The sequence below is a fragment of the Prionailurus bengalensis genome, chromosome C1 (assembly GCF_016509475.1).
Source record: "Prionailurus bengalensis isolate Pbe53 chromosome C1, Fcat_Pben_1.1_paternal_pri, whole genome shotgun sequence".
Lineage (NCBI taxonomy): Eukaryota > Metazoa > Chordata > Mammalia > Carnivora > Felidae > Prionailurus > Prionailurus bengalensis.
In genome coordinates this window covers 219,424,677-219,485,255 of record NC_057345.1, presented here as the reverse complement: position 1 = coordinate 219,485,255, position 60,579 = coordinate 219,424,677, and the positions used below count along the sequence as shown (strand labels likewise).

Below are 60,579 nucleotides of genomic sequence, written 5' to 3'. Positions count from 1 at the left end.
ACGTGGTAGCCTCTAGCTCCCAGGGCAGGCTGCCTCACACACAGGGCTCAGTGTCCCCTTCTGCAAAATGGGCTTAAAAGTGGGGCGCCTGGGTGGCCCGGTCGGTTAAGTGTCCAACTCTGGACGTCAGCTCAGGTCACGATCGCACAGTTGGTGGGATCGAGCTCCACCTGGGGCCTTGCGATAACAGCGCGGAGCCTGCTTGGGATTCTCTCTCACTCTCTCTCTCTCTCTGCCCCTCCCCAACTCATGTTCTCTCTCTTTCTCACAAAATAAATAAACCTAAAGAAATGGGCTTAAATTTAACCCAAGGAGTAAAGAGTCTCTGGGAAGCATGTAATGATGCTCAGTTGGGGGGGGGGTGCCATTACCATTACTATGTTCCAAGGCAGCCCTGAGGGTCCCAGTGGGCTCCCCTTAAAGCTGGATAAGCCACACAGATGCCCAGAAGTAACCCCGAATCCCAGGCTGTCCTGGTGGAGGAGCACTCGGAGCTCACCTACAAGACTGACGACAGGTGGGCAGCAGGCATCACTAAGCGGTCCTGCTGCCCTGTCCCACTGGATGCCACCGCAGGAGTGGCAGTGCCGGCTGGAACCCGCCGTCCTGCCTGTCTAGAGCCCCAGCGTCCACCTCTCCAGCAGGTCCTCTGTACCTGCACTTGGACATCGATCAGATGCTCACCAGCTACCACGTGCTTGCTCTGCCCTTGACCCCAGTGGAAGTTCTCCTGGTCTGTGAGCCACAGATGAACTTGCAGAATAAGTGTGAGGGGCGGGGGGCGGGGATCAATCCCTCTCTGTCAGCTGGCCATGAGTTCAGTCACTTGCCTTGATGCCCAATTTCTTTGTCTGACTGCGCACACGCGCACACACATGCACACACACACACCTGCTCGTGCTCCGGTACGGTGTGGGGCACACACATAGCAGGTGCCACGCGGAGCCAGCCCTTTACTGTCCCAGCCAGCAGGGAAAGGGCTGAAAGATGACACTGAGAACATTCTACTTTGTGTCCTTCAAAAAGTTGAACACGGTCCTAAAGGAAAGAGTGTCAGCTTAGATGTTTCTCACGGATCAGAGCAGGCCGGCAGGGGTGGTGTCGGAGGGCGTCAGGGAACGTGGGCGAACAGCTGAAGGTCTGACGACGGCAGTCCCCTCGCAGGTGGGGTTCCATTATGGACGCTGTTCCATCGCGTCTCTCCGCTGGACTGAGTGCAGCACAAAGTGCACGGCAGGCGGAGGAACGTGATGGCTGAGGTGGAGGGAAAGCTGGGGCTCCAGGGTCACTCCGTCCTCTTCTGACAACCCCCCTTCAGGGCCGCTGGGTCATCACGGGTTTCTGCAAAGCACAAATACGTGTAGGCGTGGCTGTGCACAGCTGGGTGTACACACAGACATGTGCGCACAGGCATGCACACACATGCACACACACGAGAGTGCACACAGGCATACAAGCGTGGGCACACGTGCACAGACATATGAGCATGTACACACGCACAGATGCATGAGCGTGCGCAGACGTGCAGAGGAGTGCACTCATGCAGACACACGAGGGTACACACACACAATACACATGAGCATGCACACAGATACAGACGTATGATCATGCACAGACACAAGTGTGCACACACGAGCATGCACACACGTAGACACATGAACATGCACACACACGCATGGCACACATGCACAGACACACTAGTGTGCACACACAGGCACATGAGCACATGCACATGCAGACATATGAGCATGCACAGACACACGAGCATGCAGACATACAAGCACACACATACACAGACACACAAGCATGCACATATGCACACACAGGAGCATGCACACAAGACACACGAGCGTGTACACACGCACAGACACGCTGGCATGCACACAAGACACACAAGCACGCACACGCACAGACACATCAATGCACACACAAGACACATGAGCGTGTGCACATGCACAGGCATGCCAGTGTGCATACACACAGACACATGAGTGTGCACCTAAGACACACGAGCGTGCACACAAGCACAGACATACAAGTGTGCACACACAGGCATATGAGTGCACATGTGCACAGACACACAAGCGTGCACATGCGAGCATGCACACACGTAGACACATGAACATGCACACACACGTGCAGCACACATGCAGACACACTAGTGTGCACACACACAGGCACACGAGCACACACACATGCACAGACATATGAGCACGCACAGACACACGAGCGTGCACACATATGAGCACACACATGCACACACAAGCACGCACATATGCACACACATGAGCGTGCACACAAGACACACGAGCGTGTACACACGCACAGACATGCCGGCGTGCACACAAGACACAAGCACACACACGCAGACACATCAGTGTGCACACAAGACATACGAGCGTGTGCACACGCACAGACACACGAGTGCGCACATAAGACACACGAGCGTGCACACACAGAGTGTACACAAGACACATGAACATGTAGTCAATCCCCTTGGGGGTTTTTACACAACTTTTCTACCTCTGTTTCCCCAGCTCTGAAGCTGGGTCAGTGGCACTGGCCTCTCATCAAAGGGGGTGAGTGGACGGAAAGTATCTGAAAACTTAAGGCTCGGAAATACAGGGAGGTATATTCTAATTTGAAAGCATTTAGGTTTTCAATCCCTGTTGGCAAGTTTCTTATTAATGGTTATCAGCCCTCCGTCGGGGACGGCCATGCTCCAGCCACAGTCCCGATGCCTCCTTCTGGTGAAGGTGGGGCGCCTCCGTTCTTTGTCATTGTCCCTACACACGGCCCCGTCCCCCCGTCGGTGCGGCTTAATGACAGCCATATCGCCCCCATCCCCGTCTGCCAGCACGAGGCTCACACAGTTAGGGACAGCCTTATCCCTGTATTGGGGTATCGCTATCACGAGAGGCTTTGAAATTCTTTTTAAAAGCCAGAGTCCATGGAGAGAATAAGTCACCGGTGGGAGGTGGGGGTGCAGAGCCATCTGGGCCTTCACTGTGACCACTGGCACTCACTCATCACGTCCATCCCCAGGACGTGGGCGTGGCCTTGAGGTCCCAAGAGATCAGCTTTTCTGAGCTGTGACAGTGCCATGTTTGCGATGTGCCGCTGGGGTTGCCTTGACCTCTCTCCCACAGACCTGGGGACAGCCTGACCCCAGCATCTGTACATGCAGTTTGCTGAATGACATTTACAGCACCGGTAAGCCGGTGGGGCTATGAGGACAGTGTTCTCACTGTCTCCTGGACACTCTCTTCCCCCGAGTGTCCTGTTTTGTGGAGGATCCCCTCCCCCTCCCCCGAATGTCCTGTCTCGTGAATGGTCCCCTCCCCTGAGTGTCCTGTCTCATGGATGGTCCCTTCCCCCGAGTGTCCTGTCTCGTGGATGGTCCCCTCCCCCTCCCCCGAGTGTCCTGTCTTGTGGAGGGTCCCCTCGCCCAAGTGTCCTGTCTCAAGGATGGTCCCCTCCCCTGAGTGTCCTGTCTCGTGGATGGTCCCTTCCCCCGAGTGTCCTGTCTCGTGGATGGTCCCCTCCCCCTCCCCCGAGTGTCCTGTCTTGTGGAGGGTCCCCTCCCCTGAGTGTCCTGTCTCGTGGATGGTCCTCTCCCCCTCCCCGAAGTGTCCTGTCTCATGGATGGTCCCCTCGCCCGAGTTTCCTGTCTCGTGGATGGTCCCCTCGCCTGAGTGTCCTGTCTCGTGGATGGTCCCCTCGCCCGAGTGTCCTGTCTCGTGGATGGTCCCCCTCCCCCGAGTGTCCTGTCTCAAGGATGGTCCCCTCCCCCTCCCCCGAGTGTCCTGTCTCGTGGAGGGTCCCCTCGAGTGTCCTGTCTCATGGAGGGTCCCCTCCCCCAAGGGTCCTGTCTCGTGGATGGTCCTCTTCCCCTCCCCCAAGTGTCCTGTCTCATGGAGGGTCCCCTCCCCCGAGTTTCCTGTCTCGTGGATGGTCCCCTCCCCCTCCCCCGAGGGTCCTGTCTTGTGGATGGTCCCCCCCCCCTCCCCCATGTGTCCTGTCTCGTGGATGGTCCCCTCGCCTGAGTGTCCTGTCTTGTGGATGGTTCCCTCCCCCTCCCCCGAGGGTCCTGTCTCGTGGATGGTCCCCTCCCCCGACTATCCTGTCTCCTGGATGGTCCCCTCCTCTGAGTGTCCTCACTGTCTCATGGATGGTCCCCTCCCCCGAGTGTCCTGTCTCATGGAGGGTCCCCTCCCCCGAGTGTCCTGTCTCGTGGAGGGTCCCCTCCCCCTCCCCCGAGTGTCCTGTCTCATGGATGGTCCCCTCCCCTGAGTGTCCTGTCTCATGGACGGTCCCCTCCCCTGAGTGTCCTTTCTCCATGGATGGTCCCCTTCCCCGAGCTGAGACCCATCCCTGGGTAGGCAGAGACCCTTATCATTGGTGTATTCTGGTACCTTTAAGAAACCGTGTTCAACTTTCCTTTAAATTTTTGCTGGTTTTACTGCACTTGTCAGTTTATCCCTATTTTCTTTGCTCCGCAGTCTGAACGTCAATCTGTAAATCTGACAGGCCTCAGGAAGCAAGGTCAAAGCTTACTGCAAAGCTGTGGTTGGCCACTCCCTTCCTGCTGTTGGGGTTTCTCTGCGTCAGGGATCCGCGGTACGCTGACTGCCGGTCAAAGGAGTCGCCAGCCTTATCTTTAGGGGAAACAGAGGCACGTCAGCAGGTGTGCAAGTGAACAACAGCAGGTGTGCAACAATTCAGTCCAATTCTTTCTCCCTTGCCTTGGAGCGAGCACTAAAGCCCCACCTCACCAGGGCTCCAGAGACTGCCACTGCCTCTCCTTTAGTTCCGTGATGGGACACGGGCTGCGGGGGTCTCAGGACCCCGCCCCTCAGAGCGAGGCATTTGGGGTCACACCCTAGTGAACTGTTTGCGTGCGTGGCCACAAGCGAGCAGAGCCCGGGGGTGGGCAGGCAGCCCCCCTTCCTCTCTGGCAGGTGTGGCGTGGGCCCCGCCTGGCACACTGCACCTGTTCCTCGGGGGTGTGGGGGGCACGTCCCCTCTTCCCAGCCCCGAGTTCTGGGACATCGAGGCGGCAGCTTGAGATCAGCCCCGGGGGAGGTGTTCACACCAGGGAAATCGGTAGATGCTGCAAAAGGTTCTAGGTGATGGCTTGTTCGTTGGCAGGGGGCTGGCGAACCCGTCCATGGTTCCGTGCTGGGCAGAGGGCGTGTGGCCTGGCTTTGCCACATGTCCCTGCTCTGGGACCAAACTCCACCGAGGGAGTTGCTAAGCCAGCAATCCCAACTCCGGGGCGGTGAGGACACACGTGGCCCTTCCCATCTGTCACTGCAGGCGTGGGGACCTGCGGCCCGCGCGGGGGTGGCCCTCTGGCAGAGGGCGAGAAGCCCCCCGCCGGGGCTGGCCGCGGTGGCAGGCGAGTAGCCTCGCCTGTGCCGTTTAGACCCTAAAATGCCCGTCAGCTTCAGGGGGCCCGGCGGCGAGGTGCCCTGGGCTGGGACTGGTGAGAGGCCTCTGACCGACAAGGGGCTCATCGCTCGTCCCCCTGCTGGAAACGTGGGCCTCCACTTGGGTTGTAGCCTTGAGACCTGCTGGGAGCGCCCCCAGCGTCAGCGCACCCGGGAACCTCCCACTGGCCCCGTGGCAGGTGGTGTCTCTGGCAAAGTCCATCACGTGGCCGGTGGCTCTGAGTCGGGGATTCGCCTCAAAGGACCTCGGGACCCACCGTGTCTCTGGACCGACCTGCCTGTGTCTGGGGAGCTCTGGGGCGGAAGGAGGGGGCCGGCACAGAGGTGAGCTGGGTGCAAACACGGACGCTCAAAGTCGTGCCCGAGGAGGTGGAGGAGAACGTCCTGGGAGGAGGCACTGCGCTTGGCCTGGAAGGGCTTCGGAAGGCGGAGGCGGGTGGGAAAGGAAGAGAGCGCCCCAGGCAGAAAGCCCGGCCCAGGCAAAGGCACGGAGGCGTGTGTTTGCATGGGGAGCTCCGAACCCCACGTGTGGCTATGAGGTGTGTGTTGTCCAGTGTGGAGGAAAGCGCTCCCAGGGCTCCCGTGTGGGACAGGCAGTGAGGGTCTGGAAGCCCGTGCTAAGTAATCCCACCCATTCTGTGGGCAGGTGGGAGCCAACGATTGTTCCGGAGCAGAGCAGGAGCGGAAAGAGAGCTTGGGCTGGGACCATGGCTATGACAGGGCTATAATGATGGGGTGGTGAGGACAGAGCTCAGGTGCAGGGATAACAGGGGACGCCACGGTGGCGAAGGGACTCAAATGGCAGTGGAGGGACTGGACCCTGATGGGGGGAGGGGGCCGCTTTCTTCTGGTGACCCGCGCTCAGGCTGCAAGGGGAGCAACGGACGAGTATACGATTCCCCGAGAGCCCGGCCACGTGCTGTGGATGGGGCAGCCAGGCTTTGCATCCTGTTCCATCTGGGACAAAGTTGATGTCCTAGTCACCATGGAGACATCAAGGGCGGCTAAGGTATGTTCTGTGCTTTGCATAAGGAGGTGGGGGGGTTGAGCACAGCATTAGAGCAATTCACAGGGCAACACCCCCCCCCCCCACCTCTGCATGCTCAACCAGCAAATTCCAGTTATCCAGAACACCAACCCACTGGAGTGCTCCCCGACGGTGGCCGGAGTGGCCCCGGGAGTGTCCCAGGCACAGGGACATGGGATGCCGTGTCCCCCGGATTACACAGAAATGCAGAACTCCCACTGGCCACTTTCACGGCCCTGAGCTCACCTCCCAGGCCCACGGGGACCAGGGAAGCCACTAACCCTTACCTTGACTTTTTGGGGAATTACTGAACTTCCTTCTCAGAAGGTAGGGTGCAGTCATCACCTGGAAGAAAGAAGAAGTCTCTGGGCTTCGCGAAATTGCTGTAATTCTCAGCCGCACTGGGAGCCAAATTTGGACTTTTTATCATTCTTTCAGATTCTAGAGAATCGGGTCAGCCGTCTCCTGTTCTCAGGCAGCATCTGAACTTTCGTCGTATTAATATACATGGTGTCAGTACAAAAAGCACCAAACTCCAGAGTATAAAAGAGAGGTTTATGCTTGTCAACTGTGGGCGGACAGTAGGGAGGGCACACGTCCCAGCCACGCAGACCTGGGTTCACATCCAGGCACCACCCCCACTCCCGTGGTGTGGACGACTTGCGTGTCCTCTCCAGACTCATCTGGAAACCGGGCCAGCGGCCCCTTCTCGGGGACTCTGGAAGATGAACTGTTCCTCACGGCTGGGGGCCCCCACCTTCCCTTCCGTCCCACCTTCCTGTTGGCCTGGCTCCCCCGGAAATCTTCCTAGACTCTGGCACCCTGGGATTCTGCCTGGCTCCTTCCGTGGGCTGCCCCTGGAGACCCACCGCAGAGGCCTTCGGGGCCGGGCTTCCCTGGGCAGATCGGGAAGGATCCAAGAAGAGGGAGGGAGGTCAGGGCCGGGAGGCCTGGGCTGAGACCCCCTCCGTCACTTACGGTCTGCGTGATCTCAGTCATAGATGTCAACCTCCCTGAGCTTCTGTTTGCTCATTGCTATGACAGGGTGAACACCAGTGTCTACTCACCGGCTTTGTAAACGTCACTTGGAAGGAGGGTAAAAACGCTGTTCCCAACTGCGAAAAGCTACCCGGTGTCACCGTTACGATAAACAGAAGCGACTGGATGTTCCCTACGGCTCCTAGCGGGCGGCAGGCAGGGCTGGGAGCAGGTACCATACTTTCTGGGGCACTGGGGGTGGCACCCGCACCCCTACACCCAGGAGATCTGGCTCCCTCCCAGGCCGGCCCCTCCCCTGCATGCTGCAGCTGTTAATAGTGCCATCGTCACCCATGGTCCTGGTCCCTGGGCCACTGCACACGCACACACACACACACACACACACACACACACACGGGCTTCTGCTGCTCCTGCCGCTGAGTCGGCACCTGCCTCCCCTAGACGTAGGCCCGTCCCCAGGCCGCTGGAACCCGCCGGCCTGCGCGGAGCCTGGGAGAAGAGCCCAGAATGGATGTCGTCCATGACGGACGGGCCCTGCACAGGAGACTGTGCTGCGTTACTCCAAGCTGAGGACCCCTTGTGTGGGGTCTGCCACTGTGGGAGGTTTGCTTTGTGTTTCCCTCTCTGTCCCACCTTACTGCGCCCCAGCTGGGTGTTCCTGGGTTTCCCCAACAAACACGTCAACGCTCACCCTGTCTCAGCACGCGCCTCTGAGGAAGCCACCCTGAGGGACTGGCCGAGAAAGCAAGCTCTGTGTGGCTCAGCCCCACCACTCCCTGGAACCTTCTGGAAAAAGCTGTGCCGACCTCTTACTCTTGGAACGACACATACCTTGACCTCATCCGAAGGCTCTGCGTTTGGATCCTTAGGGGTCTGGCCCAATCTCCCAGCGAGTCGGGGAAGAAATATCTGTGGAGGACGAGGAAGAGGCCTATACCTGATTACTGCTTATCTGACCCCTGTCACAGGAGGGCTGGAGGCCGGAGGGACCGAAGGACAGGATGCCTGTTCTCTGTAAACACTCGGCCCGTCAGCAAACCACCCCCCCCACCCCCACACACCCCCCTGCACCACCCCTGCACCCTGCCAAAGTAAAACAGAGTGGCTGGTTAGTGTTGAATTTCAGACAAACGAATGTTTGTTTATAAGAATGTTTCAAATATTGCACGGGATGTACTTACACTAGAAAATGATGTGTCCTTTATCTGAAGTTCAGGTGCACTGGGCGTTCTGTATCTTCCCTGCAGTGGGACCTAGGGCCCTCCCCGGACCATCCTCCGCTGGCCTGCCAGGTTTCCCCACTGCTGTGACCCGCCTGGAGACCCCAGCTGGAATCTGGGGAGGAGGCCGTTGGCCCCAGACCTGCCCTGCCGTCCCCAGCCGTCTGTTCCCGTCACACCCAGCTGGGCACAGACCTGCGGGCTCTGGCCCCCCACACTCACCGGGAGGTTGGACCTCCGCTGGGGCTTTCCCGAGGTTCTCACTGAGAGCCCGGCAGCCTGCAAGGCGGCAATCTTGGACTTGATGTTAGAAACCTGGGGGGACAAAGGACAGGCACACGGATGTTATTCTGATGTGCCAACCCAATGTCTCAATAGAGCAGCTGCTGATTCACTGATTTTGTTGTCTCCCCTCAAGAGGCGCTTCCTGGGGTCTCGTTGTCATTCATCTTGCAGGGCCATCGGGAGGGGGCTGGTGTTCCTTGTAGGTCACCCCAGGCAGGAACAGGGGGGCTCTGGACCTTTCCTGGCACATCAGGGAGCTTGGCTCCCACAGGGACGGAAGAAGCAGCAGTGATCAGGGACCGTGTCACCGCAGCCCTACGGGACGGGGCTACATTTTATGGGCAAAGGCTTGGCTGGCGTCGGGCAGAGTGGCTTCCTGGCATCATTTCAAATCATCCCCCGACCCCAGCTCTCACACCAGCCAGAAGAAACTTCTGGAAACAGAAACAAGGCCCCATTGCCCCTGTTCTGATCCCTCCAACAGCTCTCTGGAATCTGCTCTCCTCTCAGACCTGCCTCCCACCCCCCGCCCCCTCGCTCCCTCTGCCCCAGGCTCAGGGTTTCACTGCTGATTCCTGAACATGCCAAGTCCGACAGCACCCCAGGACCTTTGCACGTATGCGCTGCCTTCTTCTTGTAACATCCCTTCCTGAGCAGCTCACCTGACCGCTCTGCCGGGCTACCGTCACTTCCTGCCTGCACGGCTCTCTTCCTGAACTGAGTTCCTCCATCAATGGCCTGTCCTCTGTCCCCACCTGCTACAGGCGTAAGCTCCATGAAGACAGGGCCCCATCTAAGAATGTTACAGCTGTGTCTTTTGTGTTCTACACAACGCCTGCCACATTCAGGAGTTTGAAAACTGTTTGCCGGGCAAGAAGGAATAAAAGAATACAGTCGTTGGGCTGACCTGGCCTCCTAATGTGCACAGCTCTGGGGACACGCCCCATCCTCCTGGGCCTGGAGAGCACTTGCTGATGAGCAGAAGTGCTGGCTCATCTTGTAGCCTGAGGGGGAGACCCTCTCTTCCCTGCAGGCCCCCAGGGGGAGGGCAGAGCCGAGCCCGGTCACCTCGCCGTCTCTGGGAGGCCCCGGCTCTGCCCTTTGACCTTTGTATGCTACGGACACAACCCTCACCCAACTCAAGCCCTGGTCCCACGCTCAGGCTCACAGGATGACCCTCGGGTGACAGTCTGGTCCTGAGCCCCAGGGCTGTCCTGAGCCTGCTTCTAGAGAAGCCCCTCCTCCAGGGAAGCCCCTCCTCCAGCATCTTCCTAAGGGTGGAAAACCCTGCCTGCCTCTCTCCAAGGCAAACGGGATGGCGGCCAGGGTAGTGCCCTGGGTGATTCCCACAGAAACCCCCGAGCTCCTCTTCTGGAGCTCGGGTGGATGTCCACGGCTGCCAGACCTTCAGGGCCCATCACTATCCCTCCTGGGGAGCCGCCCGCCCCCGGGGCTAGTGGCTACCTCACTCTCCACCTGCTGAACCTCGGAGGCCGTCAGGGCCACTCTGTCTTCCAGCTCCAGCAGCTCCTGGTCCGTGGTTCTGCTGGGCTGCATGAGTTCCTGAGGACCCCGGGGGCTTGTTTCCTGTCTGGACGTTTGGCCCGCAGCCACGAGCACCTAGGAGAGGGGAGCACGGAACATGACCACCAGCGGGAGAGACCGCAGGGCTCTCCCCAAGACGGGCCCAAGCTTACGACACTCTTTTCCCCTGAACTCAGAGCTGATGGGCCAGCGGGGGCTGGGTCCCCCGTGCAGCTCTTGCCAGGGCCCAGTGCCCACCGGGGGGGTGGCTTCCTGCCTGGGGTGGGCCAGTGGCTTGGTTACAAATCCTTGACTCCTGGCCCCACCTCTGCCCAGGTCTTGCCAAGCGCTCGGGTGGCCTCACCTCTGGGGCTGCCCCGGGGAGGTCCTCGATGGAGGTTTTCCTGTCCAGTCCTGCCTCTTCCTCCTTGCTCCCCTCCTCCTCGGACGAGGCCCCCTGGTCACTGATGTGGCTGGTCATCTCCTCCAGCTTCCTCTTTAGGGTCTCTTCTTCTCTGTCGGCGTCTGTGGGCTGGTGGCCGGTGAGATGCTGAAATGCACAAGCGGATCTGTGTTCAGTTGGTCCCCTGTGTGCACCGTGCTCAGAGGCAGGGCTCTGGGAGAGGTCTCCGTCCACGCTCCAAAAGAGCCTGTCCGCAGTGCCCATGTGGGGGGGCCAGTCCCGGCCCTCAGGAAGCAGGCTGTCAGGGTAGGGGGGGCACTCCCAGAGATCCTGCCACCACCCACGCCAAAGACCCACGATGTGTGAACTAGACATTGAGCTTTCCTTCATGGACATTTTCACCACGGGAGGACGCTTCTTCCCTCTAGCCCCAAATCAGGTCCCCAAGCCGAGGGGGTGGCCGGGGGACACAGTCCGGTTTCACCAGGCACCCATCACGGCACAAATTCCTGAGCGGCGGAAGGCCAGCTAAGGCCGCCATCCGTGACGTGAGCTGGGAAGGGTAAGCACGAAGCCCATTTTTACACAGAAAGTTCCGGAACACCAAGAGAAAGCTGGGAGTGGTCCCAGCAGACAGGGTAAGGGGGTGAGCACAGCAGGGGAGGTGACAAATTCAACAAGACCAGGAAGCTGCATCTGAAGGGCGTCTGACACGGCCCCGCCGCTCCCCATCTGCACAGGAAGGCGCCAATGAATTACGCCAGGTTGCTTGACCTGAAAGTCGTCAGCTGGCCAGAGCCGGGGTCACTGCGGGCTGGGAGGGACCACTAACACCCGAAACAACTAAAAAACACAACTTCCTCGTCCCCTGAGTCACCAGCCTCCTGAGTCACCAGAGTCTCTTAGCTCCCAGACCAGAGAAAATCAATCTTTCGGTTTCCTCCAAGCCCAGCCTCCGAGTCCTTCCGGCCATTATCTCCTCTGTGGCTCGCCTGGTTTTAAAAGGGACATTTAAGAGGCACTTGTGGAGCGGGAAGGTGCTTTTGCTTTGTGGGGCAGGTCATTAGGTTGGTGTCCACGGCAGTGCCGCGGGCTCCAAGCAGCCAAAGCTGCCCGGAAAAGAGCGGAAAGCTGAGCGACACAAGGCAAGGGTCTCGGTTAGGATTCGGCCCTCAGTCTGAGTGGCGGCTGGTGACGGAGCCCCCCTCTGGTGGCACTGGGTGGCCGGAGGCGCGATCGATACGGGGAGGCGGGGGCAGTGTTCACAGACAGCTCGTCTCCCCGAGAGCAGCGTGCGTGGGACACGTCCTGCCACCACACGCCCCAAGAAGAGTCCTGACGCCATCATGGTCTAACGTCACCTCCAGAGTGGCAAAGAGAGAAAAGCACCCAAGACGAGTTGGAAAGTTCTCATCTGGGGCTGGGGGGCAGCAGGGAGCCACGGAGAGGCCGGAAGGCCGCGGCCGGGATCTGAGGGCCCAGGGCTGCTCTGAGCAGGGCCCTGGCGGCATCCAGGCTCCCGAGGCAGGAGGAGGTAGGAGGCATCCAGGACAGCATGGACACCATAACTGTAACACCACTCTGGTCTTCCATCTGGTGTGGACGGCTGCCGGCCCCTTCCTGGAACCCCTGTGGGACGCCCGCTTCTCCGGTACTCGTGAGGGACCCCCACGAGGCTGGTGTGGCCTCGTCCTTTCTGCCCAAAGCAGCAGCTGCTTGGCTGGCGGCCTCCGCCCCTGTGTGAGCTCCAGCTGTCGGCCTTACCACGTTTCGTGGACACATACGGACATAAAGCTCGGCACGGACGCCTGGTGCTTTCAACTCGGAGGCAACAAAACCGAAATTCGCAATTTATAAACACAACACAGATACAGGCCGTGGATTAAAATGGAACCACCACAATTTGGCACCCGTGAGTCTTCTGCGGGGAAACCGAGTCAGAGTCTGCAGCCTGTGCCCAGCATCAGGGGCCTCGAGGCTGGGTTTGGGGAGTGGGGGCTCACACCCCACCACGGGGAGGGGTGGGGGTGCATGCCGGGGCTGTGGTTTCCCGGCTTTCCGGATCTCATCCCCACGGAAGCGCCCTTCACCACCCATGCTGGCCTTCTCTTGGCGTGAGCAATTCTTTACAGAAGGCCTTTCCTGAATATCCCTCATCCAGAAAGTTCTGACCTTGAATACAGGACAGAGACAGGCACCAGAGCACAACAGGACATGCCAATGAACCCCAGGACACATCATGCTGAAGGACTCTGGGCACCCCAGGGCGTGTCTGTGAGTCTGGGTTCAGGAACAATGCTCTGGGGGCAGGCAGGCGTGGGGGGTCCTGCAGCGGCTCTCACACGGTCCCCTGAAAGAGTCTGTCCCAGGCTTTTACCCACATGCCGGGCCCCCTGCCCTTTGCACCAGCTCTGTGAGCAGCCGGTCGCCTTTACGTGAAGATTCAGGGGAAGGGAGATGTCGCTCAAAGTGGAGTCAAGTGAAATAAGTGAAGACAGGAAATTCCAGAGATGAGCTAGAGGAACGAAATGGGGGATAATTCAAGGATTCAAGGAGGCACAAAGGACGGCTGGCCCTGGGAGGGCTAGAGACCAGCACGTGTGTGTTCCTGCAAGTTCCCACAGTCGTTAAATTAAAAACTGACTGAAAGGAGGCAATTCTAGTCTGTATCCCACCGTCTTCTGATCTGGCTCCTCTGCCCGCTGTGGTCCTGCCACACGGGACGGTCCCTGCCCTGGCCTCACTCCCCCCTCCACCACCATCCCCTCCCCCCCCCCACCCCGGGGCCAAGCCTTGGTCTGGTCAAAGGTCACTTCCTTGAGCCAGTGTTTTCCTTGCTATTCCGTAAAAGGGGGTTCAGGCTCCAAGAAGTGTGGGCCACTCTGGGTGCAGAATGGTAGGTGGCTTTTCACTACAGACCTTCTCAGGGCCTTTCACACCCTGCCGAGCTCAGGGCAGAAGGGGGGGCGGGGGTTGCACTGCTTCCAGAGACGGAAGGTGGGCAGGAGAGCTTCCAGCCCATGCTTGTAGGACAATTCTGGGTGACATCCCAGGAAGGGGAGTCAGCTGTGACTCTGGAGAGGCCGAGTTCAAAGACGCCATGTTTCTGTCCTGCTGACGTTTTTTAGCCCCATGAATTTTACAACAAAAAACGTACAGTGGTTCCTCAAAACCCATGCAAGACAGAACTCCTTCTCCAAGTCTGCCACTGTTTTCGGCAGATCGTGTCCTGGGGCTCGGCAGCGAGAGGATGGAGGTTAGAGGAAACCCTGACCCTTCCTACATCAGCCGAGCCTGGGGAGCCTGGGGACAGTGGGTTCAGCAAAGCCCAGGCCCTGCCGGGCAGCTCCATCTGTCAGCGATGGTCCTGGGCAGCGCTGGTCTACCCACGGCCAGGACTCAGCCCGCCGTGGAGCCTGTGGCTGTGAGTCAGGCTCCTCCTGGGTCGTCTGGGTGCCCGGAAGGGGTGAGGGGCCGGGGAAGGCCCAAGTCCCCTGCGGAGCAGCCCCTCCCAGCTCGGGCCCCTTGCCTGCCCCTACCGTCTGCTCCTTGAATTGCAGTGACCACAACCTTCCTCCACCGTCCTCTTCCTGCCTTTTCTGAACACGCTCAACATCTGCTCAGTCTTTCCACCTGGCGGCCCGGAGCTCAGTCCGTGGGTGCCCGGAAGGGAAGCTCACCGGAGGCATCCCCGACCCCTCAAACCTCCCTGGGGGAGGGTCCCAGGAGGAGCTCTGTGCCATGCATCATGGTGCACGGGAGGCTGAACCAGCACTCATCCTGGCTCCTGCAAATGTGCCCGAGACGGGCCTGGGCTGAGCTACAGTTCAGAGTTCTCCATCCCGAGTGGGGGCCCTTCTACTCAACCTGCCTCTGGGCTCCTCAGTTACAAAACGGCCCGGCCTCACGATTTCACTCGTAGCAGTCGAGACCTTATCAGGATCATTGATGAGTCTTTATCAACCTAGCGGTCACGACGGCCTCATATAAAGCATTGTTGCCTTTCCCCCCAGTTAAGTGTACCTGCTCAAACCGAAATCAGTGGTCTGTAAACGGGATCATGGTTTGAATTCCGCGAAGGAAACCTGGGTACTCACAGGGATCTTGTGACCGATTTTATAAATCAGGGCTTGCAGTGTGAGTGAGTCACACTCATTCAACAGGCGTCAAGTGTTCTAAGTTACATTTTCTTAAAAGCTGCATAAAATCTGCTAAAGGTATAAACCCATGGATTATTTCCTCCTCTTATAAATGACATAATACTTAATAGGGTGCATAGTAAACATTTTCATCACAAGGAATCAAGTACTGGGACACCTGGGTGGCTCAGCTGGTTAAGTGTCCGACTTCGGCTCAGGCCATGATCTCGTGGTCCGTGAGTTCGAGCCCCGCGTGGGGCTCTGTGCTGACAGCTCGGAGCCTGGAGCCTGCTTCCGATTCTGTGTCTCCCTCCCTCTCTGCCCCTCCTCCACTCATGCTCTGTTTCTGTCTCTTCTCAAAAACAAATAAACGTTAAAAAAAATTAAAATGAAATATCAGAAGCTTTGATTCCTCTGCCGTGACTTGGTGTGAAGGTAAAAGGCCTCCATCCACAGCGACGGCAAGAACGGATCCGTCCCAGGTGCCTTACCTGGCTCTCAGCCGGGGCGCAGTCCCTCCACGCGAGGCTCTGGGAGGCCACACCGTCAGCCCCGGCGTCCTCGTCATCGGAGATGCCTTCGTCAGCCGGGTACCGGGAGGAGAGCCGCTCACTACTGCTGATGGCGCCCGGACCTTTGGAGTGACAGTGGGTTCGAATTATTTGTGGTGAAAAGCCGAAAGCCGGTGGACACGTTTTTCCCAATAAGAGGTCAAAGAAACCGAAGACGTGACCGCCGCCCCCTGAGGTCAGGGAGCGGAGTGCCTGAAATCGAAGTAAGAGTGGGGCTCGTTGCGCGTACTCTCGCAAGGAGCTTCAGGCCCCTCGCGGTGACGCCCGGAGAGGAGGAAGCCAGGTCCGCAAAGCAGCAGGCGGGGGATGATTACAGCACACCCCTGTCCACGTGCCTGGAGGGTGGCACACGTGGGTCCTGGGGAGTTTCCCCGAGCGGAGGAGGCATCAGAAGTCTTTCCACATCGGGCACTCCGGGCCGTTTCTCATGCCAGACTCTTGGAGGGCAGGGATCACCTGGGTGTTGGGCCGTGTTTGTCCTGGGCTCCAGCCGTGGGGGGAAGCTCGCCGTCCCCACCGCCTCACCCACGGCCCGAGGCAGCCTGGACGGCACCACACACGGCCACGCGAGGTGCGTTCAGGGTTGACCAGCCCGGAGGCACGGCGGGAGCGGCTCTGCAGGGCCCCACGGGTGCCGTGAGCTCTGCCGAGAACCCGAGTGAGCCTGGGGAGAGGGTCCCCGAGCTCCAGCTAGACTCCAGTGCAGGGAACACGCGGGTTTTAGCCTGGGACACCGTGTGCTGAGGGCGCCTGGACTCCGCCCACAGTGAGATTTCGAGCCGCTGTGTTGGTGACGATTTGCTGTGTGGTAACACTTAGTGGACACGACCGTCTCTTTTCCGCCTACAACCGTGCCGCGCGTTGGGCACGCGCCCCTCTTGGCGACGAGGAAACGGAGTCACGATGGCTAAGCGGGTTGATCAGGTGGCAGCACATCTCACCTCAGGTGATGCACCTGCAGTCTGTGATGTGCTCCCAACGCAACACGGCCGATCAAACTCCGGTACGTCCCGTGAGTTGCTCCCCGGTTAAGGGACGGGGTGCAAATTGTGTGTTAGCATCAGTCAAATAGAGCAACTATTGGTCAGGAACGCCGGGGCTGGAGCTCAGCGCGGACGGTCTCCCTCAGCCTCTCCTTCCCCGCCCGCCGCCCTGCGTGCTCGGGGAGGCTAGGGATCACGGGGCAGGGGAAGGGACACCACGTCTGTGCAAGTCCCCATCCTACGACCTGTTCAATGTAGATACATTTATTCACTGATTAGAGGGAACAATGCCTCCCAAATGCCTCCCGCGTCCTAATCGGCCTGCAGACCATGAGATTATGTCCCTGTAATATAATGAGAAGGGAAAACGGAAAAAGGACCTATTTCCTGGCAGACGGTATGTTAACCACATTTCCCCGGCAGCTGGCCCCACGCCGCGGCCACGTGGGGGCTCATTAGCAGGAGGGCTGCGCGGCCACCGTGATCTCATTTGCTGCGACATCAGTAGGGGGTCTCAACTCCTGAACCCACACGCCCACAGGGAACAGGAAAAGACGGCGATTCAGGATTTCATTACGAAGCGAACTGTCTGACAACGAAATTACACTGAGCAAATCCAGGTTCTGGGCATGCACAGACCTCCTGAGTCACAGCTGGAGCCAACGGTGGGCCAGGGGAAGCAGCGCCCCAATGGAGCCTGTGCCACCGTCCCCGAGTGTACCAACCATCCCGAGTGGACTCTTGGTCCCCAAGTGTACCATCGGTCTCCAGGTTTGGAGCTGCCCTGTTCTTTGGTCAGGATTGTTGGTCCAGGTGACCAGTGATCTTAATCATTTCAGGGAAACGTGCGTGTCCCTACCCCAAGCCAGGTCCATATCCTCCCTAAAAGGCGTCAGGGTTAGAGCTGTGTGGCCAGTTGAGGCGTTAATGCTGGGTATTCTGAGCATTACGAGAGAAGCACCCAGCCCGGAGGAGGCCGGTGTTGATGGCGTTAGCTGGGACTGGCCGTGCTGGACAATCACAGGGAAGGAAGGAGTTGCTACAAACCGGCCAGTGTGTCTGCAGGAATCAGGACCTCGAGGCAGGTCTTTACCTTCCCCTCCCCCACCTGCACACCCCAGCCAGGGCACCTACCGGGTGTGACAGCCAACCCCAGGGCTGTTGTGCAGGACTGTCTGGGGAAGCGGGGCTCAGTGAGGGTGTCTTGTCTGGCAGCTGAGAGGCTGTCTGTCTGCTCTTCTGGATGAGGGTGGCGTCCAGGGGCACCGACATCAGCCTCTTCCAGGACCACGGCCTCCTGGGAGGTGTCCTTGGCACGGGGTTCACCTGTGAGGGCCTGAGCACACAGGACCCCCCAGTTGCGGGACGTTTCACCAGGAGGGGGCTGCTCCTTGGCATGGGGGTCTTTCCAGTCCCGGTCTTGGGGGTGTCCACACACCATCCGACTGACCGCACGCTAGACAGCCATCTGCTGTGCCCCCTTCCAACCCAGTTCCCTTCGATTTCAGAAATTCTGCCAAAACCATTTATTGCCCACTCTGTATCATGTGTCCATGGAAGGTTGGGGCTCACGATGCCCTGACCCCTCATCACACAAGGGAACTGAAACCCATTTGACAGCCTCGGGGGCTCTGACCCTCCTAGAGATGGAGCCCTTGAGAATACGGATGGGGAAGTTATCTTTTTTGGGGGCGGGTGCATTTTTCTAACTGCGTGCACCTTAATACTCCTAGAAGACCAGGGGGGCAAGAATGAGTGTGGGCAGGGCTCCCGGGTGGCCCCTTGGCTGCAACCCCAACACTCTCCCTTCCTCTCCTTTCCTCAGGCGGCAGCGGGTTCTCTCTGCTGTGCCGTCACCCTAAGGGAACCAAGGTGCCGAGGACTTCGGGAAGCCACGTGCCCCAGCCCCTTTCCAGCTGGAGGGGGGCAGGAAGGAAGCAGTCCTCAGGCCCTGGAGGCCACGGGAAATGGAGACGGCAGTGGCTGGTCCTGTGGCCGGAGCAGGACCTGGGGCCCAGAGACACCTGGGGCCCAGAGACCTCTGGGGTGCCGGCTCCCTGCCCTGCTGTCCTCTCCCCCAAAGCAGTCTGCAGATCAGCCGGGGCAGGTGCATCCCTGCCCCAGCTCTGGCCTGGTACCTCCAGATGGATGTCCAGGCACACGTCAGGCCCGGACTCCAGGGCAGAAGCCGTTCTCCTGGCCCTCCCAAGTCACGGGGTTTCTGCCTTACTTCTGGGACAAGCAGCCAGCCCGAATTCCCTCGGCCCCTTCGTCTGTCCAGCCTTAGTTCCCATCCTGCACTCCACTTGCCCAAGCTGCCAGCCCTGTCTCTGCAGAGACCCTGGGCCCCCTCCCCAACTCTCCCCTGGCCTGTTGTGCCCTGATACTGGCTATGGTCATCGGACTCCTTCCCAGAGTGCCCTCCCCCACCTACCTCCCCGGGGCCCCGAGTGGCCGGGAAGGACGGGGGCAGAAATGAGAGCCCACTGACCTGCAGGCTGTCTGTGGCCATCGGGACCGGGGACAGATATGGGGGGTGACCGCAGGACTGAGTCGAGCCATCAGAGTCTGCCTCAAAGTCCAAGCCGTGAATGGAGAGGCGCTTTTTCTGAGCAGGTGTAGACACGGGCAAGAAGGGGGGAGTCAGGGTCAGCCTGACAGAGAGGACGGGGGCCCCCTCAGCCCTGGGGTGGGAGCCTCCATGGGCATATGTCCACCTCCCGCACTTGAAACAGACCCAAAGGAGCTCCAAGGCCGCGCCAAGGGGCCCAGAGCGCCTTCCCCCGACCCTGCGAGACCTGCTTCCTCAGCATCTCCTAGAGGAGCAGGAGAGATATCCAGCTGCTCAGAAGTGCTGAGGACACAGGCCCCAGAGCACCGCGGCCCTAGGGTGGGGGGCGGACAGGCAGTCTGCTTGAGGGCCGACAGGTGCCTTTCTCCCTTGGGAGGTGTGGGGGGGGGTGGGAGGAGGCTCAGACAAATGAGGGGCACCTGCCGTGGGGGTGCAGAGGCGGGGAAGAGTTCCATGCTGTTCAGATGAAGGGCATACGTCTACTGAAATCCTCCCTCACAATGATCTTGATCCTTTAAAGGTATTGTATAGGGAATATTCCAGACACTGGCTAGTGCTCTTTAAGCTCAGGACAAGGCAGGAACACAGTGTTCTCACTGTAGACTGGCCAGACGTGTCCAGTGTCATATCTCAAAGACCCTGGCCTCCTCCCCGTGGCTCCATCACTGTCCCCCTGCCCCAGCCTGCTCCCCTTCCGTCATCCCACCCAGATGCTTCTCTATCACCAAAACTAACTGAAAAATAAGTTGCTGTTCTCAAGACAGAAACAAACACCAACAAAGGCAAGGCTCGTGGTTGGCTTTTAAACAGAAGCAAAAGTGTTCACAGAGGGGAGTCTAAAGAAAGGGGCCTTGCTTCCTTCAAAGATGCAAAGGCCGCCTTGGGAGACACCAGCGCGCCCTCTGGGACCCCTGCCTGCCCTGACAACCTGACACGCGGGCCCCCGGGGCCCTGACCCGCAGGCCAAGCAGGCTTCGCGGCAGGCTCTGCCTACCCCGCAGCCTGCCCCTGGGGTTTCTGATGGTGACACCACATGGTGAAAGCATGCTCTCATTTGCTGCTCAGTGTCTCACGGACCGTCTGGGCATGGCAGAGGGGGCAGGCTCTCCGTGCTCCTGCTGGAGTGGAGAGCACTGAGATTTTTAGGAAATCTGAGCCCAAGGCTCCAGGTGGGGGAGGGGCGGGGTGACTGGGGAAGACTTACTTTGCTCCCAAGGGGTTGGGCCTGGGCCACTGTGTCCAGTTCTCCATCCTCTTCTGTCTGCTCACTGTCTCCACTTCCCTCTCCAGGGCTTGGCTCAGGCCCACCTGCAGTGGATACCGGCATGAGTCCACCCAGGGAGGGGAAGATGGGGGCAAGCCATCCATCCACCCACCCACCCGCCTGCCCGCCCATCCATCCACCCACCCACCCGCCCGCCCGCCCATCCATCCACCCACCCACCTGCTCATCCATCCACCCATCCCACCTGCCCATCTACCACCCCCCCACCCATCCATCCATCCACCCACCCACCCTCCTACCCATCCACCTGCCCACCTGCCCATCTACCAGCCATCCACACACCCATCCATCTACCTACCCACTCATTCATCCATTCTCCATTCATCCATCCATCCACCCATCCATCCACCCACCCACTGTGACACTTCCAGGCAAGGCCATCTGCTGGCCTTACAAAGACCTAGCCAAGCAACAGTTAGAACGGGTCTGAATCTCAGCAGAAAGCTATTATTCTGCATCAATTTTGTCGAGGGTCACCCCTACAAACCCATTCATCGGTTCCCTCTTGGGCAATCGGAATCACTGATGTTTGTGGTGGGTGAAGGAGGACTCTAGCTACGTCATGTTTTCTCAGATGGACTGCTTCACCCACAATCAGTTCATCTGCTTGTCTGCAGGCATCAGACACAATTGGGACGGAGGTGAGCCTCAGTCCCGGGGCTCCCACCCCTCCTTTCTCGGCCCCCCAGACCCCCTGCTTCACCTGAGCACCCAGGTGGCCCCCTGCCAAGACCTCTTCCCCCTCTTCTCCTGCTCACCCTGGCCTGGCCTGCCCCTCTAGGCCGCCAGAGAGGGATCCAGGAAATGGGCCCTGGGGTGGATCACCCGCCGTCTCCCAGGGGCCACAAGGGCCGGCACTGGGTGCTTAGGCCTGTGGGACCTGGCCCAGCATGTGCTGCCCTGCACGCCCCCACCCTGTATCCCGGCCCTCAGCCCCTGGGCCTTTGGGTGCAGGGAGGTCTCAAGTGCAAGCAAGCAGTGAATTGCACATATCTGCGAGCGCCCTGCAAGCCCTTCTCTGCCCCCCTCAGAACTCAGAACCGCGCAGCCGGCAGACTGGGTAATTATTTTCGATTCTCTGGGCAGTGGAAGTCTTGAGGGGATGCACCCCAAACTGCCAGACAGAAGACGGAGGGACGAACGCTATCTGCACTACGGGAATGTAGACGTGCTTCCTGGAGGCCCGTGTGTGTGTGTGTGTGTGTGTGTGTGTGTGTGTGTGACATCCCCCCCCCACACCAGACTGAATATGAACAGGACCTCTGTGCCCCTGTTTGTTACCAACTCCTTCCATCCCTCTCTCCACCTGGGACAAGGGTTTGAGCGACTTTAACCCATCTCCGGAGATCGAGTCATTCTTAATAAAACCCAAGGAAGAGATTTCTTGACCGCTCTTGATAGCGGGGTAGAAGCAAAAGTAAAGCCATGTGAGCACGAAGGACTTACTGTGGAGGTCAGGTGAGTCACGTGCCCTGTCAGGCAAACCTACAGCCAAAGAAAAGGCCCTGAGAAACACAGACAACCTCTGGAGACCGTGTGCTGAAGGATGGGGTTTCCTGTCATTTCCTTCCTGGCCCTGGGACCATCTCCTGCAGCATCTGCCCATCCTGATGTGGGGGACTTGGGAAAACACCCCCATTGCTCTGCGGAGCAGAGCACCCCCCAGTGGCTGAAACACCCCCACTGCTCTGTGGATTCCCTGGGAGAAGACCCCCCAGTGTCCCCCACCAGCTCACCAGTCATTAACTTCAATCGTTTCTATTTTTTTCAGTTTGACCGCTTAAAAAAACCCACAAAGACACAACCTTCCTTCCCTGCACCCTCTCTGACTCAGTGTGCTGGGCTCCCAGGCGCCCAGCAGGGAGAATGCACCCTGGGCATCCCTCCGGGGGACCTGAGACGCCCGTCACTGGGGATGGCAGCCACTGGGAGCCGGGGTTCCTGTTGCCCCACAGCGCCACCTGGTGGCCCTCGGTGGTGACTACTTTGAAACTGGCAGGTTACTTGGGCTGTTGGCTCCAGCAGCTGGGGACGCTGGCCGGGCATCAGAATCCCCACAGCCTTTCACACAACACAGATTCCTGAGCCCACCCGGCCCCTGGAAATCCGCACCTCTCAGGGTGAGGCCAGGTCCCCAGGGGTTCTAACGCGGTGGCCTGCGGTTTCCTCTGTGAGCAGGGCCGCCTCTGGGCTTGAGGGTCTCAAATGCTTTGCAGTGTGGCTTTCGGCCCTGCTTCCTGTGGTTCTCACCCGTGAGCCCTGTCAACCTCCTTCACCTGCCAAGCCGGCTCCTGGCTGGCCAAGGGGGCGTGGGGTCATGGGCTTTACTGACGGGCTCCAGCCTGAGACACAGATACAGCCTTGAGAAGCAGTGGGAGGGCAGAGGGAGATGAGGAAGGGCCTTCAAGGATTGGGCACCTTCCTGTGCCACCTCGGTCACATCTGTTGTCTCGGCATAGTTATCCAGAAAGTCTCTTTTTACTCATGAAAATGTTCTTATTTGAATGATTCATCATATGCCTCCCTCCCCAAGAAGCCCCCTCACCCCACAGTCTACTGTTCCAGGTGTTACAAGTCATTCCGAGTGAGGGTGCCTCGGGGTGGTCCCCGTCCTAAATTCAGGAGTGTGCTAAGATGCCTCAGAAACCCCTCAGTGGACGCCCAAGTGCTCTGGGGGTAGCTGTGCCTAACTTCAGGTCCTGCCTACCAGCGTGGGGCTTTATAGGACACAGACACAAGTAAGACCTCTCCCCAGAAGGCCTGGGAGGAGACACCTCCAATCCAAACAGCACAGAACCTGCCCCCGATGTGCCTCCTGCCTTAGGGCCCTTGCCTCCCGGTCCCCCAGATGGAGATATTCAAGACGCCCAGCCTGCCCCCCCCCCCCCCCCCAGCCTGGTGAGCTCTCCCAGCCTGAAGCCTTGGCCAGGCTTAATGGCAGAGCCTGGGATTCAAGTGGCAGCGAATGACAGAGACAAGGCACGCTCCCTGCAAACACTGCTTAATTATCTCCGCTCAAGTTCAACTTCCAAACTTCAACCTTCCCCTGAAATGATCTCCCTTTCCAAACACCCTAAAGGTGGACAAGACAGGTGAACCCACCTGTCAGGTTTGGTGTAAGATCACAGTATGGATTTCAAGTTCATTATGAATAATACTTGGGGGGGGGGCGCCGCCTGGAGGGCTCTGTCGGTTAAGCATCCGACTTCGGCTCAGGTCATGATCTCGCAGTTTGTGAGTTTGAGCCCCGTGTCCGGCCCTGTGCTGACAGCTCGGAGCCTGGAGCCTGGAGCCTGCTTCGGATGCTGTGTCTCCCTCTCTCTCTGCCCCTCCCTGCTTGTTCTCTCTCTCTCTCTCTCTCTCTCTCTCTCTCTCTCAAAAATAAATAAACATTAAAAAAATTATTAAAAAGAAATGGGACTTCCAGGTGCCTGGGTAGCTCAGTCAGTTAATCATCTGACTTCGGCTCAAGTCATGATCTCCCTGTTCCCAAGTTCAAGCCCCACGTGGGGCTCTGTGCTGACAGCTCAAGCCTGGAGCCTGCTTCAGATTCTGTGTCTCCCCCTCTCTCTTCCCCTCCCCCTCTCATGTTCTGTCTCTCTCTGTCTCAGAAATAAATAAACGTTAAAAAAATGAAATAAATACTTGGATTCAAAATATGAAAACACACCACTGAGTTAGAACGAATTTCTTTAAGTCTTGATAAACACACGACTCCCAGGGAATGTGTGTGGAAAGAGGGAGTCTCGGCCCCAAACCAGACACCCAGGGAGGAGGGGTCTGGAGAATACAGGTGCCTTATTATTCGATTAGCCACTAAAGTTCAGAATCTTTGGCTCTGAGTTCTCAACCTGCTAGGAAGCACTGGAGAAATATGACTTCAAAGAGTGGGGGGTGTGAATAGCATGCAGGACTTCCCAGGGGGCCAGGCCAGGGGGGTGCAGAAGTTTGCACCACACGAAAAGCAGCCAGTTTCACAGAAAATACCCGAAATGCACGGACAGGTGCACACACACACACACATTCCAAAGGATCTGCTGGGTCCGGAAACATTACGACACGCCTGGGAACAGAAAAGAGCCCCCCCGAGACAGGTACACTCCTCACCTCCACCCTGCAGCCGCCCGCACAGGGACCGGATCACTTTGGCACTCCCGAACCGCTTGAAGCGGGCTCTCAGGTGCCCGTAGTACCACTCCAGTGAGCCCATCTTCACAACCCTGTGGACACACGGAGCTCAGGCCCATGGCCCTGCCCACCCTTTCTTCGGCCAGCCCCTCTGAGGGGACGTGTCGGGCCCTGAAACCCACAGGGTCACCTGGACCCCAGGCACCCGCCCTGGCTCACCTGGCCAGGTGGCAGGGGTCACAGAGCCAGCCCTCCTCCTCCGGGTGGGCGTGGCTACAGTCTTGGCAGGTGAAGAGGTGACAGTCCAGGCATTGCCTCTTGGGGGCCACGAGGAGCCGGTAGGGCTGCAGGCAGCGGGCGCAGTGGGTCTCATTCAGGTGGGCCGCATCCGAGAGCAGCTCCCTCTGGGAGCTCTCCTTCTTAATCCTGTCCTTCAATCCCCTAAGGAAGATATCAGACACAAGAACTATATTAGACACCTTGTTCTTGCAACAGGTTTTACACGCCTGCACACGTGTGTGTGCAAGCACACACACACACACACACGGGAACTTTCTCATACGCAGAGAAAAGTGACCCTAACTCGGGTAAAGGCACCCACGGGTAGCCTTTACTCTCTGCCGTGGGAGCTCCACGCTCCCACTCTCTCCTGACGGGGGAGCCCAGTAGGCCGGGTTCACACATGTGCAGTCTGAGTAGGCTGGAATTGAAACACCTGACTCTTAAAGAAATGAAACCGCATTTAAACATATCTGTCACTGTTCACAATTGTACAAATTTTCAGGCTGCGTACCCGTGACTTTCATCCAGTGCCAAAGGGCCAAGAACCATAAAGGCTCGGGATCACAGGCTGGGACAGCTGTCACCTGCCCGCGCAACCTCACACAACTCATAACGGAAAGATGGACAGGAGGTCCTGAACTCCAGGTTTGAGCTGGAGCCCGCGGACCCTGGAGCTTTTCTGCTGCACAGCGTGGAGCTCGGAGACCGTGTTCGGGCTCCCTGCTTCACCGGACGATGGTGAGCCTGCAGTCATCACCACTGGGTGTCCAGCCTTCCTTGGAGGGGGCGAGGTTGGTGGCTTTGGGGAGCCCCACAGGGCCAGGGGGAGTCCTGGGAGTGTAGCCGGTCAGGCCACGCGGTTACTTAGAACCAATCTGTCGCACAGGCTAAGAGGAGGCTAGAGAAGAGAGAAAAATCTAAGCGGTTCACAGCAGAAGCCACAGAGAAGGCAGAGATCAAGCTCATCAGGGGGGAGAGGCTGGCGCTCCTCTCCATGAGGGCCTGGCCGCTCACACCTACTCTGTGTGCCGGCCCGACCTGACGTCCGGTCACACCTGCTCCACGGGCCGGCCCTACCTGATGGCCAGTCACACCTGCTCCACACGCCAGCCTGAGCTAATGGCCCTGCGTGGAGGACACCACCAGGTAAGTGGGGGTTGGGCTGTGACCCTACCGAGAAAGTGACAGGTCACTGCACTCTCCCTAGGAGGTCACACAGGGTTCTGGGGGCCAAGCCAGGAGGGATCCCTCGCAAGCAGTTTTGGGTGTCTTCCAGCAGGGAAGCAAGTTGAGCTGACCCCCCACGGAGCAAGGCTGACGTGGCCTGGTTTGCACAGTGTCCGTGGCGGGAACCATCCAGCACCACGGGGTCCTGGGAAAACCACAGTTCTCCCAGACCTTTCTGGTGAGCTTGCCCAAACTGAATGGACTGCAAGATGTACACATTCCTTTTGTTCTGGATTTCAGAGAATGTCTGCCAAAGGCAATATTTCTAGCTTTAGATGCGATCAAACCGATCCATTCTTAGTGACAAAAACCAGACCCTGGGTGCCACGGTCTTGTGAGAACTCTGCACCCGTGGTTTCTGGTGGGGTCGCCCCAGGGCCGGTGGAGATGAAGGACAAGACAGCAGCTCTAAGAGGCCCTGGGACACCACTTCGCACGTTGAGTGACACAGACTGCACTTCGCCGATTTCCCTCTCCCCACTCTCTGTTCAAACACTCTGGAAGACAGGTACACACACAAAACTCTTGTGTCAGCTTGGAAAACCAAGAGAGCAGGGCCGAGCGCTGGTGGCATCGAGGGTGGGTGATGTCATCCACCGACCACGGTCCAGACACAGCTGCGTTGACAAGGAAGACTTTGCCTCACAGAGACAAGTACAGGCACCTGAAGCCAACCCTCCTCCACTTCCACCTGGACTGTATCTGCATCAGTCAGAAAATCTAGAGGCCACCCTGTGTCCCTCTCCTACTGACTGCCCGTCATTCTCTATCCAGGGAGAACTACCTCCCAGCACAGCAGGAAGAAAGAGGAGGACACGTGAGGCACCGTGCGTCCCAGGATGCAAAGTTCCCTGAAATAAGAGCCCCAGGGGTGGTAGCTGGAGACAGACAGTGCCAACTATAGGGGAAGGGACAATTATACTCTGCCTCAGATTCTCTAAAACATAACTTCTCTTCTTCATAGCTGGACAGCAGGAAAGGAGAGAAGGGGAGAGCCCAGGCTGGTCCAGCACAGTGACCCCAGCTGGCTCCTGCCGGCTGCAGGGCAATCACCCTGACCCGGAGCTGCACAGGGAGGAGGTGGGCAGGGCCAGGCCAAAGCACACAGGATGCTCATTGCAAACACGGGGTTGACCAGATGTCCCTCCACTATGGGTGCCTCGGCAGACATAAGTCTAAGTCACCGTCAGGAAGACAAGACACCCCGAGTGCGACTGTTGGAAACAGAAGACAACTTGAAACAAGTGTGTTTGGCACGTTCACTGGGATTGAGAGAGAGAGGAGGGGATAAAGAAGGAACCAGGCTGAGATGGAAAGACCACAGGCTATGTTCACCGAGGTGGGGAAGAGACGGCCAAAATAAAGATGGGAAGGAATGAAGACGGACAGAATTAGCACCGGAGCTTACGAAGCCCAAAGATTTCGACCGGTGGCCCTCAAGGCGGGGTCCGGGAGCCTCTGGAAGTACCTAAGACCCTTTCAAAGGGTTCACAAGGCCAAAATTATTTTAGTAATGATGCTTAAATGCTATTCCTCTTGTTTGCTCTCTGACGCCTGCAGTGGCAGTAGAAAAGCAATGATCGCCAAACAGCTAGGACCTCAGCACGAGTCAAGGCAGAGGGACAAACTGTACAAATTGCCATTCCAGTCTTTGTCACGGAAGTAAAGGAGAGCAGGTCTTTGATGAAGTGTGTCCTGATGAAAGGCAGGTGCTCGATGCTACAATGACACGTATTCAACTAATTACACCTTGACCCTTGAGCACGTGTCTTTTTAATATTCTGCATGAATGGAGAGACGGGACGCACACACAGGAAGCGTTTCTGCTACATCCTGAAGCACCACCAAGGTCCTGATGAGGGGAAGCAGGCACTCGCCGGACTTCCAACGGGAGCTAGAAGCTTTTTTCACGGGACATCACTTTTACTTAAAAGAACAACTAAAGAGAAACTATTCTGACTTGGGTGTTCGCCAGACATTTTCTTAGGAATGAACAGAGGGAGCCCGTCACCTCGAGGAAACAAGTGACAGTCTTTGTGGCCAATGACAAAATTCAAGCTTTCAAGCACAAAGAAGGATCTTGGGAGATTTATGTCTGCCGCCATGAGTTTGATGGTGCCAACGCTAATGTTTATTTATTTATTTATTTATTTTTGCTAATGTTTTTTTAGAGGTTGCTGATGACATCAGTGGTGACGGAGTCAATGTGATTCCTTTGGGTATATAATGAGATGTGTCACCAGAAGCTGCATACTGCGCAAGAAAACTACACATGGATAAAAGATTCACTTTGAGTGCAAGACAGATCAATGGATTTTACTGTAAAAGGGAGGGAAAAGTTCACTGATACGGTTTCAGATTCCACCGTGCAACCTCCTTGAAGAAATTACTAGTTGTGGGGCTCCTGGGTGGCTCAGTCAGTTGAGCGTCCGACTTCGGCTCAGGTCATGGTCTCGTGGTTCGCGGGTTCGAGGCCCGTGTCGGGCTCTGTGCTGACAGCTTAGACCCTGGAACCTGCTTCTGATTCTGCGTCTCCCTCTCTCTCTGCCCCTCTGCTATTCTCTCTCTCAGAAATAAACCTGAAAACTTTTTTTAAAAAATTACCCATTTGTTGTGTTTCCATGTAGAATCAAAACACAATGTTCATAATCATCTGGCTATTGAAACACCCCTCTTTTTTCCAACTATACATTTGGAGGAGGCCAGATTTTCTTCAAATTCCTCAGCCAAGACAACATTCTACAATGCCCTGAAAACAGAAGCAGATATGAGAATCCAACCATCTCCTCTAACACCAGATACTGAAGGGATTTCCAAAAATATAGAACATGCCAGGGGCACCTGGGTGGCTCAGTCGGTTGAGCGTCCGACCTCGGCTCAGGTCATGATCTCACGGCTGGTGGGTTCGAGCCCCACACTGGGCTCCGTGCTGACAGCTCAGAGCCTGGAGCCTGTTTCGGATTCTGTGTCTCCCTCTTTCTCTGCCCCTCCCCCACTCGTGCTCTGTCTCTCTCTCTCAAAAAATAAACATTTAAAAATTATTTATTTATTTATTTATTTATTTATTTATTTATTTATTTTAATTCTGTTTTTCAACGTTTATTTATTTTTGGGACAGAGAGAGACAGAGCATGAATGGGGGAGGGGCAGAGAGAGAGGGAGACACAGAATCAGAAACAGGCTCCAGGCTCTGAGCCATCAGCCCAGAGCCTGACGCAGGGCTCGAACTCACGGACCGCGAGATCGTGACCTGGCTGAAGTCGGACGCTTAACCGACTGCGCCACCCAGGCGCCCCAAAAAATTTTAAAAATATAGAACGTGCCAGACTTCTCATTTGCTATGGAAAAAGTTATTGTTCATAAAAAATGTTATTTATGTTAACACATATGGGGTTTACTGTTGTTATTTAAGCGAATGAATGAATATTTTTTAAATGTCTGGTTTCAATTTCTGATAGGGTAAATATTGACATGAATAACCCACATGAACAGAAGCTCTTGGGGGTTTCTCTATAATTTAAGAATGTAAAGGGGACCCTGAGGCCAAAATACTTGAGAACGGCGGACTTGGAAGCAAGTTTGCTGCCCCAGACGCAGAGAAAAGGGCTAAAGGGACGGGAACGAGGAGGAGGAGGGCAGAGCTGGAAACAGGGACGGATGGAGGAGGAGATTAGCAGAGGGGTGTCTGGGGACCAGAAGCCCACAGCCGACTTCCAGCCCCCTCTGAGACACCAACGTCAAGTGCTCTCTGCAAGACAGGCTGAGGGTCCTCTGAGGACAAGGTGGGGGGGGGGGTCTGGTGCAAGGAAAGCCCTTTCAAGACAGGGCAGGGAAGGGAAGTCCCCTCTTGGCAATGACCGGGCGTGGAAGGGAGAAGGGCTGGAGGTGACGCCAAGAGGACAGATAGGTGACGCTATCTGTCCTTGCTCTCCTCCTCTCGGGGGGAGTCCGGAGGGGAGCGTGGTGGAAATGTGTGAGTACCGGGGACAGCCAGGACCCAGGGGCTGGTGGTGCGCCCTCCAGGTCCACTAGGGAGGATCACACTGTGGCCACAGCACCAACGTCCCACAGCAGCCACTGAAAGAGGGATGGGCTCGGACCAGTGCTCTGCTCTCTGCCTCTTGGGCCGGGCGGTCCTTAGCCTGTGTCCCTGCAGGGTGGCACGAGGTGCCGAGGGACCAGGGAACTGGCAGTCTGGGGGCTGGGGCGGAGAGGGGTTGATGGCTGGGATCGGGGATCTCACCAGCGGGTGCCAGCTGTGCCCGACGCTGGGACAATTCACACACGAGTGATGGTCCCGATCCTGGAAGCAGACTTGACCCTCCACTCCGTCACAGGGACCAGCAAGGAGCCAGGAGACAGTGGGCGGAGTCGAGACCCCAGCAGCGCTGTCACCCTGGGGGCCAGGAGCCGCTCCCCCCACACCCACCGCTGCCCTGGCCACAAGCAGGGGCTGTGGGGATGCGGGACTCGGAAGGAGAAGACTGAGCCGCGAAGAGTCCGTCCGTGTAAGTGAGCAGAGTCTCGGAAACTGGAAACCGACAGGCTGAAGCCATCTCCTGCCCCAGCGGTGGGGACTCACGGGCAATCTTGGACGGGTACTAAACGGACTGCTTTTCTCGGCACGGCTTGGTTGGCTGTGAGTCCTGACCAAGCTGCGGAGACAGTGATCACCGGAAGAACACGCAAGTCTCCCGGCCAGGAGACAAGGAGGATCCGGGCCTTCAGGTCAGGAGTTGCTGGCCTGTAGACCGCACAGGGGCAGGCTGCCGGCACCGCTCGGTTCCTACAAAGCGGGTTCGCTCTCGGGGAATGTGGGTGGGCTGGCAGGTGGCTTCTCTGCAAGGCCGAGAGAGAGAGAGAGAGAGAGAGAGAGAGAGAGCTAGCAGCAATGGGCCAGCTTCCTGTTGCTGCTGTCGCAAATTCCCACACATCTCGTGGCTTAAAATAACACCTTGTCTTCATGTGATGGCTCCGAAGGTCAGAAGCCTGACGTGGGTGTCACTGGGCCCAAATCAAGCTGCTGGCAGGACGGAATCCTTCCGGGAGGCCCTGGGGGAGAATCTGTTCTTGTGCTCTTTCCAGCGTCCAGAGGGCACGTCGCGGGCCCGCGGCCCCGTCCTCCACCTTCAGAGCCCGTGTGGCAGGGGGGCTCCTCCCCACGGCGGAGCACTCTGGCTCTTGTGCTGTCCTGCCTCCCTTCCTTCCACCTGCCGGCCCCCTTCTGATCACCCTGGGCCATGTGGGTCATCCAGGACCGTCTCCCCAGGTCCAGGCCAGCTGATTAGAGGCCTTAATGGCCTCTGCAACCTAATCTTCCTTTGGCACACGGCCGGACACGCTCACGGATTCGGGGGATCAGCACGTGGGCGTCTTTGGCGGGGGAGGGTGTTATCCCACCAAAATTCCAAAGGGGAAGTGTGAGCAGAGGTCTCCCTCCCGGCTGAGAGACTCCCGATCGCCAGTTCCACGGGCCACGCCTCTCCGGAGAACGTAACCTGCAGACGTGCCCCCCACGGAGAGACGGGTCCCAGGGGTGACCCTAAGAATGGGGCGTGGGGGTCCGAAGGCACCATTGAGTTGCAGACTCAAGAGGCGAAATTCTTGGAGGTATGGCGCCCAAACGCAGCGTGACCGTCCCACACCACCGAGGAAAGAGACCGTGTTGTGCAACGGTAACTGAAGAGCGGACACGGGGCTCTCGAGTCCCGATTATGAGAAGGAGTATCGGGAATGATAGGGAACGAGAACAGAAACTTGCTAACGTCCCGTGCGGTCCTTGGAAGAGAGCGGCCACAGGACGACCAACAGGACGAGGAGGAAATCCTTGCGGCTGCGTGAGCCACGGGCCCCGAGTGTCACGGGAGTCTCGGCAGTGGTCTCAGTCGGTCTGGGGTGCCAGGGGGCCCGGCTGGGGGCACACTTCACGTTCCTTGGTGGCAGTGTCTCCAAAGCGAGCCACGAAAGCTCACGTCTCACGCAGGGAGAACTTTCAGAGAGGATCTCAGGAGCCCTGGTCTGTTTGTGGAAACAGCAATCCACAACCCCACCTGTTTGCCTTCCTGGGGAAGGTTCGCAGGCCTAATATTTGATTTTCGGGCTGTGCCCTTTGAAACAGGGTGTTCTATTTAGGTAAGCTCCGTCCTCACCCAGGGGCATGAGTCACTGTGCTGAGCACTCTTGTGCCCCCAGGGCTTTCAGATTACCCAACCCTTCCCACCCCGGACACAGCTAGCTGCGAGGCCACTCCGGGTGGATCTGCGGGAAGGTCCTCATAGGAGCACAGCAGACAGCAGGCTCTCCGGCAGGGAGTGCCGGCTCCGGATGCCACACGCAGGCTCGCCATCCTCTCCCCTGCGCGCATCCGTGGGGTCCAGGACGCGGGCGTCCACAGGACTGGCTCTTCCCCAGATGGAGCGAGCAAAAGAGCGGGGCCGCTATCTGGAGGTTTACTACTCTGTACCGATGCGACATCAAAAAATAACGTGTATCTTTCCTGTAGCTAACGTTCTCAACACCCGAGTAACGAGAACAAACGGCGACCACAGAGAGGACCGATGGTACAGACCGACACCCAGCAAGACGTCCCCTCCCCCCGATATTCCCATGGGTAAAGACTCCTGGACATTCTTCACAGCCGGGAGACCTGGCCCATTCCCAGTGTCCTCCCCTGCAAACGGGGATAATAGTAAGAGCCGCCTGGCAGGCTTGTCTGGGGAGTAACCGATGTAACTCAGTGCACATTCATAATGATCCGTGCGCAAAGACAGCTTTTGAGTCTTCCCGTGGTCAGGTACTGTGCTGGGCGCTAGTGACAAAATAGAGCCCTCCCTGGGCTGAGACATGGGTGGGGAGGCCAACTCTAACTCAACAAGTGCGTGACTCATATGGATTCAGACCGGCCCTAAGTGCTGTGGAGGGAGATCCAGGAGGCTACGCAGAAAGAAGTGGAACTGGGAGGGTGGTGGCTATTTTAGAAAGGGCAATCCAGGGAGGCCTCTCCGAGGAGGTGACATCGGAGAAGGGACGTGAGGGAGGCAGCAATAGGAGGAAAGGAGCTTCCTGGGGGCCACAGAGAGAAAGACAACAGGGCAGGGAGGGCGGAGGGGAGACGTCCAGCAGAGGTGGTGTGGCATGAACTGGGTTGGCCGTGTGGCTGGTGAGCCACAGCTGGGATTGATCTTGAGGGCTGAGCCAACAGGGCTTGCCGAGGCACAGAATGTGGGACGAGGGGAAGGAGCCAACCGTGATCCCTGGGCACCAGACCTCCGCAACCAGGCTGTTTCCGAGATGGGGAAGTGGGGGCCTTGGGTGAATCGAGACCTGCCTTAGGCACGCTGGATTAGAGATGCTGGTTAGACCCCCGGCCAAGGTGCCAAGGAATAGCTGATGGCTATTCTTTGGGGATATTTTTATCATGTTAAGAAAGAATTTTTACTTCCACTTTACTAATTAAAAAAAAAAAAAATGATCGGAAAGAGCACACTACCAAACACTCCTCGGTGGCACTTAGATAATTCTAAGTTTTGTCTCCCTGACGGTCATGAAGGCTCACGGCCCAAGCCCTGCCCCAGGTAGCAGACTTAGCATAAGGGGGGCCGTTGTCTCACACAAGCGTCTGCCATGTTTGAAGGCTCAAAGTTCATCCACAGGAAGACACACATCCTCGTTATAGCCCAACGCTCAGGACTCGATGGTAGGAAACAGGTAGTATGTGAAATCTATCCGAAAGCACCTTTCTGATGCCAATGGCATGAACACCCTGATTTTGTAGATCTTTGAATTTCCCACTCTTTGGGATGCAAGGGAAGCCAGGAATAACATGACACCCTCACCCTGTATGGTAAACATGGCCCTCCCCAGTCCCTGGTCCCACACGCCACCCTCAGGGGGCGACTTCTGTGTGCCTGCGGCTAAGTCAAAGATAGCGTGGCCTCCACCTTCCTTCTAGTCGATTCTGAGGGAAGCCATCTGTGTCGTCTATTTGGAAGGCCACCTCAGGAGCTTCGGGCTGAGGCAGCGGCCAAAGTCCTTCACCCCTTGCCTCTCACAGCTGGGACGGGCTCTGTCTTCCCCACGGGGCTGTGAGTGTCCTCACCACAGGCTGGGGAGGGTCAGGCCCAGCGAGGGACCAGGGGCTTCAGTGTTTGGGGGACACTCTACTACCTGTGGGTGTTACTGAAACCAGTCTCACAGCCACGTGGACTTCGTCCTCCCCATATCGGGGATCTTCAGCCAGGCCCTGCCCCAGCATCCTCTACAACGGGTTGGTACTCCCACGTCTGGGGACAGGTCTGCCTGGCACACGTTTCCATTAGCTTGTAAATATCGAAAGAAATATTCTTGCTGTTGTCTTCAAATTGGTCTATTCGGTGGACTGCTTGTTTAGCAAAGCGCCCCTTGGCAGGTCTGCTCCTGGGGAATCAGGCCCACACACTGTGCCCACCTGAGGCACATTCAGGGCAGGAGAATTCTTTCCCTTTAGCGAACATGCCTGTTTCCTGATTTCATAATTCTTCCCCCATGAGCTCCGTTCTATCAGCCCCTGTGGCGGGTTCCTTCAGCTCTGCTGTCCGTCCAGCCGGCATCTCTTTGGGAGAATGGCAAAGACATCGGAAACCCATCTGAGCGACCCCCGAGCTGCCACCCACCTGGTGGTCATTGGAGGACTGGTTTCTCAGCTCGGGCCATGACTGATTCACAGATCAGAGAACCGGAGTGAGGCATGTTAGCTAACGGCTCTGCAGAACAAGTTCGGAGTGTTTATGCTGCGCTGCTTGTAGCATTTCTAAGCAGAATTGCCCGTCTGGGCAGAACTCGAACCCATGGGTTCTGACCTCATGGCGCTCATCACGTCTACCTGCCTCGAGACCTCGCGCCTGGGTCCTGCGGCACCTCGGGGTCAGGGGACACTGGAGGAAAGGTTCCTCACGGACAGAAGCAGCTTTACTCTTTGTGGCATGTTTAACAATGCTGTGAACATCCTGCTTTTGCATTAACATTCTAATTTTGTATTTGAGGCAAAACCATCAAATGTGATAAGAAATGTAAAAACCCTTCCCTCCCTGCACCCCCTGAAACGACTCTTTACTTCCCAAATGTGATCACCTGCTAGATCCGGCCATGGTAGTGCCATTTGGGCGTCCCTGCCCTTGACCTAATGTTACTTGGACACAAACTTTCCACACCGCTGCATGCTTGCATTTCTGGGAGAGACACAACCTCCCACTGCATTAACGTTCCCCGTACAACCTCTCCCTGTCTGATGTCTGATGGGGGATGTTTAAGAAGCCCATCCCCAACCACAAGGCAGACGGAGTAGACACGGCAGAACGGGCCAGTCCCCCAACACGCCCTGCCTCCCACTCCCCACCCTGGCCCTTTCTGAGCAGACGGCTTTGGGCACCTCCTGACGAGGAGACAGGAGGTTGCCCTGACCATAACTGGCCCGGGGACCTGGCCTGAGCTACAGGCTGTGCGCCGGAGAGGGGGTGACACAGCCCACATCCTTGTAGGAGCCTTCTGGTTCCGACAGTGTGGAGAGGTCCCCGGGCCCATTTCCTCTTTGCAATGCGAAATGACCAAAGGAGTATGAAGATAAGGAAGGACGGACGTCAGAAGGGACTCACCTTTGTGCAAGAAACACAGGGATTTATGCAAAACCCACCTCAGCCGTCTAGGTGAAGGAGGAGCTGCCCAGCTCATGGGTCTCTGGGAAAGGGGGTGCCTCTTGGGACCTGGCCCGTGGGGTCCTCCCTCTGCTCCCTGGGGAGCTGGGCTCCCCTCCTGTCCCATTTATCTGTGTTTCTGTACACATTTAAAATAAAAGTTGCCAACAGCTGAGCTGCCTGGAGGCAGCGTTTGGCCCCTCCCCGGGGAAGAGGGTGCTGTGAACGGGAAAGGCTGGGCTGGTTTTGCTGGCATAGGCATCGTGGGCCTCGGCAGAGCCAGGCGGCCGGGCCGGGGCAGGTGGGTACAAAGCTCTGACCCCTGCTTGGTACTCGGAAGTCGGGTCAGGTCAAGGCTGGCCATGGGCCCCGGTGTCAGGTCTCATGTGGGTGGGTGAGCGGCTGACAATCCCTGGAGGCCAGCAGGGTGGAAGTGTCTTAGCGACAAAAGCCCAGGGGATGACCCGGGAGCCCAGGGCAGAATGGAGGGCAGGGGGCTGCACAGAGAAACAGCTGGAAGCCTGGGCAGCACTGACCCGGACCCCTCCCCACAGACCCTGGGGGTGCCGATCAGAAACACGCTTGTTTCTGTTCGTGCCTTGTCTGTTTCTTGTGGCCTTTGTCCCGTGTCCGGACCTAGAGTTCCTCCCAGCCCCGGTCTGTCTCTGTCATCTCAGGAAGGCCCTGCCTTCCCCTCTGGATCCCCGCCTGCGGGGTCTCCTCCTGTCTGGTGCCTAAACACCGGGGGCAGCTGAATAATGCTTCTCCCGCATGAAAAATGTCACGTTCCTGGTTCCCAGGTGTAAACATGTCACCTCACATGGCAAAAGAGGCTTTGCAGATGCGGTTAAGTCAAGGATCTTAGGCGGGAGGTTACCCTGGATTACCTGGGTGGGCCCTGTGTCGTCACGGGTCTGTATAAGGGACAGAGGGAGAAGGGGAGGAGAGCAGAGTCGGGGGCTGTGGAAGACGCCGTGATGAAGGTCCTGAAGACAGGCAGGGCTGGGGGGAGGGGGCTCGGGAAGCTGGAAAAAGCAAGGACACAGACTCTCCCCTGGAGCTTCTAGAAGGAACGCAAACCCGCCGACACCTTGACTGGAAGACTTCTGGCCTCCAGAACCGCGGGACATTTGTGCATTTGAAGCCACTAGACTTGTGGCGACTGTAGCGGCCCCAGGAAACGGATTGAATATCATCTACCGGTGACAATGCCACCATCCCTTCTGGGCTCGCGGCCAGCACGCGTGGAGCCCTCTTGTCCGCCGGGCATCCGACAGGCAACCTAACCCCCGTGTCCGAACCCTCTCCTGGTTTCCCCCAGACCTGCTCCACCTCGTTGCACCTTCCGGGTCACTCAGGCCACGAGTCGCCCTCGTCACCCCCACTTGCAGTCGTGGGCAGACTGGCTGGTTCTGCCCTCCCGGTACATTTGGCTGGCACACTTGGCCAGTACATTTGGCCGGTGCACTTGGACAGCACAGAGCCCGGGGGCCCACAGCTGGCAGGGCAGAAGCCGGCTCTCGTTGCGGCCTTGCCCCTGCCTGCACTGCTCTCTCAGACACGTTCTTGCTCCCCCCTCGCCAGGAGTCCTTGCCCCCGTGTCTCCTCAACAGGTCTTCCAGCCACACGGACACCAGGAAAGTCTCGTAAGCAAGCACACAGCACAGCTAAGCCTTAGAGGTGGGGGAGGAGTAGATAATGGCAGACGGTGTTGGTTCAGTCCATGGCCACCCATTGGGGGATGGGGTCCCCCCCCCAACACACTGGAAAGAAAGACAAACTCAGCCTCGATGCTAAAACCCCTCCAGCCTGACATCCGGGTGTTTCCGTATTTTATCACCTTCACCTCGCCCTGCCACGGTTGAAGCATCTCCTGGCTCAGGAGACGGGACCCAAAGCTGGACCAGGATGAACTAAAAGTATTCAGGGCACAGTGGGACGCACCGGAATGCAGGCTGGGGAGTCGGATCCCCTCACTTTAATTATGAGGAAACTGAGCCCAGACAGCAGGACGTTTCCCAGCGTCCGGCTTCCCATCCAGTGTCCTGCCCCCCGAGCATCCTGCTGTCTGCTCACCCCCAGCGTCCCGGGGAGGCCCCCCCTCCAGGGGACACCGGAGGGACGGGCTCGGCCTCATACACTCACCCCAGCCTTTCCTCTTCTTTCCTTCTCAGATCAAAGTCCCGCTGAACCACTTCCCAGATGTGCTTGGCCTCGTCGTCCGTGAGCTTGGAAAGATCCAGTTTTTTCCCCATCTCTGCCTGTCAGGATCACACCTGGAATAAGACAGGATAGAAATGGACTCTGATTTGTTTCACAGGGGGTTAATTATGACACGTGACCATCACCCAAACAGCATCTAAAATGAAAATTTCCTCAGAGGTCCTATGGCGCTCAACTAAAATATTCCCTGACTTGTGCCTTAAATTGGTGAAAAATAATTTACTAATTAAAAAAATGTTTTAATGTTTACTCATTTTTGAGAGACAGAGCGCAAGCGGAGAGGAGGACGGAGAGGGGGACGGAGAGGGGGACGGAGAGGGAGACACAGAATCCGAAGCAGGCTCCAGGCTCCGAGCTGTCAGCACAGAGCCCGATGCGGGGCTCGAACTCGTGAATCGCGAGAACATGACCTGAGCCGAAGTCAGACACTCAACCAACGGAGCCACCCAGGCACCCCAATTTCTTAAAATTTTTTTTGCATCAAACCCTCAGTATTTCCACCCTCAAGCACAATGCTGGCTGTGAATGGTGCATCCAGAAGTCGCCCTGATATGCCAGAGTCATTCAGACTGTATTCACTTATGGTTGAATTTAGATTTTGGACAAGAAAACGTGAAAACAAAATTCACTGCTGTTTCCCTAGAACCCATAGTTTCTGGTTTTTAAAAACCTGGATGAAAAAGTTCTTTTTATTTTATTTTTATTTTTTTTAATTTTTTTTTCAACGTTTATTTATTTTTGGGACAGAGAGAGACAGAGCATGAACGGGGGAAGGGCAGAGAGAGAGGGAGACACAGAATCGGAAACAGCCTCCAGGCTCTGAGCCATCAGCCCAGAGCCCGACGCGGGGCTCGAATTCACAGACCGCAAGATCGTGACCTGGCTGAAGTCGGACGCTTAACCGACTGCGCCACCCAGGCGCCCCAAAAAAGTTTTTTTGATAGATGACTGAAGTTTATTCTTTTTTTTTTTTTTGCCATTTTTGAAAAAAAAATTGTATCATAAGAAGCACATTCATTGAAGCTCTGTTTTCAGAGCAGATGAGAGAGCTGTGACTGTCAGCTGACTAGTTCCCACTCTGTCTCCTCTCTGAAGGGACACAATTCCGGGCTTCCTGGAAGACGGCGAGGGGGGAGGCAGCAAAGCAAAACAAAAGGAAACTAGCATGCTTTTCGTGCCTAAGTATCTTAGAGCATGGTCAGTGGCCAGTCAGCGGATGGACGGGAGGCCACTACTTAGTCAAGAGCTGCCCCCTCAGCCCCAGAGGCTGGGGACGTGTCTCCCCCAGGCCCCCTTCCCCACCTGTTCCTTCTTTCTGAAGCTTCTTGCTCCTAACGATGGCTTGGTTTCCCAGCTTGGATAGCAAAGATCACCAGGGTCGGGGGGACCAGATGCATGCTGGACCCAATGGGTCTGGGCACCTGTGATGAGGGGGGTGCCTGCCGAGGGGGTCAGGCCTCAGGAGCAGCTGAGATGTGAACAGGGGAGACCAGCAGGCAGAGGGTGGCCGGTGGCCCCACCTGCTTCTACAGAAAGTGTGACCTAACACCTTCCAGAACGGGCCAGTCATGACCCTGAGTTATTAAGGGAAGTGACCTCTGTTCGCTATGCGGTGTTTACTAAAAGCAGAGCTGATGTGATAACAGACTTTGAATAACATACACCCGGCATAGCTAAACCAACAACAGGTGCTTCGCTCCCAGTCCGACGTCACCTGAAAGATTTTACTCTGATGCTTACGTTCAGCTCGGACCCAGCTTCCAGGGGAGCCGGTGGGGTGGGGGGAGAGGGGTACAGGGAGGGGAGGGAAGGAAGACGAAGTCCCAAGTTCAGATTCGCCCGTAGGGAGGCAGTGGCGGCGGGGGCCGGGGGGGGGGGGTGGATCCCCAGGGGAGCGTGTTCCCAGCATGGCCAGGGATTGAGAGCCAGTGGCCCACGACACGGGTCTTTATCTACTGGGACCGAATCTTCCCATGTAGTGAATTAATGACATGGAGAGGCTTTTCATGCTTTTTGAAAACTATGTTTAAAAAGTTACCTTAAATTGAACGGAGGGTATGTTTGAGTTTCCCACAAGTCCCTGTCGTCCCGAGCACCCGCCCTGGCTTGGCTCCGGCTGGGACACGGATGCGGGCTGTCCCTCAGCCAGACACAGCCACACCGTGGGACCCCCCCCCCTCCCCTCCGCCGGGCTCATTGGAGGGGATGGCCTTTCAGCCAGCGATCTCCTCTCCCATCACTACACACCGTGCTGGCTCGCCCCGACCCCGATCTGCTCCCGGAACCCCTCCACCCGCAGCAGTCACGGGGAAGCATGAGGGCAGAAGGCTAACGCAGGGGCGGGGTGGTGGGGGGGACCTCCCAGGGCACGTGTGTTGGGGCGGGCGGATTCCACCAGGCTCCTAGTTCTGTCTCAGAGCCGATCACTCCTGGTCACGAGGTTCCCAAACGAAATGCTTTCAGTTTTGCCCATCCCACTGCTCGGATTTAATCACAGTCTTAATCTCTGAGACCGTTAGCCCTCCGAACCGGTTCGGAGTGACAGTGGAGAAAAGCCATTAGGGCAAGGAGGTTGACCAGTTGCAAGGACAGCGGAATGGGTCTTATAAAGTGGATACCCCAGATGCAGACCACTGAATTTCGATGGTGTGTCCGTCTCGGTCTGCTAAAGAACTGAGTCCACGTTCTGGCCAAATCAAAGGGAAGTCCGGGCCGGGGTTCCGCCCACACGACACTTGGCTTGACCACCTCTGGGGTCAGCTGCCCTCGGAGCCTTGGAGCACAATGGCGATTGGGAGTGGTCACCCGCCTGAGCGAATAAAACTGGAAAGCAAGTCAAAGGTCCTCAGCAAATGCCCAGCTAACAAAGGCAGGAGTGCTCCCTGACTCACGGTCAAGGCTGAGCTGGTGCGTCTGCTGATAAAGGTGCAGGCACGTTCCTGAGCGCAGGTGGAGGTGCCCACTCGGGGGCCCTGCGTGTTAACCTTGTCTGTCTCTCAGCACCACCCTCACATTGGCTGGTGTCGTTACTCCCGCAGGCAGGACTTGCTGTCCATTTGCAGCCAGCAAAGCCCCAGCCCTCGTCGGCTGCAAAGTGGGGCATTTCCATCCAGAAGCTTCCCCCGACCCCTGCTCAAGGGGCACCAGGCACAAGTTGCCCCAGCAGCAAGCCGCTGGGTGGCACTCTAGCTTGCCTGCCCACCTGCCCGTCCTCTCTGCTCTCTCAGGTCCCTGGGAAGTCGTTGGCAATCCTCATGTATACACGGACATGGGTTCTGCATGTCCGGCTGAAGCCTCAGCTCTAGTGTCCACAGCAAGAACGGGTCCCAGGGCGAGGCTGTGGGAGAGGACAGGGCCAGGAGCCGGGAGCCGGCTTCCTGTCTCAGTTCAGGCACCAGCTGGCCTCCTCCCTGGGCCTCAGCTCTGTGGGCTCCACAGCCATGACCGGTGCCTGCCACGGTCTAGTGGGCCTCACCTCCCCCACCACCATTGCAACCTCTCAGAAGGAAAGAAGATTTTTACAAAACACACCACATAGAAAAAGAAAATGTAAAAAGCCCGACCCAACTGAAAATGGAGTTTTCAACATCTGCTTAAGGTTAGTAGGAAACCGGGGTCCAAGTCTACAGAGCTCTAGTGGATTTTTACGGGAGGCTGAGCTCAGGCCAGGAGCTAATGTCCCATAGTGGGACCAGGGCCGGCTACACAATGTCCATCACCCACGGACCCTTCCCCACATCTCTGCAGCAGGTGGATGCGTGGTGGGGGTGGGTGAGGAGGGGGGCTGTTGGCAAACAGAAGGTGATTTGGTTGTGATAAAGCTGGGGCTTTGCAGGAGCCCAGAGGAAGGCCAGGACCCTTCTCCCATGGCGAAACATCACCCGGCTCTGTGCCCCCAAATCGGCACCGCAGTGCAGAGGTCAGTCTTTGATCAGCTAGCCTCGGGCCCCTGGGCATCCAGCCTTAAGTCTCCTGGGCTGACCACAGCCTCAGCCCCACTGACACGCGGACCCGCGGCAGGGCTCTGGGTGAAACCACTCTTTTGTCCAAAACGGGCTGGCTGAGAACCCAGGCGGGTCTGATCAGGGTGGAAAGGGAGGCCCGGGTTCGGTGGAAAGGGAGCGCCCCCACCCCCCTCACTAGCCTGGACAAAGACCTGGGAGCCGCTGGGGGCCGGTGGAGCTGCACACGTCACCGCGGACTCTCCCTACGCCCAGTCCCCAGTCCTGGGCGCCACACCGGCCTCCACATGCCCCCTTCTGACGGCACTCACCGGCTCCTTTCTAGGGGTGTGCAGGCCCTGGCCCGGCCCCTGGGGCTGCTCTTTCCGGTCCTCCGAGGGAAAAGAAGGCGACAAGGCAGGGTGTCGGGTCCGGGCACACTGGGACGAGGCGGTATAGTCGGGGCCAGGCGGGGCGTTGAGCGCAGGGGGCCAGGCAGGGCGCGGGGCGCCGTGCACGGGGCACCTGACCTGCAAGTGTGGCCGGGCTCGGACCACAGCCGGGTGGGGCCCGCCTGGGTCACGAGGGCCGAGCCCCGCCCCGCCCCGCCCAGCTCCGGGTGTGCCTCCGGGTGCCGCGCGAAGGGCGCAGGCGCTCAAGGCGCAGGTGCAGAGGCTCGCCCCCGACTCCGCGCCCCAAGCCACCCTCCAGGACAAAGGTGGCGGCGGTGAGGGGGAGGGTTGAGCCCACACCGGGAGTTGCGGCGACTCTGCCGGGGCGACGCGGCTGCGGCGGCCCGGCTCTGGGCGCCACGACCCGCTTGTCTGAACGCGCCCTCGGAGCGCGCGGGACTTTGAACTGCCATCCCAATTCTGCAGGCGAACGCAATTTACTCCGGCTTTACCGGTGGGCGAACTGAGGCTCAGGACAGAGCCTTACCGAAAGCCACCCCCTAATAAATGGGAATGCCAACTGGTAAGCGGGACCGGGGTCCCAGGGCTTCGTCGCGCGGGTCCTGTGCCGCTGGCCGCCCTCCATCCTGCCCGGCCTCGGGGCGCGGCTGGGCCGGGAAGCCCACAGCGCCAGGAGCCCCGCGCGGGGAGCGCACCCGGGGCTTTGCCTACCGAGGACAGTCCCGCGGGTCGCACAGCCGCGGCTGGGGGCGGAGTCAGCAGACGGGGCGCGCAGACCAGACGAGGTGCCTTCGGAGGACGCAGTGGAGGGGACCCCTCCTCCGAGCTCCCCGCACCCTCCCCGCCAGGACCCCGCGCGCGCGCTCAGGGGCGCTTCGAGTTCCGGTTCCAAGCGCCGCCACCAGCCCCGGCCCCCGCCGGTCCTTGGGAACTCGCGGGCACCATTAGGGAAGCTCCCAACTTCCCGCTGTCTTCCGGAGTTGGGCGCATCAGAGCGCTCCCCCCTCCACCGTCTCTCTCTTATCCTTAAAAAATTCTGAAACGAAAAGTACACCGCCCCTGCGCCAGGAGGTACCTTTGAAACTCAGTTTTTCTCATCTGCAAAATGGGGGTAGGATGAGTAATAGATACAGAATGGATGCAGTTGGGTGGACAGATACTATCGTCTCCATACAGAAGAGGAAACTAAACCTTGTAGGAACACTGGGAAGTCACATTAGGTATGATTCGTAAGGAGTTTTCAGAAGCCACACATTGCGACCCCGGTTAGAGTGATTGGTTACCTGGCTGTGCCCACGAAGCACCGCAAGTGAATTTGGGTATTTCAGGCGCTTGGGCTCCGTTAGGATAGGAACCCTCCCCAAACATGATCAACTGGTGTGTGTGGGAGGAGGGGGGGGTGTGGGGGGGGGTGCAAACCCTGGAAATAATTGCAACTTATAAGCCAGTTTCCACAGCCCACATGAGCCGGTTCTTACGTTTTTCATTTCCTTACCAAGTATTTTGCTATTTCTTGTGAAGTGAGTAAATCCTTTAAAGGTTGGCATCGGGACTGTGAGTTCCTCAAGGGCAGGAGGGTGTTTTTTTCAATGTTATTTTTTATACTTTATTTTAATGGGTGGGTTTTTAAAAATGCACAGTAGCGATACTTGGTGATACATGATAAAGGGTCGTGGTAAAGGACATAAACGGCATAAAGTGAAAAGTCAGATTTGCCCCTGTTTCTGCTCCCGACCCCGCTCCCCAAAGGCAATTATTGCTAATGGTGTCTCGTGCATTGTTCCGGAATTACTGTGGTTGTGGGAAAGGACATAGACTCTGGATCCAACTGCAAGATTGGACCCCCAACTGGGTGTATTCCCTTCTAGCTGTGATGTCCTGGGCATGTTATTCCCCACCCCCCTCGGGGAGCTCACTTCTCCGTCTACATGGTGGGGATAGCAATGGGATCCACATAGTAGGTGGTTCTGAATCAATATACAGAAAGCGCTTGGATGACACCTGCCACATGGTGAATATTTGGTAAATATTCACTGCTACTGCTATAGACCCAATTCATTCTTAAAAAAAAATTTTTTTTAACATTTATTCATTTTTGAGAGACCGAGAAAGACAGAGTACGAGTCGCGGAGGGGCAGAGAGAGACACACACACAGAATCCGAAGCAGGCTCCAGCCTCTGAGCTGTCAGCACAGAGCCCGAGGCGGGGCTTGAACCCACAAACTGTGAGATAATGGCCTGAGCCAAAGTTGGGTGCTCAACCGACCGAGCCACCCAGGTGTCCCCCAAATTCATTCTTTTTAATTGTTGCAGAGTATTCACTGCATGAGTTTATCGTAATTACTTTACCATTCTCCTATTGATGGACAGCCAATGTTTGATTTTTTGCTATGTAAAAAAATTCTGTCATGTAGATATTGTAGGCAATACTTCATATCATTGACATATTCATAATGATACAAAGTATTGTACATACATACATATCATGGTACATACATACTTATACCGATATATTTATGGAATAAAATCCTAAAATTGAATCGTGGAGTCAAAGAATGTATGCAATGTTTACAAGGAAACTCTAGAATTAAAATATTTTTAATTGTAGAAACAATCTCAAAATTAGAGAAATTTGCAACTATCGCACAAAGATCTCCTCCCCTCCATTTGTGAGTTGATGACATGATTTTTCTTTGGTCTGTATTTTACACAAACAAGGGCAATTTCCTCCCAAACTGGTCTAACCGGCAAAATCGTGATCCATTGCCGTGTCTCCTCACGAGAGCCCTTCCAAATTTCGCCAGTCGTCTCAATAATATCCTTTGGAGTGTAGGATCCAGTTGAGAATACCTTGATTTCCTACTTTAGCTATTTAGGGGAAACCAGGAGAGGACAGGGAAGCAAAGAGAGAGAGCTCAGCAGTGGCCCTTGGTGAGTTCTGGCCAGGATCTTGGGGCTCGGTTGTTTGTCCTCACCCAACATTCTTGCCTTATCTGGGCCTCACCTTTGGGACTCCACCCACCCCCACCCCTTCCCAGCTTCTCAGGGCTCCCAGTGTGCCCTTGGTAGTACCTTCTGGATCCCTGACATTTTGCTCCTGCCCCTGTGACTATCCTTCCTTGTTCACTTGCTTGGGGCTGGCTTTCTCCTTCTCAGCGCTCTGTGGTTCAATCCTATCTCTTGGTCGATCGATTGATCGATTGACGGAGTTGACCAACAATGTCCTGTTAGCTTCAGGTGTACGACACAGGGATTCCACAATTCTATGCATGATGCTGTGCTCACCACAGTAAGTGTAGTTATCACCTGTCCCCCTACAAGGCTATTACAATGGTGTGACTGTACCCCCATCCCCGTGACTAACTTATTTTCTAACTGGACTTTGTACCTCTCACTCCCCTTCCCCCGTTGGCCCATCTCCCTATCCCCTCCCCTCTGGCAACAACTAGTTTGTCCTCTGCCTTTGTGAGTCTGTTCCTGTTTTGCTTCTTCATCCGTTCTGTTTAAATTCCGAATCTAGTGAAAGCACATGGTATTTGTGTCGTGCTGTCTGACTGATGTCCCTTAGCATAATACCCTCTAGTTCCATCCGTATTGTCACAAGTGGCAAGCTGTCATTCCTTTTTATGGCTCGTTGTCTACACCACCTTGCAGAAATCCATCTCAAGTCTTGATGGACACTTGGGTTGCTTCTGTATCTTGGCTATTGTCGATAATGCTACAGTAAACTAAGGGGTGCCTGTATCTTTCCGAACTAGTGTTTCCTGTCTCTTAGAGACAGAGAAGGGGCGGTGCATACCTGAGGTCACACAGTGGGTTAGGGACAGCTTACCTCTCTAGCAGTAAGCTGCTCTCCGAGCCATCAGACTCTTCTGCAATCTGGTTGATGGGTGGACACCAGAGGGCAGTAGAGGCCTCCTCCCCATCTCCTTGTCCTTGGGGTGGCTGTCTGGAGACCCTGCCTTTGCTGGGACTTCGGGGCAGTCATGACAGGCAGGGAAGCATTAGGGTCTGGGCCATTCCCGCAGGAAGCTCAACATGGAAGACGGCCTTCAGAAAAGGATCCTTGAATTTCACAGTTGGGGAGACCCTGCCTCTCCAGGGCAAGAGCCACGCAGGCAAGTTTCGCTGAAGCCTGGGTTTGGGCTGAGCCTGATCTCTGCTCATAGGGGGCTCCAGGGGGAAGGAGGTCCACGGCCTACCAGGGAGCACCCTACAGCATCTCCGAGGTGGCAGGGTCCAGGATTTGTGCTGAAAGGCTGGCTGTCCCCAACCCACAGCCCTCTCCCGGGTCCTCTAGCTTGCTGCAGGCAGCCGTTAAAATCCTTGCCTCCCTCTCCCCTGTCTAAATCCTCTGGGCCAGGTCGGCATTGGGTTAGCAAGAGGCAACTGAATTTTGGAGGTGAACTTACAGGAAGCTGAACGCATACGAAACAGGGCCCCAAACCCCAGCCATGTCCGGGAAACCACCTGTATGTTACAGGAAAACATGTTCTCATCAGGTACCGAATGACTTCATTTTCTTTTACGAATCTGATAAGTTGGGGAAAATCCCATTTTTTGGAAGCACTCTTTGGGCTCTGTGGTTGTGGGGACCGGGCAGGGAATCACTTCGAGGCAGTGTCACCTGACCCTGCTTCAGTCAGCTCTTCAGTGCACAGGGCCCCGTGACTGCCCCCCATCCCCCACATTTGGGGACACACACTGACCCTGACCTCTGTGGCACACCTGTTTGCTGTCTCCGAGCTGTCCCGCCCTCCCCCCTTGCTCTCTGAGCTCCAGCCCTGGATGGCTCCCCTCCCCTCCCCTGGTTTGGTCTTTCTCCCTTTTCCATTCCTGGCTCAACACCCCTCCCTCTGAAAAGCATTTTCTGAGCGTCCAGCCCTCCCCACATGGGGTGCCCTTATTCCCTGCACGTTCCTGCAGAACCACCCCAATGTAGTTTACCTGCCATGTGTGTGGGGACCTGGCTCACGTCTGGGCTCCCCTGCTCCAGTCTCTGAGGGTACTAGGACCGGCATGTTCACTCTGATGTGCCTGGTGCACAGTAGGTCTTTGAGAACTATTTGTTGAATAAACCGGTAGTCAGAATGATGTTTTGATTTTTAAGAAAGATTTTATTTAAATTCCGGTGAGTTAGCCTACAGCGTAATATCCGTCTCAGGTATGCAATGTAGTGATTCGACACTTTGCTACGATACCCGGGGCTCATCACGACAGGTGCACTCCTTAATCCCCAGCACCTGTTTCCCTGATCCCCACCCCCGACCCCGACTCCCCACACCTCCCCTCTGGCAACCAGCAGGGTGTTCTGTGTGGTTAAGAGTCTGTTTCTTGGTTTGCTCTCTCTCTTCTTTCCCCCCTGTGCTCATTTGTTTAGTTTCTTAAATTCCGCATGTGAGTGAAATCAAACGGTATCTGTCTTTCTCTGACTTATTTCACTTAGCGTGATACCCTCCAGTTCCATCCGTGTCGTTGCCGATGATGACGCCTTGGTTGTTAACTTTGACTGATGGGCATTTTCCAAACAGAGCTCTGCCCCTACCACCCCGTGCCCACGGCGCCCTCCTGGGGAAAGGGGTCTGCTGGGAAGGGGCCGACATTCTCCTCTTGCTTCTGCCGCACCCCCCCCCCCCCCGCCCGGCCCTTATAGTGTTGGGAGATCCCGGGCCCCAACCCAGCTCAGCCTCCTCCTCCTCTATCTTGAGTTGGGCCGAGGTCGTCCGTGCTTTCTCTCCCCAGGAAGGAGGTCAGAGGGCAAGAAACAGTTTCCTTCTACCCAAAGCCGGACAGGATTTCATTTGCCTGTTCCTACCCTGTGTTCAAGGGCTCAGAAACGTAGGATTCGCAAATTCGTTTAGGCAACGTGCTTTTCCTCATCGGAACACGTAAGGAATTAGATTTTGATATTGCTGAGAGGAAGCTCTAAGCAGCCAGAGGCCCAGGCCGAAGAGAGAGACAAGTCGCCCGAGGAACGAAGCCCGTGACTCTAAAACCGTCAGACCACTCAGGCTTTCGGGGTTCTGGAGGCTTCAGGTCATGTGAGGCACGGGCCAGTGAACACTTGCCTTTCCCTGGACGAGCTCAGTTAGGGGCTCTCGCTACCAGGGGTTCAGGCCCGGAGCAGAAATGGTTCGAACGGAAGGGAAAGAATCCGGGCCATATGGTTGCATGCTCTATCTCTTGCCAAGACCCCCTTCCATAGGGAGGAGGGCCGGTCCTGCCTGAAGACCCGCCGAGTGCCAGGCAGCGTGGGTGCCTGACCACCCGAGTCTCCTGTGCGGGGCGCCTGCTGGCACCACCTGGGCTGAGCAGGTGAGGAAGCCCAGACGCCGGGCCAGTTGTCACCGTCAGAGAGGGGAGACCAGATTGAAGCGCAGCCCGGCGGGGCACCAGCACCGCAGGGGAGGCCACCTGTGCCCGGGCAGCGCGGCCAGAGGAACAGACCCGGACATCAAGCCAGAGCCCCTCTGCGGCTCACCTGCCGGAACAAAGCGCGGGGGCGGCCCGGGGAGCCCCTGACCGTGCACCACGAGGCATCCGGTGGCCGTGACCCCCCTTCCCGCGTCACCATGGTTACATCAGGCGCCCCAACTCTCCCCACCCCTTCTTCACGTCCACACTTCGGAGTGACCTAATTTCAGTTTCGACCACATGAGCTGTAGTTCATACTTCACATTACACTCTTGTAAGGAATGTTCCCGAACATCGGCCGTGTGGCTAATCTGTCACCCGCTGGCTCCCCTGAACCGCTGCCCCCGAACCTCCTCAGGTCATCCCGCGGCCAGTCAGCAAGGGCTCCGAGGTCAGGGCCAACTGGAGAGCGAGCCAGAGCCAGAGCAAGAGCCCCGCGGCCCCTCACCCCGTCTTCCCTCCACTCTGCAGCCCACCCTGTGCCCACTCACCCACGCCCACCCTCCCCTATGCCCATGCTCACCCGTCTTCACGTGAACCAGCCACCTGCACCCCAAAGCCAGTTCAAATGCCCAGGCCCCTCTCCTAGAGCTCCTGCCCCCAAAGCCCAGATGGGCATACTTGCTTCCTGGAGCACAGATGTGCCTTCGGTCCAGGGTGGAAACCTGATGCCCACCTGCTTCTGTGCCTTCCCTTTCGAACTCCACCCTTCGCAAGTTAACCTTCCAAACTGGCTCAGATCCCTCTGCCCAGGAGTTTGGGCTAGGTCAACGCTTCTGAAATTATAATTATTATTTTTTTAATGTTTACATATATTGAGAGAGAAAGAACGAGAGAGAATCCCAAGCAATCTTTGTGCATTAGTGCAGAGCCCGATAGCAGGACTCAATCCCATGACCCTGGGATCATGACTGACAGGAAATCAAGAGTCCTACGCTCAACTGACTGAGCAACACAGGGGCCCCAGAAATTACTTTTGTAAATGCAGTTCAGGGTTTCAGAGACACTCGATTAGAATTTTCAGGTATTTAAAGTCATTTAAAAACTGACCTAATGCAACCTAACTCTAACCCTAACCCTAACCCTAACCCTAACCCTAACCCCTAACCCCTAACCCCTAACACTAACCCTAACCCCTAACCCTAACCCTAACCCTAACCCTAACCCCTAACCCCTAACCCCTAACCCCTAACCCTAACCCCTAACCCTAACCCTAACACAAACCTGAGAAATAAATGGCAGGTACAGGTGTCTCTCAGGACATACTGGGAAAGCCAGAGGGCCTCCAGGTGATGCTGTTGAAAGAAATCCGTATCTCTCGACACCTTTGGGCAGCCTGTGCTGATGATCAGACCCAGCTTTTAATAGTAAGGGTGCCAGTGGAGGGTTTCCAGATTAAATTCGGGCTGCCTAGTTTAATTTCAATTTTAGGTTAAGAGCGAACAGTTGTTTTTTTCCCCAAGTAGAAGTATGTCCTAAATATTTCATGAGACATACTTATTTTTACTAAAATGTTCGCTCTTTTTCTGAAATTCAAGTTTCACGGGACAGCTGATACCGATATCTGGCAAATGTGAGCCACGGCTACAGAGGGAATGCCCTGAATAGGTCTTCTGTGGTGCAGCCAGGGCCTTCATAGGGCAGTGGTGGCGTCCTGGGACGGGGACGTTTGGGTGGATGAGTCTGAGTTTGAACACCCAGATTCCCCAGAACGCTCTGAGCGTGAAGAAGCAGCCTCTGGTCCAGTTGGTGCCTGGACATCAGCTTAACCCGACGTAGCTGTCCGACAACAGGATGCCATTCTCAAGACCTGTCCCCGTCTGTCCTTCTTTCCTCTAGGCCAGTGACGAGGGCCAGGTCTCAGAGAAGCCCAAGTGAGGAAACAAAACTCCTGCTCTGGGCGTAAACGGCATCTTCGCGGATGGGAGCGCAGGTCCCGGCTTCTATATGTCACTGAGCGACAGAAGAAATGTGTGGGGCAGACTGGAAGATAATGAACTGGGTTTATTGATTTGGCAGAGTGTGGCCGTGTCTCAGGATCTGACCTCCCAGCAGGCATACTTGGGAGTTATCCAGATGCTGTAGGTGAGGTGTCGTGCTGAGGCTGTCCCTCTAGAGTGTTGAGAAAGAGCGGAGAGGGTTTGGGGAAGTAGAGATGCAGGAAGGAATCCATCATGTGAGGCTGAAGCCTCTATCACTTGACTGTGTTCCCCGGGAGGCCCAGAGGACACTTATCTCGCCAAGACAGTAAAGAACACACCTATGAGGAGTGGTTTTGCATTTCTGGGCAACTCAGTACTGGCTGTGCTCAATGCTGTCAATGTTGACAGTAGATTATGCCGTGGAACTTCACTCCCTAGTCTCAAGGGGTGCCAGGATCGTCAAACAGAGTTTAGGTGGAGGTGCTGAACCGTCAGAGGCAAGGCGGGCAGAGTTGCCATAATGGCAGAAAATCCAGAAAGGTGACCACAACCCCTTCGCCCATTAGTATCTATGGGGCTGGCTAATAGACCATGGTATTCCTCGGGACGCAAAAGACGAGGCTCCAGCTAGGACATTGCTAGGTTGGTCTATGTGGAAGAAGCCAGGAACTAGTGAAAACAGAAGGCTGCTATCAGATGCTGCAATGAAAAATCAGAATCCCCTCCAGTTTCCAGATCGAAACTAGTTTTCAGACCCAGAGGCTGCTGACCCAAGGAGAAGCCGGGCCCCTGGAGGACAGACCTTGCAAGGTCATTACAATATATGCTGTGAACATCCCACATTCCTTCCCCTGGAGGGACCTATGGCTGTTTGGCAGAGTGACTGTGTACTGGGTGAAGGAAGATGCTTGGCCTTAGGAGGGTGACTGGATGCCGACTCTGGGCCGACACTTGTCAGGGAGCCTCCACACCGTCATCAGGAAAGGGGATCCGGAGTGAGTTCGCTTTCACATAGGAAGAAAGTAGCGTCTCCTCTCTGCTGTCTCGGGGCGATCCTAACTCTCTGATCGGTGTCTTCATAGAATCCTCAGGAACCTTGAGCATGCTTGTCCCACGTACTGATGTTTTTCTAATTTGACCTGGCACATCGGGAGCGGCAGGGAGGCTGGCTGCCCGGGTAGGACATGAGTATCGGGGACTGGAAGCAAATCCTGTAAGACTCGGGGGTGCGCAACTTTGGGGGGATCTTTAGGGGTCCAGTGATCTAGAGCGTGCTGGGACATGCCTTCTCGGTCACGGCAAGATATTCCCTTTGCGATCCTCACGACAGACGCAGAGCCACCAGCATTAGACGCAACTCTGGATTTTGGAGGCAGCAGATGCCTCACGTGGGAATAGGGCTCCAGTCCAGTTGGCGAGTGACCTGGAAGGCTGACAGGTTTGAGCCGGGCTGCGAGCACGGGAGGATGCTGAGCAGGTCCGGGCTGTGGTGTGAGCCTCTCTGGTTGGTCAGGGAACCAGCGGAAGGAAGACGGGAAGATCCGAGACGAGGAGCCACGTGTCTCTCCCAAGATCCAAGGCGGGAGTGGGCACCACGTTTCTGTTTTTATCTCAGATCAGTGCTCACCAGAGGCAGTCCCCTGCAGAGGAGACGCTGAGCCAGTGGGTGTGCTGGGGACTCATCCTCCGTCAGAGGCCAGCCTCTGTCCCTGGTCACCTGGAGGTCTGCACCGTGGGTCCAGCAGCAAGGGCTTCCTCTCACCAAGGCTGATCTTACTTTATCCGACTGACGATGAGCCCTTTATCCGGAACCATCCCCTGAGAAGACCAGCCAGCCCCGTGGAACTATTTGGGGGTATTTAGTGTGTATTTGGGGGTATTTAGTGGGACCTGGTGAGAGAAGATTTGGAACGTGTGGTTATAAAGGACTTAGGATTTTGATTCTGGAAAAATGATGCTGGACATCCTTTCCCCGGTTCCTCTATTCTAAAAATAACCTGACCCCCTGAAAATGATTTGACTTCACCGTGGACAAAGCATAGGCTGCAAGAAGGTGGAGGCCGGAGATCTCGGGGCCCGAGGAATGATGTTCGCTGGGTTTTCATTTTATCTGGGTGCCAGAAAGACCTGTAGTCAGAACCTCCAACAGGCAGAGATGAAAAGAAAATCTCAGAAAGCCTACTTTCTCTGGCCAAGAGGCTGGGAAAGGGGAACCCAACAGAGACTCAGTGAGCAGCCCCAGCCCCGCTCAGCCACCGGGCTGCAGCAGGCCGGCCAATCTGGGAGCAGCCCCCCCCCGGGGGCCCGCCTGCCTGCAGCCGCAGGAGCCATGTGTCTCACTGCCCTCTGCCTGGTGATGTAAGGACACCCGGGCCCAGTGACCTCTGCCCCCGGGGACCACACCTGCAGGGATGGAGCCGCAGCCCCAGCAGCACGGGAAGAATGAAGCGGACCTAAATGACACGGTGTGTGTTCCAAAAACTAAGCCGTCCTTGGAGCTGACGCCCGCAAGTTCGACCTCAACGGAAGCCGGGCGATTATCTGCTGATATACATTTCGTTGGGATCAAGTCTTCTAACACGATAACCAGAATGTCTAGGACACAGCACGAAATCCCCACCATACCGAGATCCAGGGATGCCTCTGGGACGGGTGGCAGTGACCCCCAGCAGGTGGGAGTACGTGGATGAATCCGAGGTCGGAAGGACCTGACGAGGATTTGAACGCAGCTGTCGTAAACATGCTTCATAAATCGGTGTCAGAGAAATGCTTTCATTTCACATCGAGGACAGTCGATTACAAATCATCGGTCTATAAAAACACCAACAGTCCGAATTGGGAGACTGGATGTCACCCTAGCTGTGTCATGTCGGAGGAGACTGTCAGCCTCACTGTGCTGCAAGGCTGGGGTCGGTTCATTGAGTGCCAGGCGCCCTTCTGTAGGACTTACCCCCGTGGTCACAGTCCATACGCACAGCCTCCCACGAGGAAGGTGCCAGAGCTGTCCCCATGTGAGAGGGCACTAAATGGAGGGGCGGGCGTTGTCTAAGATGCACAGCGCTTACCAGGTGGAGCAGGAATGCACCTGCTCTACCTTCCTGGAACCTGGCTCCATTCGAGGACTTTAAAGACCCTGAGGACGGTGCTCATCACACTGGGACATCTGTCCTCCCTGCCTCTCCTTCCTGCGTTCTCACCGTGGGTCTGTCTTTGCCGAGGGCTGGACGCATCCTCCAGGGCTGATCCCCGACAGCGGCAGGACTGGCACACAGCCTCCTGCCCCGGATGGCAGCTTGGGGAGGGACAGAGGGAGCCCTGCTCTAAAGGGGTGGGCGGGCAGGGGCGGGGCCGTCATCCTCCTAAGGCCAGCTGGCATGGGCGCCCACACTCCTGCCCGTGGTGGCCTCAGCTTGCCCACATTTAACCCTGGGACTCTTTCCCCAGCTCTGGCGTCTGGGCTCAGAGGGCACAGGCGAGCCTTCAACAGAATTCTGTGCAGCGTGGATGGGTCCCCCTGCGGCTGGAATGAGGGCCCGGTGCTGAGCGATGAGATTTCCAATGCAGTGTGGATGCCTTCTCTCACTAGCCCAACTCCCTCCCCTGTACCCACCTCCCCCTCCGGGTACCCTCCCCCAATCCAGGCCTGGCTGGGGCCTCAAGGCTTTCCGCAAGGCCAACAAGCTTCCAGGGAGTTTAACTTCAATGCATAATTAAAGGCAGGGATGTGGTTTCTGCTGGAGGGTGAGCCCCTCAGAAGCATGCAGGCGCCCCACCATTGCACATCTGCCCCTTGGGTGGGGCTGCATGTGGCCCCTGTGGCCCCCGCCCCTGGAGGAGCCCGGCAGCAACAGAGAAACCCCGGAATGCTGGCCCTCTGCTCTCCAGTCCTTCCTTGTGGACTCCCGGGGGGCCCTGACTCCTTGGAACACAGGGTCCCCAGCCTCATGCCCTTTTACTGGGAGACTCTCGTCACAAGCCACACTATTATGGGGGATCAGTGGCGACTAGGACCTGTAAACCCAGAATATTGGACATATTAGGTGGCCCTACTCTTCCTCCCTCCCAATTGTGTGATTCAAAATAAAACCAGACTATAGATAAGTTATGGAAATTTAGCACTGGGCCCTCCAGCCAAGTGGCTTTTTTTTTTTAATGTTTATTTATTTTTGAGAGAGAGAGAGAGAGAGAGAGATCACGAGGGGGACGGGGTGCAGAGAGAGAGGGAGACACAGAATGGGAAGCAGGTTCCAGACTCTGAGCTGTCAGCACAGAGCCTGATGTGGGGCTCGAACTCACGAACCGTGAGATCGTGACCTGAGCCGAAGTTGGACGCTTTACTGACTGAGCCACCCAGGTGCCCCCAAGCCAAGTGTTTTTATCCACAGTAGTTACTTGAATTCTTTTTTGTTTCGTTCTGTTTTGTTTTTAATAGCAAATTAAAAAAGAAGTCTCATCTCCCGGTGCCCCTGCCTAGCTGGTTGGTGGTCTAAGTCCCCTTGACTTGGCCCCTCAGAGTCACTTCTCAGCAGGCTGTTGTCTGGGACCTGCTGCTAACTCCAACAACCCCTTGCATCACTTGACTTTTTGATCCCGGAGTGCAGCTAAGGGAGTCCTGGGCCTTCAGAGGGTGGGGGCGGGGGAATGGGCCTTCTGGGATTTCCCTCTGTCCTCAAGTACAGGGTCAAGATCCCCGGCCCAGTGCCTTCACAGCCCCAGGACCTCGAGGCCTGCAGATGCCTCCAGGGACCCACCACAGCTGCCTGGGGCTGTTCCATTCAGAGCTGTACCCTCTTTCCCAACCCCAATTAGCAGCTACTTCTAGGAAGACCCAACCTCCAACGACTCCCTTTCTGACCTGAACCACCCCACCTGAGGCCCGGTCCCTGCCTCCCTCCATGGGGCAGACCCTGGAGGGGCATCCCATCTGGCCACAGCTGTAGGGCGGGGGACAGTGAGTGGGCGGGTGGCCCCGGCGGGCGGGGGGGGGGCTGGAGGGGAGAAGGGGCGAGACGCTATTTCTAATTCTCAGGATGTGAAGGCGTGGGATCTGGGTTTGCCATTTCCCAGGAAACAATGGGAAGCTGGCTGTCTCTGTTGGCAGGTTAGTCATGTCATGGGTTGTGTGGTTTCTGGCGTGGGGCCGGACCACTGTGGCTGTTGGAACACGTGTCCTGGGCTCCAGGCTCCGCTCTATGGAGCGAGGGCTCCGTACAGACTCTGGGAAGGGCTCCTTCTCGCTGCCCGATCACGCCCAGCATCTCCTACCTGCGGGGGCTTCCCTGGTGGGTGTGTGTCCTCTGGTGTCGTCACTCAGCCTAACTAACCCACAGCAAGTCTGAGCCGGGGCGGCTCTGGGACCTCTGTCCCCACACCCTGGGTTTTGTGCTGTCTGGTCTCCCCTGCAGGACTTGGTAACCTAAGGGCTCCCGGCCTGAGCACAAAGCCCGGGCTCTCTTATCCTGGCCTCACGGGGGCTCCAGGCTGTGCACCCCAGGGGCCTCCCTGAGTGCCTTCTCCCTGCCGGCCAGGGGCTGGGCAGGGCACCACCCCCTCTCCAGGCAGAGGTGTGGGCGGAGTTAAGGGAACCAGGGAGGGAGGCTGAGTTGCTCCTGGAGCCTGTCACAGAGAAAGCCATTTGCCGCCTTAGGCCTTAAGGGGCAGAGGAGGGAGTGGTTTCCGGACGTGGCTGGCAGAGCCGCTGTGCCTGCAGCACTGTGGGGTAGAGCACAGCGAGGGCCATGAGCGGGGAGGCAGGGGGGTAAGGACCACGGCCTGGCTCCCCGCGCTCCGGGTCCCGGCTGGCGCCCATCATCGGCTGAGCCCACGCGGAAGCCAGAAGGCAGGGCCTCAGCACGTGTGGGCAGCAGAGGTCAGAGTCTGGGACACACGGCAGGATGCAGGGCGTGGGAGGGCCTCCGGAGGGGCAGACGGGGGTCCTGCACGAGATCACTCCACGTGGCCCTGGGCTTCTGAGTTCCAGCAACCCTCTCGGTCCCCCCCGGATCCTCGGGGGCCCTCATGAGCAGCGGCTGGTGAACTGAGAGGTTGCTGCCTGAATCCCAGGCACCTGACCAGCCTGGCCACGTGAGCTCCCGGGCAGTTGCTCTGGGAGCAGCCTCCAGGGCCTGCCCCGGGCCCAGCTGACGGTCACTTGCTCCTGCTACACATCAAGTGACGGCCATGTGATGTTCAGTGGCTCCCAGACTCTGAGCCTTTAAACCATGCACGGCCCTGTGCTTAGTGTCACTTACATGATCTCAGTCCCCACAGCACTCCTGCGGGGGGTAAGCCCTGCTAAACACAGCCCCATTTTATGGGTCAAGAAACTGAGGCTCGGACAGGATGAGTGCCAGTTAAGTGACTTTCCAGAAGCCACTGGGCAGTGTGGGTGGAGCTGGGGTTCCCACTCAGGCCTGTCTCGGAGCGAGCATGGGCTCCGGGCCTCGGTGATCCTTGGGAAGTTGATGGCTGAAGGCAACTCTACTGATCCCGAATTTGGTGATGATTGGGCCAGGCCCCTGGGCGGGAGTCACCCTGGGCTCCGTCAGGCATCAGGACTCCACGACTGCCTCTCTAATACCCTCCCCTCCAAGACCCTCTTTCCGCTCTCCCACCACAGCCTGACCCGGCCCCAGCACCCGGGGCCTGGAACGTACCCCCTAGAGAGATTCCCATTGCTGCCCTTACTCATCCCGGCAGCGAAATGACTCACCTCTCTGCTAGGGAGCTTCTGGCATGCACATCTCATTAGCCTTCCCTGTTCCCTGGGGCCCTGAGTCCTTTGGCTGGCTGCGTGGCCTGGTGCTCCGGGGCTCCGTCCAAGCCCCGCTTTGCACCCCGTCCTTGCCACACGCTCAGACTCTGACCCTGCTGAGCCCCCATGCGGGTCTTCCCTCCGCCTCAGGCTGGCGGCAACTCTGGCCTTGGCACGTAGCAGGTGCACGTAGCAGGAGCACCACCCTTCAGGAGCTCGGGAGGGAGAGCAGCACACAGGTCTGACCCTGACGTCTAAGCCAGCCAGTGGCTCCTCCCGGAATGGAGGAAAGAACCAGCGTCCCCAGGGGCCCGTGCCGCAGGAGCCCGATGACTCTGTCCGCCTCTGTCCAACAGCTTCACCAGGCTGGGATCCCGGGAGAGCTTCCTTCTTGGCCTGGGCGCTCTCAGCCCCCACCCTTTAGGGACAGGCTCCCTGGTGCCGGAACAGCAGGCTCGTTCCTGCTGCCCTCTGCTGCCCTCCATTGGCCAGAGTGGGTTACTGAGGCTGACCCTGCAAGCCTGGAGCCCTGGGTCGGGTGGGGGGTGCTCGGGATGGTGAGCACAGGTCAAGAGCGACCACACATACTCGGGCCTCAACACCAGCCCCGCGGCATACCCCCATCGGCGTGATGAGCCCATCTGCCCCGACCCGGAGCTCACAGTGAGCCTAAGCAACTCTCCCCACCCACTGTGAGGAGCTTGGGTGGCTGTGAGCCTGCCCATCTGGTCTCCGTTAGGGTCTGAGGCACCTAGAAGAAGGCAGATTTCTCCTGAGCAGACCTAAGGGGCATGCTTTAGTGCTTTAACGTTTAGGCTCTTTTGCTAAATGGCTTGCCACGTCTTTAGGTGTCCAGTTTCAAGTTGCTGGTCTTTGGAATCTTACAACGTCTCTGCTTGATTTCCCAGGCAGAACGATTTCAGATGTCTGGATGCTAGAGTCAGCAGCGGTTCGGCCAAAAACATCCCCTGTGTCAAATCTGGAACCACGTTTGCCAGCCTGGGAAGCGAGCCTCTTGGGAGAGCTTCCCCATTCAGGTGGTGAGAGCCCCTCAGGTGCGTCTGTGTGTCCCTGCACATGAGTGCAGAGCCCTGGTGGGGCAGCCGGGGCGGCTCTGTCCCCAGTGCTGCTCAGATTTGGGCACTCGTGCCCTCTGCCACCATCAGACAAGGGGGGCCGGGAGCTGAGCAGAAGCTTACTTGTGGAGACGAGTTGCTTCCATAAGACCCAGAGAAGATGACAGAATTCCATATATCATGCCTCTTTCAGATCTCGTGGGAAGCATTTCTAGTACTCTAATGTGTCGTTTACTTTGGTTCCTTTCCTTTGGTACAGTGAGTGTTGATCAAAGCTGACTCCCCGCTTCTGGCCTTTCTAAAGATTTCCCCCCATGGTCTCAGTTGTTTTGAGTTAAGGAGACTCTTCACTAGTATGAACTAGCTTCCTCGTCTCCTTCCTTCCTTCCCTCCCCCATCACTCCCTGTCTCTCCCCCCCCCCCCCCATCTATCTACTACTTGATTTAGCCTGCTTGGGCTGCTATAACAAAAGAGCATAGGCTGAGTGGCTCAAACAGCAGAAATCTCTTTTTGAATAGTTTTGGAGGCCAGAAGTCCAAAACCAAGGTCTTGGTTGATTCTTGGAGAGAATTTCCTTCCTGGCTTCAGATGGTTGCCTTCTTGCTGTGTCCTCACATGGCCTTCACGTGGCCTTACCTCACTCTGTGTGTGTGTGTGTGTGTGTGTGTGTGTGTGTGTGTGAGAGAGAGAGAGAGAGAGAGAGATCTGTGGTCTCTTTCTTCTCATAGGGACACCAATCCTATTAGATCAGAGCCCCTACCCTGACGACCTCATGAAAATTTAGGGACCTCCCTGTAAGTCCAATATCCAAATATAGTCATACTGAGGAGAGTGATTAGGGCTCAGCATATAAATTTTGGGGCGACAATTTCAGTCCCACATCACTACTCCTTTTTATAAGCTAAGAATAAAGTACAGCATTCAAATAATTGCACCCCCTCCCCAAGTCTTCAGGTTAAAATACCTCAGATGCAGGTTGCTGTTAGTTGAGACAGGTTTCATCACACAAGAATGGGAATTTTTAGGGAACAGCTGGTTTATAAGAATCCAGACATGCAGTGACAGCAATATGGCACCAACACAAACTGTAGGCCAAGGGCAACCAGCTCAAAGTCAGCCCTGGGCCCCTGTCTTGGTTTGTGTCCCCTAGAAGGAGACCCTGAGCACATTTGATGCAAATAATTAATTTTCAGAAGCCACCCCAGGGAAACACCTGCAGGGTGAGTGGGAAATGTTGGACAAGGAATTGAGGTGAAAGAGTATATGATCAAGATGTTTGCCCCCATGGGCAGCTGGAGCCCATGCCTGCCTGGAGACAGGAAGGCAGGAGAGATCATACCTCTGAGTTATTCCATCCTGGGTTGAGGAGGATGAGGTTTTATCTACCAGTTCCCTGCCCCTTGTGGATTGAGGCTCCTATTTTCAGGAAAGATGCCTCAGACGCAGAGTCTTGGGGTTACCAATAAGTAGCCTCCAGTAATGGCTCCATGTGCACAAAACTGTGGCACTGAGCATCCCTCTGGTATAATTCCTTTAAGTGCTCTGTGTCTTGGGGTTGGCCTAGCCCAATGGCAGGACCTTTACCAAAACTTCCTGCCCTGTGTGCCAATCTCCAGTGCCATGTGACTAAAGCCCTACTCCACCACCACCCCGTGGGAGTGGGAATCCTGCTGAGCCTTTCCCATCCTCCTCCTTGCTCAAGAATCGGCTTAGCTCAGGACCTTCTGTGTTACTTTCCTGACTCTCACTTGTGTCCCATCTCCGGTGAGATCTTCAAAGTATGTGAAAGAAGTTAAAGAGAAATTTAGTTCAAATTTATTATTATTTTTTAAAGAATGGGTTATGATGTTAGGGTCATGATATAGCTACGGTAATCAAGACTATGAAATTACCACAGGGAAAGACTCACAAGTCAATAGAACAAATGGAGAACCCAGAAATAGATCCACACACGTATGCCCAACTGATACTTGTCAAAGGTGTGAGAGCAGCCCAATGAAGGAAGGCGAGCCTTTGCAACAAATGGTGTGAAAGCCAATGGACATCTGTGGGCAAAGAGATGATCTTC

The 60,579-nt window shown here is 56.8% G+C and overlaps 1 protein-coding gene across 2 annotated transcripts; it reads right to left on the bottom strand.

Annotated features, from left to right (window-relative positions):
* Positions 1 to 937: 937 nt before the first annotated feature.
* MLPH (melanophilin) lies at positions 938 to 42,495 on the bottom strand. 2 transcript variants are annotated; one of them, XM_043578261.1, is made up of 16 exons: positions 42,264 to 42,495; positions 37,913 to 38,043; positions 24,810 to 25,031; positions 24,570 to 24,682; positions 21,909 to 21,947; positions 20,382 to 20,485; positions 19,097 to 19,213; positions 17,740 to 17,941; positions 15,542 to 15,684; positions 10,873 to 11,058; positions 10,449 to 10,604; positions 8,922 to 9,014; positions 8,311 to 8,388; positions 6,768 to 6,825; positions 4,558 to 4,658; positions 938 to 1,341 (listed from the first exon to the last, which is right to left on the bottom strand). In XM_043578261.1, the coding sequence occupies exons 2-16, from the start codon at positions 38,020 to 38,022 to the stop codon at positions 1,315 to 1,317; spliced, it is 1,749 nt and encodes a 582-aa protein (XP_043434196.1). In that variant the 5' UTR covers positions 38,023 to 38,043; positions 42,264 to 42,495; the 3' UTR covers positions 938 to 1,314. The 2 variants fall into 2 exon arrangements, with proteins under 2 accessions (XP_043434196.1, XP_043434197.1); XM_043578262.1 differs by lacking the exon at positions 21,909 to 21,947.
* Positions 42,496 to 60,579: the final 18,084 nt, after the last annotated feature.

What these genes read in the sequence shown, in the direction of transcription:
- MLPH (XM_043578261.1), bottom strand. Translation starts at nt 38,022, where the DNA reads ATGGGGAAAAAACTGGATCTTTCCAAGCTCACGGACGACGAGGCCAAG. An exon ending in TGACTCACCTGACCTCCACA is followed by an intron (nt 20,486 to 21,908) that starts GTAAGTCCTTCG and finishes TATCCACTGCAG; the next exon opens with GTGGGCCTGAGCCAAGCCCT. An exon ending in TAATTCCCCAAAAAGTCAAG is followed by an intron (nt 4,659 to 6,767) that starts GTAAGGGTTAGT and finishes TTTCCCCTAAAG; the next exon opens with ATAAGGCTGGCGACTCCTTT.